We start from the raw sequence: 69,981 nt of genomic DNA on the forward strand, positions 1-69,981 counted from the left end.
AAATTTTCCACTTGTTCTGCATATTGACGGTAATGAGATTTGAAACGTTGGTTGGTGTATCCCAAAATTGCAGAGAGAAACGTGCAACAGTTTAACAACCAATACTACCACAACAAGAGCAATTTAACTAATTGTTGGTTTTGGTTTAGGGCTCATAATCCACATATCGTGTTCATCTATTTGAAATTAATATAGATATATGAAATATCCAAGTCATCCCAATGGCTATAATGGAATATATCATTCCTATTGTCATGCCACCAATTCTCCTGAATCTATTGAAAAACTTCAGGAATAGGGGCTAAATTACAGTGGACTTTATTCAGATAACAAAAAATCATAGAAAGGTCATGAAACCAGTTCAGACATTTGATTTCAATGCCAATTATAACTTACATAGAGACTTGATGTTATTCCTTGAACATACTGACCAGAGGTCAGTGAAATTCTAGTTAAAGGAAAATGTCAGTATAGTTTTGGAAAGACAACTAAACCCTATGTCACACAAGATTTAAAAGAAAATTCAAACAAAATAACTTAAACAAGCACCACCAGAAACCCCAATTACTTCAAATACTGAACCGATCTTAGGAAAAGACTGAAATCGTGTATGTTGTATATCACATGAGACAAAAACTTAAATCTAACTAAATGTCAACAATAAGGAAAACAAAGAGATACTCCATTTGGTGAATAGAGGCTAACAGAAAATACATGACCACCCATAATGATGTTCAGAAGCATACCCCACGGGAACTCCTTGTTGCGGATGTGCAAATACGGGTACGCCTGCAAAACATACACAATACAACACACGAATTATTCCCACAACCTACAGCAGCAAACTACAAATCGTTCACAAGGTTAGGGAAGAAAACTCACAGGAGGTGTGTCGTAGTGATGATGGCCCTTTGACAGGATGTAAACAGCTAGCCCGGTGCACGAAACAATGCCCAAGTATGTGATCTTCTCCCATTTCGCCGTCTCGTCTAACAAAAAGTTAAACAAACACATTAACACAATGCGGAAAAATGCAGTTCAGCTTTTCTCAACATCTTTTCACTAAACAAAAACACACCTAATGCATCTCAAAGTCTCAGATGTCTTTCTCAAATTCAAGCTAAACAGAATAAACGAGCTTTCAACTCGGCTTCAAATCAAACATATTCACTTTCTCTGTATCGAACAAATTGAAATCAAAACCCTAATACTGATCTAGCTCCAATGTTAACCGAAACTCTCGGATTCAGAAAATAGCACAAATCAAATATAAGAATTAAATAAGCAATATCATATTCGAATGAATATATGCGACTACAGAGAAAGATATATATATATATATATATAGAGAGAGAGAGAGAGAGAGATTGGAAATTACAAGCATCGTCGTGGCCGGCCGAGGAAGAGAAGGAGCGCTTGGGTGGAGCGGAGAAGCGAGAGCCGCCACGCAGGGCGGTTCGGATGGCACCAGATCGGAGCATCGCCATCGCCATTTTCTCTATCTCTCTCAGAGAAGCTTTGCTTTGTTGAAATGCGACTCTGGAAACCCCACTTTCTTTTATTTTTGTTTCAGGAGAGAGGAAGATCCAATGGGCCTATTTTTTGTTTTACAACATGGGCTTCTAAAAGTGGGCCTAACTTCCTTCACACTGTCGTGGGTCAAAATTGAGAGAGTATTCAGATTTCAGAAGATGGCGTATAAATACACGATATATTGCGGATGATCTATTTTGATATATGCACGGTGGTCTCAACATACGAACGGCTTTCGGTACCAAAAAAACATACAAACGGCTTTACTCTCATACATCGTGCATAGAAAATTTCTAGTCAAACTTTTGATCATAGATTATGACATGGTTATTAATAATAGTCCATAATCCACACTGTGGAGGTCACTCTCACTTGCATTATTGGATATTTGGATAACTGAAGTTTTTTATTTTTTATTTTTTATCAAAGGATAGGTGAAGTTGTGTTACAAATTTTGTTGTTTGTTCTTACAAGATTAGCCGTGCCCAATATCTTTACAAATTACAAGCGTCGTTGCTATTTGCCTTCTTGCAGTTAATTTAATTGGTGGGTGAAACAGTTAATTTGGGCGATAAGTTGTTTTAATCGATGTTTGTTGAGGTGTGTTGGGGAAGCTAGGGAAATTTTCCTTCAATTACAGTAGAGGAATGCAGATAACAGCGGAGCTCGTCGGGAAAATGCTGTGATTATCGACGTTTTGGAAAGTTTTGTATGTCGATTGTTTTATATAGTTCATCCTTAATTTTTGCAGTTCGTTATGGTTTTATGCCATAGATTCTCCTAGATCTAAACCTTGTAGATTTGCGTCGATTATATTGATTTCGTCCGATGTAGGTGTTATCTGTCGCATACGATATCGGCGCAGGATGTAGGATATTGAGCTGGGTTGTGAAGTTGTAATGTATCCACGATTCGTATTTGAAGATTGAAGAGATTGGTAATTGGTAATTCTGCCATTCAAATTTCTTCTGCTCTTTGTACTGTATTGTGTGCTAGTGTTGGAGTTCTGATGTAGACGTATATGTGGAAGTGAATGTGCGTGTTATTGTTTTGAAAAATTGTGAATCGATGGGTATAATGTCCCCCTCACTGGTGTGACATTCCAGATAAACACAACAGCGAGTGGACTAATCATTTGAAGAGGAAGAATTTGATGAAGGTATATGTATCAGACCTACTTAACATATTATTTAAAAGTGTGGATAAGGCGGAAGAGTTCTATGCTTATTACTCCTTCGTAGTCGGTTTCAGCTGGAAACGGGGGAGAAGTGAGCGGAAAACCTTAAATGGCGATGAGATACTGCGGAAGAGGTGTTGGTTGTGTTCAAAAGAGCGCATGTACATGGGAAACAAAAAGGTACTAAGAATGGTTCAACCTGTGATGACGGTACATGTGATGATGCTGTCAATGATACGTTCTAGGTATTTGGGAAGAAGAAGAGAAATGGCATTCAAAGGGGACAAAAATATAGTGGGACAGATTGTAAAGCCCATTTGAACATAAAGTATGATAAAGGCAGCGGAAAGTACATTGTATTGTCATTTGAACTTGCTCACAACTATGGATTCGCAGAGGTTCACGAGACGCATGTGCTGCGGTCGAATAAGTATGTTGATAGGCAGGACATAGAGGAGGTGAAAGCCCTATTGTTGGCTAATGTGTCTATTAGCGGTGCTTTTGATTTTATGGTGAGGGAAATGAGTGGCTCAGCATTTGTAGGATTCAATCAAAAGGATTTGTATAACGCACTTCAAAGAGAGAAAAGACGAACTGCAGTACTTGGCGATGCTGAAACTACAATCAATTGGCTGCGTATGAAAGGCGCAGAGGAAGAACACTTTTTCTCTAGATTCTGTAGGGATGAAGAAGGAAGGTTGGCTCGTCTATTCTGGAGTGATCATGTATCTCTAGTGGACTACCGTAATTTTGGCGATGTTTTAGTATTGGATAGCACATACAAAACCAATGTATATGGGATGCCTTTGTTGGTGTTTGTGGGTGCTAACAACCACAGAGCTAGTGTTGTCTTTGGATGTGCTTTGTCGGCTGATAAGAGGGAAGAAAGTTTTTGCTGGGTCATTCTGACATTCCTACAGTCAATGGAAGGAGTTGATATGCCGAAATCAGTTGTGACTGATGCGACGAACGATTAATCAATGCTGTAGAGATCCACATTCCAGAAGCTAGACACCGGCTATGTTCATGGCACATTGGCAGAAATGTGAAGAACGTGGATGCTCAAAAATTGTTGGGGAAGATGATATTTGCATCGTATACTGTTCATGAGTGGGAGAAAGCATTGAATACTTTGGTCACCAAATACAATTTGGAGGACAATTCATGGATCAGTTCTCTCTATGGAAGACATAAGAAGTGGGCAGAGGCTCATATGAGATAATTGTCTATTACAAATTAATTTATCTAAGTTGTAAATGATAATTAATCATTAAGGGAAGTCTGTCTATGAAATGCTGAGCCAAAAAAACGTATATTAATGTACAGTAGATCACCCATGATACCTTGTTGCATTTGTTTTTATGTTTTATTGCAGCATGTGGTCTTCCCGTACATTATCATTGACAACATACCAAATTTACATAGAAAACACTATTTAAACTACTAGTTGCCTTACATTGGATAGAAGATACCCAATAGTTTTCATGTGTAATGGTATATGCGAGGGTAACTACGTTTTTTGTGTACTCTTGTATGTCTGATAGAGTGAAATTAGTAATGTTAATAATGAGTTGTTTGAGATGAGGCAAAGCCCCCATGTTTTAATTAATGGTGATGGATTTATTATTTTCCTTTACCTTGTTAGTCGTTTGGAAGTTTAATAATTAATCGGTGTTTTATGAACTTTAGGTGAATCTTCTTTGGAGGGATGTGTAGTACACAACATTGTGAATCGATGAACCGAGTTGTGAAGCTAAGTGTCGGGAAATACACTAATCTGACTGATTATGTACCTAGACTGTACCACGGTCTTTCTCGACTTAGAGACCGGGTAATTCTTGACAATTACAAGTCGCAAGACCATGCAAGGGATTACCGCACTCAGTTCAAGTCAATGGGGGGAATAACTGTTTAATATCTTCACAAATGATGTATATCTTGTCATCTGTGGGCAGATGAAGTTTGAATCAAGTTTTATTTTTTCACACCGTGTTGATCTGGATGATAGTTGTAGTCATTTGTACATAACACAGTATGAAAAAGAGGGAAGGTGTTGGATTGTTTCATCTATCCGTGATAGCACAGATTCAGACACTACATACTCTTGTTCAAGTAAGTTATTTGAATATGATGGAATAGCCTGCAGTCACATTTTTGTGTGTTCTTAAAAAGCATAAAGTTACGGATTATCCTAAATCCCTCACTTGTAAGCGATGGACCAAATCAGTGGGCACCAATACAAGCGTTCACGCAGCATGTACTGGAAACGGAGATGGATCCGAATCATGTAGGTTTTTAACTCTGATGAGCATTGCGAAGAAAGCCTGCGCAAATTTGGTTAAATCCGAAGAAGGTTACGAGAAAGGACTAGGGCTGGGCAAAACACCCGAAGAAGAAAAAAACCCGGACCGGACCGCCGGGCCCGTCCGGGCGGGCCAGGTTTTTTGCCGGGCTCATATGTTGTCATGTGATAAACGGGCCGGGCTTTGTTATGTCAGGGCCGGTCCCGGGCCTTCAAATCTTTAAACAAAAAAAACCCGGAAACCCGGGACATTAGGTGTTATTATGTAATTGGCTTTCGTAAGTGATCCTAAACTTATAGAATAGATACAATGACACTGGAACATAACCAAATAACCTTAAACTTAACTAATTCTAATCCCATGATTCTCATTGTCGTCGCCTCGCACTGCCGATTCGCCGCCAACTAGCCAAAAAAAGAGTTAGGCCCGGAAAACCGGGCGGGCTCGGCCCGGATGTTACCGGTCCGGGTTTTACCCGGGCCCTGCAATTAATTGACCCGGGCCAGGTTTTACCCGGGCCTTGATTTTTTTAGAAAAAAACCCGGCCCGTCACATTACAACCGGGCCGGGCCCGGGTCCTGAAAAAAATTGCCCGGCCCGGGCCCGTGCCCAGCCCTAGAAAGGACTGTGTGATCTGAGTAAGCTTACAGAGGAGTCACTGAAGTTGAGAGCTGTCAAAAAGCGAAGGCTGAACACTGGATGTAGCGATAATGTTGTTCTCGACCATGTGAAAGCGAGAACTAAAGGCATGCATAGGCATACTGTAGAAGGTGGTAATAAAGGTGGAACTTTCAAATGTAATTGCTGTGGGCATTGCCAAACTCTTGGTCACAATTAAAAACATGTCTAGTGTTACATCCGAAACTGCAAAATGGCAATAGGAAATTAACAATGTCCGATTCCAAGTCAGCAAATAGTGGTCAACAAGGCAACAATGAAGTGGACGAATGTTTTATTCCGAGCGGCACAGGCGAAGAGCCTACATGTAATTTGGGTTATCCTTCTTCATCTGATTTCCTGCCTGATATGTCGGAAGGGGATTCGTTTGCAACCGAGAGGAACGTGTTCACAAATAAAGGTTATGATCCAATTGTTGATATGAGCTCCCCGGTATTCTTGACAAAAAAATTGCTAAAATGGTTGTGAACTTGTTTTGTCATCCCTCCCCCTGGATTCCTTTTGCGTATGATGAATATGATGTCTCCTGGCTCTATAATTGTTGTAATTTATACACAAACCTTTATGAACACTGAATTGCCCTTTCCGTGCAATCTAGTATATATATATATATATATATATATATATATATATATATATATATATTACATTAATGTACTTATGATCGATGTCATTTATTTTGCATATGGTCATCCCGACAGTTAAATGGTAGCTAACCTATGGTCAATGTCTTGTTTGTTTCACAATCTCTGTAAGAGTAGAGTTATATTACATAGGACTTACCGACATATATGAAGCATAATTCTATGTAAGCAGGTGATAAGCAAGGGATTCAGATAACCAAATATTTCCAACACCGCCGACAAAATACATTACACTTTTTTGTTGTTCAAGGGCGGTCCATATGAGCATAAACTGTTGTTCTTTAGAAAATGTCGATGTAAGGACACCTGATGGTAAAAAATATATACGAACAACAGTTTTTGCTCAAAAGACTTAATTGAGAGACCCCGATTCAAAGAGTAAGAAGCCACTAACGATAACAGTTGTACAAATGGATGTAATTTGTGTTCAAAAAAATACAACCCTTTCATCACGGTTGAAGTTTGCTCGAACATGTTTTTAACAGTTTCAAGCCGCATAGTCCGCAGTTCTCCAACGACATTCTACTATCTACGGACATTCCTACTAGTTGGACTTCTCCCAAAGTGAAAATCTTCCGCCCGCTTCATCACCTCCAAATGAATGCTACTTACGGGCGACTTCATGCATTGCAACAGTATTGTTGATCTATGTTCGTCGGAATTGTACTGCGTACAACAATTGAGAAATTTACAACGTAATCATATATTTGATGGTTTAACATGTAAGCTGATGTCGTATTTGAAAATATGATAGGTTAATTGGCTGATTTCTTGTACCTGGTTCCACCAAACTGTCCCATAGTACTACATGTGTTGTATGCATACACAGCGCAGTCGTCCACTCCTCTCTGATCAGGGACATTCGATGGTATGACTATGTTGAAGTCCTCAAACGGGTGGTAGCAGTATTCACCATCTTCCATTGTCATGTATATTGTGTTTCTTATGTGTTTCAGCTGCAGTTAGAGAAAATAAAACATAACTGTCAATCGTTTTTTAAGAAATTTTGTACTTCCTATAATCATCCGAAGTAATACAACTTGCTTGCTTACCGCATTTCTTGCTGTTGTTTTTGAATCATCATAACTTGTGTAGCCTGGGATACTGTCCCACATTTCAGCAGTTTGTTCCTTAACATTAACCACCAGTGGCCACCAATGCCCTCGACCCTTGTTCACATGGATTGGAATAAAAATCTGAACGGTTTTCGGGTATAAAACAAAAGGCTTGTACCTCAATCGGCCGTTGTGAGAAAATTTACATTTTTGAACGAAATTTATTGAAGACAATGGAAACTAGTACCTAATTACAGCTGTCCATACGTTGATCAAACCTATCTAGGTTGCAAACAGTCCTTGTTTGCTACATGATATCGAGCTCATCTTCAATACTCTTTGCAACCCGATACCCCATTGTCTGGACACAGTTAAAGCGTAAATGGTATAAACAACTTAGGATTCTAATCTTACAGTTGAGAGTCATACCGCAAAATGCGTGGGAAGGTACCACACATTTCTATTTTGTACACTCAGAAATTCGGCAAAGAAGTTTATGACCTGGAGTGAAAAAATTATAAGGAATTTAATGTTGGTGCCTGCGTTTAGCGGATGTATTCACGCGAAAGTGTATACAACAAGAGGACTGAAATGAATATGTACGTTGCAATTGAATGGTATTGTCATTTACACAATGCAGTTATGCACTGACGGTGAAACTTACTTCTATGTCCACTCTCAATCCCGGAGCGAGATACCGAATGCCTCTTCTATGTAGAATTTCCCTGCCTTCACCACACTCCACCACTCGACATCTGTATTACAGATACACACCGTTGGCATATTTGATGGAGAAACAAAATATGGACAGAAAAATTGTTAGCTTAATTGTAATGATTCCCCCCACCCGGCTTCCTCATTGGTTTGAACTTTCCCATACATGTACGCATAGTTGATCAACATGGCATCTGATGTTGGGAGGGGTCTTCTCAGCTTGAAAGGCCCATATTTGAAGCCTAAATCACTAGGCAGAGGGTTATGGATATTTATTGGTACTTTTTTGGCCGCCAGTGTTGCTGCAGCTCGGTTGGAAGCTGTGTTATGCATTAACCTGACATGGGACCTTGAAATTTTAGCCTTACTAAACCTCGTCGGCCTCTCTACGGAAGACCTAATGTTCGATTCCGCCGAGTAGCCATTCGGACTGCTCGAGGCTTCTGAAATAGGTTGGCAGTTTTTTTCAAGTGTTCGACCTCCCTTCTGAGATTTCATCTACAAAGAAAGCCATTATCATGGGGTGAGAAATAAGGCCTTCCTCATTTAAGCAACAAAACCTTTTTCAATCGTATATACATAACTTTCCATGATCAACGAAAGAAAAATTAGAGCACAAATGCTATTTCCGAGATTTTCTTACCGAAAGCCGTCTAGCGCAATTAGGCTTGTTCTTGTCTTCTGGTATTTTTTTCATTAGATGTTGTGACCCATAATTAAAGGATGTTCTCACATCACCAACCACCCCCGGTATCTGTACTCATTTCACGGTTTACTCCTTCCAATATAGTGGCTGATTTTCTCTTTCTACCTTGGGGACAACTACTTCCCGGACCAGCCTTCTTTAAGTTCCGCAACCACCCTCCTGACAACCTCATCCATTTCATTTTCACGCTTTTTTCCCAATTCTCGTACAACTCATGTTGCCTCACTACAATCATGCAAATAATCATTTAATATTCTTGCAATTTGTGTAAGCATATTGAGAACGGTTGACATTGTCATTTTTGTATCGTATATGTCCTCATGAACGCCCCTCTCTAATCCTATTGCAAAGTTATCTTAACCGTTCTCAGCCCAAGAGCCTTTGTTGCTTCCCCGTTCCGGACCTACAAGAACTAGCGGAGCTCTAAATCCCCCAAGTTTGATTATACCACTGACAATTTTTTCCACCTCACTATTTTCCCACGCCATTATAGAGGGAACACCTTTATCTACGATGTAATGTGGAAAAGATGTAATATGTTTCTCTTAAATAATAATGTGTACACACATGTCATACGATATTGTCATCCAACAACGAACACACATGTTTGTAAAATACTTAAATTCCAAAATCTACGTTCCAAATTTTTCAAACCGAATTATGTCTTACCAATGCACCGGCAATTGTATCTTCCACATCGTTGACAAAAAAACTAATTTCGCTCGTCCTCAAGTGCGGTTGAAAATCTCAATACGCATTTGGTGTGGCTGTAATAACTTCCCCGAAAGTATTGTACCTAACAACTGAAATATTCATATTCCCCAAATAATGAATTATTAGGTGTGCCCAGTGATGGCCCACACTAATGCTCTCTACAAACCTCTCATGTTTGTGGCACATGTATACAATGTTGTTATGTCGTCTTACAATGACTTCCGATTTTCTCCAATGAAAACCATCCAACCACATCGATCCTTTACTTTGATTGTCGTCGGCCATGAATTTTACGGCAAACCTTGCCGGAACTATCTGCACATGGATAACAACTGTTTGTAAATCATACAAACATGAATGAAGTATTGGACCCCTGTTATATTTTGAAGTAAGGAGTCTACATTAGTTCGGCTATAAGTCATCATCTTACCACTTGTGTCCTCCATGTTTCCGGCCTTTGAAGGTAGCATATGAAATATGGATCTTGTCCAACCATCTCTGCCATTAAAAAAAAAACAAATTGCAGCTCGGCCCATATCACACTCACACACCCATATTCACATAGTCTAATAATCAAAGGCTTGCTTCAATCTTATGGCCACCTATTTCAACTGCTTGCAATTTAAAAAATATTATTATCAACAACCATTCGCCGGCCTAATCACTCACCCTCATTTAATACACCATCTTTCAAGGGTTCTCTAAATAACAGTATAATACCTTGACACTGAATTCCGATCCGCATATAGCCTCTACATATGTATAAGGACGGTAGAGGGTATAACTGACAACCATGCAAATATATACGGTCCTTGGGGACGATTTTTGTCCTCCGGTCAATAATGTGTTCCCTCAATAATGCTATTGTTAGGCATGTCAGGCGGACACAGTGACCAACCCTCATCACAGTAAGCTTGTGACCATGATTCCCATCAATTTTCAATATTCCCTAGAAAACAAGGTGAATCTTATTTTCACGCTTCGTGTATCAGTGATTGGACAACTGATTCGAAAAGACAAATCAAAGCTCCTGACATGAATACATACTTTTGGCTTTTTCCCCGGATTCTCGGCCATTATCCCTAGAAAATTTCTGACTAGAATCATGTGATATGTGGGAAAATTAAGGACGAAGTTAATTCCTAAGTGTTTGTATCTATTATGTTGGGAAATGTCACGTTATTATGTCCCACTTATTTATGCAACTTAATCCAATATCAAATATTTCGAAAAATATTATATATTGTTTGGGTTCATGGGCAGAAACGTTAATAAAACTAACAAATTTTACTAAGGGTCAACAATTTCAAAATAAAATGAATCTCATCAATATCAATCAATTGACTATATGAAAGGAAATTAAGGGTTTAAATAAAACAGCATACGGTTTAATACAATTATAATATGAAATATACATCACCATGCGGACAAAATCGGAACTGGTAATAAGGTAAGAATGGTGGTCGCCGGGACGAGCAATGAAAATATTGCGGACAATTGTAGATGAATGGGATAAGGTTATGTGTGTGATCTTCACCGGAGGATATATATACTTATATATATATATATCCAAAAATTTGTTTATATAACCCATTGCCTGAATTTATCAAAAAAATTGAATCTTTCATTCCATTAAAAAAGAAGCAATCGCTACATGTTACCCCACCCCACTTAAAAAGAAGGTGCCCAAAAAAATTCCCGATATTTAAAAAAACCCGAAAAAACACACACCTTATTTCATAAGTACATCCCCGTCAGATACATGGGACATATAAACACAAGGGAGATATGTGGGACATAATCTTTTATTTATTTGAAGGGGAGAAATTTGTCATGGAAGCTGGTTATTGTTCGCTAACCAGTAACTTTTGCTTTCATGTGTCTATATCCGGTCATTCTAACATTCTAACTCCAGTAAATGGATTCTTGCATTATATAAATTCATGCTGTCATGATTGAAGTAGGGATGGCATCATAGATATAAATTATGCCATTTACGTTTTGTAACAACACAAACTAAGTATTTACTACGTAGACATAAAGGCCCATTTATAGTTACGCTTGATATTATTTAATTATTATAAGAAATTAGAATAAAAACTAGTTCAATTACTAAAAAACCCTTCATCATTTTAACATGAGCATAACGATGTATTACAACATTTGTACTTGAAACACATATGCCCTGCCTTAGGAAGAGCCTGCAAAGTTCTTGATTATGTTACCCAAATGAAAAGGCCGGAGTCATTTTGACAGCACAATGCATGGTGAAATTGGGAGGTTATTGTGAAGCAAACATAGTCACGAACTGCCGTAAGAACTCCGTCAATGGGGAATTTTTGTAACCCTAAATGTGAACGGCCTGACAACCTCCATTTCAAATCTATCACCCTTCCTTATGTTGTAAGTTTGCTTGAATTCTCCCCAACCATTCCCAAATCTCGCACTAGTGCCGTTCCGAAAAGTAGTCACGGAGAACGGTACTCCGTCAACTACGACAATGGTGATTTCTCCGTTCGCCCTTCTGATATGACGCATAAAGAACTCTTTTGGAATGGTCTGGAAAATAACCTCAAAATTAGACAACACATCTCCGTATATTATATGAACATAATTTAAATCAACCAAACTATCACTACTTCCGCAATTACTAATGATCTTCGTCACAACCTATATCTGCATGTGTCTTCCTCCCACAAAGCTATAACTTATTGTAATTTATGCAACGTTTATTGTGCAACACTTCATTAGGGGTTCATACGTATAAATATAGAGGAAACCCAACGGAAATTAAGGACCCCGTCAACTCGGTTAACAACTATTCCCAACCTAATTCACTACATTATTGACATAACATGCATATATCATTTAGTTCCATTCATTACTAGTAAAACATGGTTGATGCAGTTTGGGCATTCGAATACAAAGGGAACGGTTTTCTAGACACATAACGTACCAAGATGATGTTTAAATGTCTCAGAATTGCCATGATGCATGAATCCAACGGTCCGCCCTGCACATTGTGGAAGACAATGTCTGTAGCTGCATCCTCTAATTCAGGTGTTCTCTGACCTCTTCTTTCACTTCTTTCTCACCACCTTCCTCATCACTTGATATAACAATAGGGGAAATTGGGAGTCCAGTACTTGTGCCCGCACGAGAGGTAGTCTGAAACTCTTCGTTCTTCAACACCTCGACATGTAGATTAAGGTGACCTGTATGATACCACATGACCGTCTCACCTTCCTGCATGGCTGTTTCTCGCATAAATGATTTCCATCCCGGTCCAAATTTGAAATGTGAACCATCTCTAATTACGAAGATTGTGAAAGTTCTACCTTCAACTCGTCCCCCGGTGACGCTAACAAACCCACAAATATAGGAGTCATATGTCTTCATACTGCATTTAAAACAACGCGCCAAGTCTCTAGGTATTGTCTAGAAAATCAACCAAAACATAATTAACCGATATGTCCGTAATGTTTATGATGTGGTACAACAAACACATACAATTAACACTATTATTACTGGGTATTATGCGTCATTACACGTGTATGGTTTTAAAGATAATTTGTAATCGGTGATATATTGAGAAAATACCCATTCTCTTCTCATGTAACGGTTGTCAACGACCTCGTTGTAAACCGGAACATGCACGTAAGTCATGGTTGACTAAATGAGACAAAAGAGGAGGTATCCCTACAAAAAAATTGGTTTACAACATGTCATATCTACTTGCAGCTATACATAAATGGCAACATGAAACACATGTTATCACCATCCCCTCCCAAATGCGGACAGTTAGACATTCATATCCACCATTCATAGCCATGTGTTTTAGTGCAATCACATTGTTTTCATGCACCTTCATTGTGATGTAAAGATCATAAACCAAACGTAATGGGAGTGCAAGATTTGTACCTGCGTAGACGAAAAACCCTATATGAAGTTCTTCCCGGGCGGTGGTTTGAATTGCAGGTCGGATTTCTGATTTATGGTTGGAACCTTCGTATTTGTGTTTATGAATGAAGGAATGGGGTCACCGAAGAAAGGGATAGGTTTTTGTAGTGGTTGGGAAAGGGAAGCCGTATGAATGGATGAGATAGATATAAAAGCATAGATGCCTCCACATTTAAATTACGTACTTTGAGTACCCTTACTAAAAGCGGTCCTACCTATTTCCCTTTTTATGTCTTCTTTTGGCTACATCTAAACGTCATATTAAGGAAAAGATGATCTAATCATTGTTATTCCTTTCATTGACGTTGACTACATCTGTTCTCTTAAAATAACAACGTCATGCAAAATAACGGCCTCAACACGTTCTCTAATGAAGGAATGGGTGATTTTAGTTCACATTGTATTTTCTTATGTTGTTGCTAAGGAGAGTGTGTGTAGCGCCCTAATGTCGTAATTTTCATTCAAATTTATAGTATTGGTGGGTATGATAACATAATCAAACACTTGGTACAAATCTTATCTATTCATGTTACTAAGATTGATAGGTAATTTATAATATACTCTTTGTTTGGAAAAAAAAAAACTAATTCCCATGACCTTTCACAGTTTCACACGTGTGTAAGACTAAGTAGGCTACTGTTAAGTACTACTTATTATCTATATTTCATGTGTCATGTGATTTTCCAATTACTACTCTTGTATTCGTACATCATATGATTACTATGTATTAGTTATTCATTACATTTATAAAAAATTTGACAATGTAAATGACGTACATTTTGGAATCCGAATAAGCATATAAGGGGCGGAGCCATGGTACGCCATGTCCCTTGCACCACATAGGTTAAACTTCGATATATTACCATTAAAATGAGTACAAATACTTTGCCTACTCGCCATTATTCACTAACAACATAGATGATATTTTAAGAGGTACTACTATTCCCAATATCATCTCCTCCGTCCGACTTCTTCAGAGCATTGACCAACTCGCTGATTACGTCTATAGTTCAATTCATCCGTCGGAATCTTTGTAACACCACGTTGTGTCTGTCGGAGTAATCAGATTCATAGTCCTCATCCACTAACTCTGGCAGTTGTTGTTGAGCACATCGAATTTCCTTCGCATTATTGGATGAAAAAGAGCCCTCCATATGAAAACTTTAATTGAAGCACTGGATAATGAGGACTAGCTTCTGTATGGGTTTAAAAAAACCAGGAGGAGTGGGTTTGTAGCGTGGTCTGAGGATACGGGATTTATATACCTGTTCACACCCTCCCTCCTTCCAACCAGGTTTGTTTTTTCACACATGGTGAGGCATGTCAATATTTGGAATATGTCAAAATTTTGAATTAACAATAGCTTCATGGATTCCCGTGAATTGATTGAACAAGAACCAGCCGGTCAAGTACCAGACACAAAAGAAACACATGCATGCCTTGAAATATACAAGGCCGAATGACCCATGATGGACAATTCACTGAAAAAGGGGTTGATGGGAATGTATTACCACCGAATGACCCATACCTCTCTAATTTCCCATCGTCAATTACCACCTCCACTGGATAGGAAAAAACGAAATTGGCCCCACCCACCTATCCATTGTGTAAAGGTGTGCCTGTTTTGTACTAACTGAAGGGTGCCCGAATTAGTTCTTGTGTGAAGTCCGACCGACATCGGGTGAGAGACAATATGGGAGAACAACAAAGATTTCTTCTCATACTAATTAATCAACATCAGCAGGAGCATACACAATTCTAAGTGTATGAGTCTTCTCAACCCATTTGGGGTGGGAAGCAAATTTATTTTCCCCCTTGCTTATGGCCATTACATGCAAATCTTTTTTCCGTAAAGTTATGTACAACATTATAGTTTATGAATGAGTATGCAATTGGAGGAAGTGGGCCAAGGATTTTAAAAGCAAAGAAAAAAAAAGCACCATAGCCCACCATAAGCAAAATTAAACGGTATTAAAAAAACCCACCCAACCTTAAAAACACTATATAACAGAAATGTTTGGTTTGGTTTTCATTTTTGGTGTTAAGAAACCGAAACCGAAACCGAACAATAAAACCTATAGAAAGAACTACATTATAACCTCGTTAAATTAGTACCCGATCAATTTCAATCGTTGCCGAAATATCACTTTTTGCCGGTCCCGACTCGGATGTAACGTGGTAAATTAATATTTTACTAAATTTGTAAGATAATAGAAATTTGATAATTCATATAGACCTCATTGAATATATAAATTAATAATGACATAATTTATATACCTTTATGAAGATTTCATTGAAGAAATTTATTGATTTATTTATCATCAAATAAAAAAATACAATAAATCGAACAATATGATATTTTGAAACAATGGTTTCTGTAATAAATCCAACAATGTGCTGCATGAAAAAAAGTAAGAATCTTTTTTCTTAAAGAAAGTGGAATAAAATATTTATTATACATTGATAAATTAATAAATTATTAATTAATCGATAAATGAATAGATTATTATCGTTGCGATATATTAATATCCCGCTAAAATAATTAATTTTACTCAGTCCTGAGGCTATTAATTTATAGAGGTCTTACGTACATAGTTGTACAATTATATTTATATATAATATGAATTTATATGATTATAAATATATATACATTTCATGTATGTAGTATGTACGGTGTAAAAATAAAAAAGTTAAACCGAATACCCTAAACCTAATAACCTATTGCATGGTACATATATATACATTATAAACTAGCTTATGCAACAACCTAGTTATTTGAAAAAAAAAATTGAAATTTAACAATCTTTAGGATAACTTAGATCTCCAAGAAAATATATATTTAAAAGCTAAATATAGTTTTAACTAAATAGTCTAGCTATATCTAGCTATACAAGGAAGGAAAACTATTTAAAAGCTAAATATAGTTTTTGCTGAAGTACACCTCTCAAAAGTGATATTTAGCCATGGTAAATTCGAGGTATGTTTTTATTAGTCTCGCTAATGGCTATGTAATGCTATTAATTGGTATTGAATTGCTTATATCGTGTAGACCTATTACGTATATGTTAAAATAGAAATTTGGAATGCATTTTTATTTTTATGTTGGGTTGTTTTTTCATGTTTTGCTAATGTTGTCGATGATGACAGATATATCATAGATTTGAACAAGAACAAATCATCATTATATACGTTCATGACTTCTTATTTATGACACGGTTGTTGTGGGTGTTAACGTATTTGTTTTTAGTTCTTGTGGATGTCCCTCATGCAGCGGTCGTTGTCGGTGAGAAACTGTCCTGTGCATGACTACTTTTGTTCATGGTATCGAATCCAATATTGAAACAAAAAGAGGAGCATGAAGCGGTTTTGGGTTTTTGTTTACCAATTTGTATATAATTATGTGGGAGATAAATGCTACCATACAGTTTATAGTAATCCGACTCCATGCACTTATAAGTCAGACACATGAGCGTAAGTTAGAACATGATCATAAATCCAAGCAGAAAATTATGCATGATGAATAAGAGTTGTGCACCATGCTCTACTTAACTAAAATTTGTATATAATTCCTCGCATGTTATAGTCTCTATTGTTATGTTCACTATTACTGTGTTGGCTACCACGTACAAGCAATGGAATGTGGCTGTTAAAAGTACAACTTCACTATTGTGCATGACATTCCTAACTGTTTTGCGGAAAAATTTCGGAGGGGCCTCATGGCATCATAGGATAAATGGGCACAGGTCATAGAAGTGAGTCGCAAGGGCGACTATTGGTACTTCCATATAGTGCAGCACGGAAATGGCCACCATTTCGAAGTAGGTTGGGGGAGGTTCAGAAGATTCCACAAAATTAAAAAAGGGGATATGTTATATTGGTATTACGACGGGAAACTTGAATTTCATTTTGAAATTGTACGTGGGAGGAACCAATCGAGTAGTAAACCTGGGCGAAAATCACCTATAATCACATCATCTTACGAGGGGCAAACACACGTTGAGAGTGACGCACAAGAATTGGAGGAGGCCATTTCAAGTGATGGAGAAGAATCGGGTGACGAACCCGAAACTGAGGAAGAAGAATCCGGTGATTACACCCACAGTGAGGAAGCAGAGGTGCACGAAGACTTTGGTAAACAAGGACACAATTTCCTTGATTATTGCACAATGAAGGTACCGCGAACATGGACGACTAACCTGGTAAGTGACGAAGTCTCTATTGTTTCTAACTTATTTGAAAATTGTGGTTTGTTACGGTTTATGGATAAAATCTCGTCCGCCTTAAGGGTTTAAAATTATCAATTCTTGGACATGGATGTATGATCTGATTCACCACAAAAAATGTGGATTAATCATTGTGTCTTGTTATGAACTAAAGGTGGGGTGCGTTACATATGTTTGCTCCCTGTTATTTGACCTCACACATATGTTGTGTGTTGTACATCTTGCAGAACATACCCACCTTTTTCTTAGACAAACACATCAAGGAAAAATATATTGTACTGCGGCTGTTCGGGGACATTACTTCACGTAATGTTTCGACTCATAGAAACGGGCACAGCGCGAGATTTGAAACAGGTTGGGCGGAATTTAAGAGAGCAAATAATTTGAACAAGGGGTGTACATTTTTGGTTAAGGTGATTGACCCCCTTACGTTTAGGATTACTAAAATTAGTGACTGAAGGAAAGAGGAGCTAATTGCAGTCAATGGTTGGGGAGGGATCATGTGAACTATGATTGCGGAATGTTGGTTTTGGCTCACCAAACCCTATCGTGATGTTAAATGTGTTTACTTACAAAAATATTTGAATCAAACAAACCTTTCAATTACATGTATGCTTGATTTTGTTAAACAAGAAGTTGTTGTGGATGTATTCAGGGAATATTGAAACAGAACTTGACATGGATGCCTTCTTCATGCTTTCAGCCATTGTTTAAGCAAGCGTCGTAAGCTTTATTTATTGAAATTTATATGGATAGCGGTAATAGTCATACACTTTTGTTTCATAAGATTAGTTTCAATTTTATTTTATTCTCTGGAAACCATAATTACAGTAAACCCACAAGTAAAGTAATATCTTCGGGAGACCAAATTTTTTAATTTGGCCAGATATTTATATATCGATAAAGTTTCATTTATTAATTTTTCTATTAATTAATAATTTATTAATTATAAAGGTATAAAATATATTTGTTTTCAATTTTACAAAAAAACTCAAGTTTTTACTTGGTTTATGGACTATATTGTTTAATTTATTATGTATACCCATATTAAATTTACTATTTTTTTAAATGTATTACATGTTAAAATATAATATATTTTTTATGATGATTATATTATAAAATTATTTAATCAAATCCTCATAATTTAAATAGTGAATCAAGCGGCATTCCAATTATTTAAGCCTAGTATATATGGTTTTGTAACGGTTGTCCATTTTAGTTGTAATAAGATACTTAGGTGTAGATTAGTACTACGTAAAAACGAACTACACGCATCTAAGCAATTCACATAGACATTACGAATTCTATTTAATAATTTTTATGTTTATATCCAATTATCAATATTCGGTTCTTAGAAAGAATATTTTTTTCCATATTCATGTTCAAATGTTATTTGTGATTTAGGATTTACAATATATGCCATGTCATCATTGTATGGAACAAAAGTACAACGATATTTCAGAAGGATGTCAGACGGTTTACTGGCAATGAGACATGATAGAGAGAAGCAAAGGTTATGGGTTGGTTTAAAAGGGATTGGCGTTGTTGGGCTGTTATGGCCCAGAATGTTTGTGGCCCGTAATGTACCATTGAACAAGGTCTGGATCAAGCTAGGAACTAAAGTGTCCCAAACACCACAAGTAAACTGTTTGATGGGTGAAGTTCGTCCCAACCAGAGCTCTTGTAAAAATTTCCGGAAGGTAACCTGCTTTGGAAATTGAGCGATCGGTGGGACGTCTAAACAACTCGGCCCTCCGCTTTCAGTTGTGGTTTAGGAAGTTGTTTACGCTTTCCAAATGTAGGGTTTTGAATATGTGGCTGAAGATGCAAAAGGATGGCGGGAAAATGTATAATGACAAAGAGACAAGTTCTGAAATGGTGCTCGAAAGGACATGGTACCCCAGCGGTAGTGAATAAATATTATAGGACTATGGGGGAGGGTTTGGGATGAAAGGATTCGGTGATTTTGACCCACCTTTGAAACGGTTCTTTGTTAGCCTGGGTTCCCTTTTCAAATACAAGGCTGAAAATTCAGTCCCAGAGGAAGCAGACGAGTAATAGGCAATGTGCTTATTCAAATCAGGCCGTTTGGGAGGAACAATTCCGGCTAACAGTAATATATATTCTAGATTTATATATATAGGCCTCGTGGGAAGGCCGGCCTATGTATAATTTCGTGTACTTAGAAAATAATTACGGGCCCTTTCAATAAGAAATTTAAGGCCCGTCATATTGTTGCGGTGGTCCACACAGAAAATGAAACATTTTTCATTTTAGATGAAGATGCGGAAATTGTCATTCCGATAATTTCTCCTCAGAAGTGATGAATTTGGTTATCTATCCACCATTCCTCTCTACTTCTTCATCTTGTTCATCTTAGTCTGCCTTCTTCTATGGAGCCTTCTCCTAGCTAGTAAAAAGACATACCATAAATCGGTTAACCACATCTAGAGACGTGGAGATCCAAGGCTTCTGCCAGAATGAGGTTTTGCAAAACTTCATAACATAACGGGAAATGGACAGTTAAGCCACTTTGTATTTTTATGAATGATGCATAACAACACATAATATCTATAAATAGGGTATGGAGAGATCAAACCCTCTGAATAAATAACCCCTAACATAAGATTAACATAACTTGGTAGTAACTCCGAGTCTAGCATTACCAAATATTACAAGAAAATGGGTTTTCCCCGTTATTGTGTTCGACAACTATGTTGGTTATTAGATAGTCAGGTAACAACTGATCACCCGAGTTTACGCAACGCTTGATTCCTCCATGGGAATTGTTGAAACTATCCATAACGTCAATAATAAAAAAAACTAGTGACGAAATACTTGGTCTGTCATTACACCGAAACAGGAAAACAATCAGGTCAAACTAGAACAGTTGAAAAGTCCTTTGCCAATGATGATCAATTGCGTCGAGCAACGCGGGGTTTAAACTTGATTCCCCCAGCAGGGATAGATGATATTACTACTCCAGTGTCATTTATTTTCTCTTTTAGTTCGCGGTACACCGAGTTCCACACTGATTTTGTCCGATCGTTCAATGGGTGGTTAACAATTTCAAGGCCAAGCCTAACCCTTTGATCCCCTAAGTTAAACTGCATACAATATATAACAATAAATTTCCATTCTATCTCATTAAAAGAATCGTAATCAACACCAAAAGTAACATCATAAAGTACTCACCCCTTCATACAAGCACTCCCTGTAGTATTTGATATTCCTAATAGTAAATATCCCTGAATCATAGTTGTGCATCTGAGTGGGGTTGTCTTCAGGATAGATTACAGAAAAACTGGCAAATTTTTTAACCAAGATGGGATCGCACCGTATCTCCCCCTGAAATACCTTGGCAACGAGATTGATCTGCAATAATCAAACAAACAAACAAACCTTGGTGACATTAAACTCTAAAACAAACAGACAACTTATCTAAACAAACTAAATTTTTAACATTTTTCATGTTAACATATTTTGTGTTTGTTTACAAATATAACATACACACGAGTGGGCATATCCCAGCCTGCGATGTTGGGGCCGGGGGTCAGGTACACTGTCCCATATCTCACATTCACCGTCCTACACTTTAAGCACAACAAGAAACCAGTGATCTGCGGCGGTATCCTCAACAGGGATGAAAATCTGCAACATGGGTTAATACTTTTTTACATGTATGTACTTAGCCGCCCTACGCATTCTATCAGAAACAACCCTAAACCAACAACCATTTCTATAAAAACCAAACTAAATAGACATTGATGCATTCGTGTAGTTGGCCCTTCAATGTCCGCAAACCACATACGGTGATGGTGCTGGAAACATGACTCTCCTTATTCTGGCCACTGGAAAAATCCACGGCACGCTTCAGTGTGAACAACAAATAAAATGACTGGCCAATTATATGCCAAAACTTAATAATTTATCTATTCATCAATTTCTACACTTACAGCAAAAAAGGTTGGCAGGAACCAAAATGCACGGCTAGATCCAACAGAATAGCCTCCCATGATGTTGATTATCTAAAACAGGTTACAGAACAGAGTCCAACATTATGGTCACAGTTTTCAAACAAAAGCCATACTATAGATTTGAACAACATCTACAACTGTTAGTTATAACAAATCACACATACCTCGCTACTAATGGACTGTTTCGCAGAGAGGCACTTTAAATCCCAACGAGTTACACTACAGACCATATCGACCTGTTTCATTGATGCATGATGTATTAATGAAATTTGTGCTTTTACAATCCACTTTTAGAATGGAAAATTAATAACGGATTCATTCAACCATTAATCCCAGTAAACTATTTGACGGATCCCATGAAATAAAAATAATGAACACAGACCGAAACTTAGGGTACATCCGATTTTCCTATAAAAAAAATTATATCCTCAACTACCCCATCATAAATCTTTGTCATATTAAAAAAAAACTAGTCAATTACCCCGTTTGAAATAGTATTGTTTTCAAACGGCCTACAGAATAACGTCAATCAATATAATATTTCCTGAGCAAGTCCAGTAACTATAATCCTTCCAAACAACAGGATAAAACAAAAAATTCTAAAATGTTAATACAAAATCTTCCACCAACCTCTCCATAATCCCTTCTCTCCCGGCCTTTGTGACTGAATAAGTAGGACAGCAGGTTTGATTCTTTTGCTAACAGGTCAACTATGCCATGGTACTTCCTCCTTACCAGTTTTTTCAGTGGCTGGGTTCTGTCATCTGCATCCCTATTTGCTTCTTCACACCTTTGTCTCATTTCCCTCTGAATAACATCAAAACATATCATCATGGTAAAAACTAACGTCTCATATAACACTGCACAAAAGTATTGACAACAAATTCCACTAAAATCTAAACATGAATAATTGTCATTTACTTACATTAGGCGATTGCTCGACTCCTAAATCGTCCCCCATGTCGTCCGCTCTCAGACAACCACCTCTTTTAGAAACAACAGCTTCTTTTACCTTCCTCACTAACACGGTAATCTCTTCCTCAGACAACTCCTTACAGGCTGACCCCTTTAATGTACAGAGGGCCTCCCTTAGCTGCAAAATTCTGGCCCTAGTACACACACGGCGGACTGCAGCTTCACAATTAATTGTTGTATGCAGTTCATGGCAGACCTTAGGTCAGCCATATCATCAACAACGTTGGCTTTCAGACCGGTGCTAATATCACAGGAACCTCCAAAATCAGCTGATCTGGTGCCCATGAACCTCTTTGACACCCACACACCTTTCGGTGCATAAAAACCACCTAACTCTTCTACCCTCTCATACATCCTGCAACACATCTTCTCATCCCATGACCTTACTCACAATGGCATAGTGAGAAAATAAACATGTTCTTTCACGCAATACAGTGAGATAAAAGAGTTGGAAAAACAATACACATCCCTCTACATAAGTGGATTCGCAACTCTGGTACATCCTGACTCCATCAACCATGTTTTGGTAGCCAAACTCAGCCCAGTTATGCTTCCTTATGGCAGTTGGGTGGGTCAGCGGCACCAACAGTGACATATCAACATACGCTAGCCGCGATGGACATAAAACAGTTGATAACATAAACAATGCAAAACATACCATCCATAATTCTTTATCATTGTGTGTGCCCACCACCATGTGCCTAAGCCGTTGCAGACTAGTATCGCCATCGACGCCACATAATTGTTTTTTCCAGTGATTAATCTCTAATTCCTTAGTTGACTAGTTCGTATCAACTATAGTCCCCCAACACTTCACGCCCATCACACGATGGAAGTCCTTGTACGTGATAGACATGCTCCGACCATGTATGTTAACGGTTGAGTTCATCACATCAAAATTTTCTACTAGCATTTTGCACAGCGAAGGGTTCACCTCAATGCCACGCCACCCTAGGACACAACCAAAACTCATCTCTTCTATCGCAACTACGCGATCATTCAGAATGCGTGCGGCTACACGTTCTAACTGTTTTGTATCACATGTTGAGATTTTATTCATCTCCATTTCAACATCATTCGTCCTACGACTCCCATCAACCTTATAAAAAAATGTTACCATCCATCACAACTATACACTATCAAAACCAAAGAACTACAGATAAAATTGACATATGATATAATCGAATTCAATTCACTATCTCAAACGAAATATACTACTTATCAAATTCACGTCTCGCGATACTGGTACCTGATCATCATGTGCGGAGGTCATGCTGTGCGATTGGAGTACATAATCATCACCATCAACCCTGTTAAATCATAAGAACATGATTAATACCATTGTTGTTCAATTATCGACAACATATTTCTTCTGTACGAGTTTCCTCAGTTCAAAAACAACTACATTTCCGACACTTATGAACGCCTTACAGGTGTGTCGTCCGATCCATCTGCCTGTTTTACGCACATTCTCTTTCCGCCAGAAGAACTAGAGCTTCTTTGCCGTTCATGTTTGCTCCCCAACATCTCCTGCAGAAATACTAAACCGGTACAAAATCAGGATCTAACCACAAGGACCCTAATCACGGGATTTCTACCCGTTCATTTTCCAATTGCATTCATCGCTTCCTTTCGCTTGTTTATCAAATTGACAGTTTATCACCAAACCAAAACAACATAAACATTATAGAGTTTTATAAAAAAATCGAGATGCGACCTAACCTACACCACCACTGCTTGAAATCTACACAACTTATTAATACATGTGTTTACCTTGCTCGTCTCCGATATAAGAAAAACCTTCGTCTTCAATCCTTAGATACTGTCCTCGTTAGACCACCAGTTGTGAAATATGTCGATTGCAATATTAACATATCGACATCGATAATCCACTCCAAATAGAATCTCAACGCACCGCCAATCTGACACCGATGATTTGGGAGTTGATTCTTTCTTTCTAGGTGCCAGATCTCCGAATTTTCAAAGGACAGATAAAATGTCGATTTCGCAAAATATAACCTGCAAAATCATTTGAACATTCGCACGTGAGAGAAATTTGATCGGTTGTAAGAAAATATTCACGGCACCAGCTGGCGAATACGACAACTAACGTTTTCCATCCGACAATCTTCACACCCAGCGCGAACTAGACGTGCACTTTATTTTAATCACACATTTATTTTCTTGTTTTGGTGTCCTCAAATTTCAGAATGCGATGGATGAAATGATGAATTAGCCTAGTGGCACTGTGGCATTGTACTAAAATAAAATAAAATATATTACAGAAATAATAGAGACTGGTAATGTAATGCACTAGTATATGCAGGTTACACGCATAAAATTAATATTTGACCAATATATTTTCCTAGCTATAATCTTGTTGGTAAGAAATCTTGTATAAAGTAGTGGTCTTGAATTAAATAGTGTGCACCTAATCTTGACTCTATGCATGCTTCTTTTTTGATACGTGTAGTCTACCAATAAACTCTCCTTAATTTGTAAGCAATCTTGAATAAATATACTCCTACTATTGGGGCAAGTCGTCCTGACCATCAGCAGTTATGAACATTATCACGATGGTTTCATCTACCTTCTTCATACTTTCTCTCATTTTCTCCTCTTCCTATGCTCTTATGCAAGATTTCTGTGTAGCAGACTACAAAGCTCCTACAAGCCCTGCAGGATACTCTTGCAAAAACCCTTCCGATGTTAAGGTAGACGATTTTGTGTTCTCCGGCTTAGGAGTGCCTAGTAACAGCTCAAACATAAACAAAGTCGGAATCAAAGCTGCATTTGTTGCTCAATATCCTGGCCTCAACGGCCTCGGTCTTGCGCTCGCTCGGGGCGATTTCGAAGTTGGTGGAGTTGTTCCTTTGCACACGCATTTCGCTTCAGAGGCCATACTTGTTGCGGAAGGCAAAGTTATAGCCGGGTTCATCGCCTCGGATAACAAAGCTTATGTGAAAACTCTGAAGAAGGGTGATGTTATGGTCTTACCTCGTGGTTTGCTTCACTTCCAAGTAAATGCAGGTGATACTCGAGCTCTTGTGTTTGCTACCTTCAGTAGTGATGACCCAGGTGTGCAGTATCTGGAGAATGCACTGTTCCAAAACGACTTCCATACTGATTTGATAGCTAAGACTACTCTCCTTGACACTGCTGAGATTAAGAAACTTAAGGCTCTTCTTGGTGGTACTAATTGAAGCACTGTAAACCCCACAGTATGGAATAATATATATTGTAACCATATATCTTCTTTATTCTGTAATCTGGTTCATGTAGTTGCATGTTGTGTATAATGTATGAATAAACAAATTAATCAATCTAGCTAATACTTTGATCGAACTTCTTAATGTACGTTGGTTTAACAAAATAAGAAAACTATATATATAAGCAGCTGATCAGAGAAAACCTTACCTGCTCAGAGTATTAGAGCAGAGTGGAAAATGTAGTAAGACGACTCTTTTGGATACAACCGTACAAGTACTTGGTGAGTTAGGGTGGACTACAAACTGGCTGTGGAAGATCAGTGGTGGATTTAGGATGTGAACATAAGGTGGGCTTCAAGTTTGGCAGAAGACACAAAAAAAATTTGTCGGGGCAAGTGTATAACCATGCAAACTGTAAACGTCAGTAAGTATTCAAAAATAAAAGTAGGCGTTAATGAAAATAGAAAAATATTATGAAAATCAAAGACAAATTAAAATTCTCAACCACAATTTTCTCAAATTGATTAAATTGAAACTCTCAATAACTCATATTTACAATATCATATTCAATATATAAAGAGGAAGAAGATTAGAAGAGTTATACTTGAGGAGTTTAATAATTTAAAAAGAAGAACACCATCTTGTAGTGTAAATGCATACTAAAAACCTAACCTTTTACGCGCGCGGGCGCGCGCACACACACACACACACACATATATATATATATATATATATATATATATATATATATATATATATATATATATATATCAAAATCTATAGCACTAATATAGTAAATAAATTTAGCTAAAAAGCATGCATAAACTTGTCCTGGCAAGCCAAGGGCTGGATCCGCCCCTGTGGAAGATGTTTCTGGTGTCTAAGGTTTTGGGTGGCCAGAGTATTATTTAGGGTGTCCTACATGCCAACATCCTTAGAAAGACCCAAAATTTGGCTAGTTCATTAAGTTATATACGACTGTATATGCTAAATTGCTAGGGCTGGCATGAGACATGATGATGATAATTCCACGTCTCGTCCCACTATTTATATTCGGAACGAGATCATTCCACTTGCGTTTTTTAAATTTCATCTCACTGGGATTAGGACGGGATCGGACCCAATCCCACTGTCCCAGAATTTAAATAAAAATCTATATTTTTAATTTTTCATTAACAAATTAACATTCAATATATAATGAAATTTTAACAAAAAGAAATTCATATAATGTTTTAAAGTATCACCAATTACCATTATTATATAAATGATTTAACTTCAAAGTTATTAAGAACATGCATTAGTTTCATTTTAGCACAAATATATAATCATTTTTAAGTTTTTATTAAAAATGGGATGAAACTTGAACTATGTGTCCTGCGTCTCATCCCACCGTAATCAAACGGGATGAGATTGACGTTTCTAAATTTCAATCTCGTCTCATCTCGGTAAATCGAGATGGGATCGGGACGAGTTCAGGAGAATTTATGCCCACCCCTAAATGCTAAGCAAGAGCTCTTTTTGAGACTTTGTAAGCATGATTTCTTTCATTATATGAAAATTTAGACTGGCTACGGGGAAAAATGTTTTCTTTTTAGTATCGACTACTATGTGCTCATATTCTTTCGTGACATAGTTATCTTCTCTATTAAACTTATAATTAGGTCTCACCATTCCTTAAAGATAAATGGTCTAAAATCCATAAAAACACCATCTAAAGGCCAAAAGAAGTCTACATCTGAGGACAAACTGATGAGTAACGTACAACGTGAATCAGTATTTTGTATGAGGATTCAGAAGTTACTGTAAACACCAAAACTGATAGGGCGATGCATATAGTAGTGATATGGAAACTATGAGAAATCATTTGCTAGCACTTTGCAAGTCATTTGTCAAGTAATGACAATTGACAAAGACAAGCTTAATAGTGTCAGCCACAACAAGATGCAAATTAACCCGTACGTTTTATCAAGGGTTGCATCCAAAATTCTCCATTGTCAAGGACAGAGCACAAGAATGACAAGATGTCCTCTAATGAGATGTTTAGCTATTTTGCATGCGTAATCATTTGAATTCAACCGAACAAAAGGACCACAATTGATGTTTAGCTATTTTGAATTTATCCAAAAATTCTCCATTGTCAAGGCCTATCGAATCACGAATATATATATATATATATATATATTTTCTCAAATAAGGAGGTCTGCACCAATGGGTTTGGTGCGGATTTCCATTTTGAACCACTTTTCGGTCCAATTTCCTCATTTCCACCGTTTAGTATCTAGATAATATTGTGTAGATCATCGCTGCAAAATTTCAGCCAATTTGGTGATCGTTAAGGTCCTAAAAATCGAAACACAAATGGACGGACTGAATTCTGTCAAACATGAACCGTTCATGTTTTTAACAGGAAAATGCAATTTTGAGAGTCTTAACAATCACCAAATTGGCTGACATTTTGCAGAGATAATCTACGCAATATTATCTAGATACTAGACGGTGGAGATGAGGAAATTCGATCGAAAAGTGGTGCACAAATGGAAATCCCCACCAAAACAGTGGTGCGGACCTCCGCAGCCAAGACGGGCTGTATATATATATATATATATATATATATATATATATATATATATATATACTACTCTATAGCTTGTTCCGGGAGAATTACTATTCTACCTTTGTGTGTGTCTTAGCCTAATAGGTTTCCTGTTAGGAGATAGATTAGCATCTCCGTTATAGATTAAGACTCTGAATCCTACGAGATTGTGGTTTTGTAATGCCTATATATAGGCCCCCATGTCATTCAATAATACACAATTATTTCATCTTGCATCACGTTATCACGCACTTTCCCCTAAAACCCTGAACTTTTAGAGCCCTAGAATTTTTTTCTTCTCTTCTCCTCCGCCGGCCGCCGTCGTCTCCGGCCTCCGGCATCTCCTCGCCGGCGCACCTCTTGCACGCAGCCCTTGCAGCCTGCCCCGCAGCCCATGCACGCTGCCCCTACACGTAGCCCCGCATCCCCGCAGGGTCTCCTCCGCATTCGCTCGGCAAAAACATCTTTTTGTCCCGCAAGACCCCGCATCAAAGGATTCAAAAATTGCTCATCCCGCATATCTACGCAAGAAATGAGAACTTCACAAGAAATCTCTTGGCTCAAGAGAAGCTACTCCCGTTTTTTCTACCCTTTTGGGCATATAGCCTGCCGAGCACAATAGCCCTTTGGGCTTCATACTATATTTTCTTTTCCTTTTCCTTTTCATTTTTCCTATTTCATTATTTAAATGTTCATTGGCACGTTTTTATTACTAACGATATTTCATGTGCTCGTATAGGTAAAATCATTGCTCGTCATACTATGGTGATGATATTCATGCCGAGATGGACGATACTTTTTTCATCTACATACGATTTTGATCGTATCCTCCCAAGATTTTTATGTCATCGGACGAAGATCGAAAAGGAATTCATCAAGCAACTTCATGCATGACGATCGATTTGCAGAGCAATTTAATTATATGCGGTCTATTTGGCTGACCAACAAGTATGTTTTTCTTAAAGTTGCTGCTTTTGAACATATATATATATATATAAATTATCGGGCGCAATTAGCTTTTTTCATGTCTTCTTTTCCGGCCTTCTTATTACGCCGATGAGACCAAAGAGGGATATGATTCCCCTCTTGGTCGACGTTTTTCATGTGACGGTCCTGGGGGAGTCACGTTATTATTTAAAAGGGAAGATATTGATTTCGTGTGGTCGCCTAAGTGCACCGCTGTTTTGAGTGCGATCATGAGTATCGCCGATATGCATCGATGATTTTGTGACCATATACATCACAACCCTTCTAATTCCAGTTATATACTTGACTAGTTTCGATTATTCGAAACCTATACAACCCTCGTTTTCTCATTGATGCGTCGCCATAACGACTGTTATTTGAATGTTTGAGTTTTCTTAAACTCATGTCTAATCTCAGGGTCTATGTACTCATTTATTTGAGTTGAAATTCATTACTCTGAAGCAGCACTATTTGCTGATAAAAGATCCCAAAAATAACACATTCTATGGGACACACTTAAAGTGATTCAATAAACGTCTATGACGTTGTATCACCAGAGTTGACCTTGAACCATACTCCACTTCCGAGAAACACATGCCATTTTTGGCACCTGTATCTATTTATTGAGGGAATCTTGGAGATGGAAACGTAACATTCTTCCATTCTCAAGTAAACACATTTTTGACCCTCAGGCTAAGGCTCCGCCCGATCCGATATGCAAGATTTCGTTGCTACGGACTTTTGATTAGTCAATCTATTTTGACTATGTTTTCTGCTTACTTTTTTTCAAGTACGACGTTGGCATTGCCATGTTTCTTGCTCAAATTTAGCTTAAGTCGTCTATTGGAATTGGAAGCTTGTTTGTTTTATATTAAATATTGACATATTCAATAAATTTCTCGTATTCCTTGTTTACAAGATGATCTTGTGAGAATTTTATTTGCCTTGGCTTAGCATGCATGGTCAACGTTTGCAACTCACGTGGTTTTAAATTAGCCGCTTTTGGGTTACATGGGACCCCAATAGTACTACATTGTGAATTTGGATATTAAAATTTGGAAAACGGACCTCGGAACGTCAAAATTGACGTCGTTTTCCCCGGTTACTGTTCCGGCGTTTCCGAAACGTTTTCCGGCATTTTGTCGGCATATTCGCCGCCTTCCGGCCATTTTCCTGAGTTTCCGGCACCGCCATCCGGTTCCTGCCGGCGTCCCCTTTCGGACCTGAAGTTCCGGCCTCGATACCGCCCAGCTCCAGCCGCCGCCATCCGGTTTTCCGGCGATCGGTGCCGCCTTTTTCCGGCAAGTTTATCCGACGATTTTATCGTCGTTTCTCATCATATTTCCAGCAGTCTTTGCTGTCATGTTTTCCTAGTCCAAATTTCACCCGGTTTTGAGTTATTTTGACATGGTGTTCCGGTTCATATTCCGGTTTTCTCCAAGTCGTTTCATAGCTCAAATGATTTTATTATTATTGGTGACCACCCGCACCAATTGGATGGTTTTTACCACCCAAATTGTTTGGTATTCAACTGCTCCAATACCATGTTTTTCCAACTCTTAAGTTGAAGAATGTAGTTCTATTGCCATGTGATACACTCGATGGGATTGCAAATTTGTTTCAATCGCCCCTCTTACAATATCTTACGGCGTATTGTCTAGAGAAGTTCACCGCGTTGTTGACTCTCTTAATTTTATTTTGAGCATGTCCCGCCGTGAAATCGAGTGTCTTGTTAATTGCAGAACCACCCACACTGTCCTACGGCGCATGTAGTTGTTTTACGGATCTCGTGCGAGATTGTGTTCTATATCTTTGTGTCTTGCTAAGTTTTAAAGGCCATACATGCCAATGATGGATTTTCATCTTGATATTTGTGTTAAGAATGGAGAGGAATAAATCTGTCAGATTTCATTGACAATAGGTTTTTCAAGCTTAGACAGTAGCTTTGTTAGCCTGCAGACATAGCTTTGCTTGCCTGCAGCAGTAGCTTTATGTAACTCAAGATTCTTTGAATCATGAGTTCGGTTTTACTGTCTTCTCGGTTTTGACATGATCATTTTTTTTTGGTTATTTTGAACAAGATATGATGATTCGAGTTCTTTGAAATTCACATGATCATCTATTTTTCATGTTCACGAAGCGATTGGAGGACCACCTCACCCGTGCTCCACATGGTGAGGCTGTGCCTATCCGTGCCATGCACGGTGAGGCCAAGCCTGCCCCTCTCGGCGGCTCCATGGCATTTAGGCCATCGGTGGCGGCATTCCATCCTTCACAGGAGCTTGTGATGCCTCCCGTGTTTTCTAATACCTCCATAAGAATCTATGATGCCCATCGCTCATTTTGCAAAGCTTATTCTTTTGCTAGATTTCAAGAAAGTCCTTATTTGCTAAGGCTCCAACCGAGAACATTCCATTCTTACAAAGTATTTAAGGTGACATTAGTGGACCATATCCAACCGAATGCGGACATTTTTCGGTATTTTTATGGTATAGGTTAAGAGCATCGACGCGTTGGTCACACGTCGCTTTGTTTTCCACAAGGAATGCTGCATTTGCTAAGTTTTTAGCTATGATCATCATACTAAAGGCTCACCACCCTTCCTATCCTCTCAAGTCTATTCGATTGGATACAGTTGGAGAGTTCACCTCTACGACTTTGATGATTTCGTTTTGCATCTACTGGGATCGTCGTTGAACATATTATTCCTCATGTTCATTCATTACACGATCCAGCAGAGCTCGGACTTGGTTATGGGTACTAACCTGCCGATTTTTTCATGGGGATATGTAATGATGTTGCATGCAGCGACACTTATTCGTTTTAGACCCACAACTTGCTAAGCATTTAGTGCATACCAGATGGTTACTGGATACGATCCCAACATTCTTTTCACTAAACGCCTATTTGGTTAAAGTTGTTTATGTGCCTCTTTTGTAGTTATCATAATGGGTCTACTTGAAACGATTAAGTATTCTGGTTGGTTATGATTTATGAATCACCAACACTTGTCCGCTATTTTCAATCTATAACCGTTGATCTTTATCGTGCGATATTAGCAGATGGTCACTTTGATGAGACATACTTCCCGTCATTAGGGGGAGATATGGAATGCTCCCATTCCGGTTTTAACGCCATGAATTGACATGGTGTGGCACTATGTCTCATTAAGATCCCACACTACTCAAATTGAGCAAATGTGCAACGCATTATCGACCTCCAAAAAGTCAAAGATTCGATGCTCAATGACTTTACAGATATTGCGAAAGTGACGAGATCGCACATAAATGCTGTGATATGCCGGTAAAGTTGGAACTCTCAGAATATGGGAGAATTTCATATGACCTGGTCCTAGCACCGTTGATACCATCCCTGCCAGTGGGAAGGAAGCCGGCGATGGCACCATCGTACGCTGTGGTGTTGTCGGCGCCCGTGGTATTGCACCACAAAACAAGGGCGGCAAACTCAAAGATGGACTAGTAAGGGTCATAGCTTCGGTCTTGGCTCCTACCTAGATAAGGGGGAGACCATTATTCTCTAGAATCAAAACCAGAAAGAAGCGAGATGCATAGGCACAAGTATTTCGCTCATCATCAAGAGATATTCTCTAAACATGTGTATCAACTAAGTTTCTGTGGGACGCTACAGACTCTTTTTGTTGATGTTAGAAAAGAATAGAAATCTCACAAATTGATCGTATATAGCGCGCACGTGTGTTTAAATGGATTGATCTCCCATGATTGATGATGTATTCACTTATGCTATAAAGCATCAACGATGAGCAACTTGACCGAAGTGGAAAGAATCAATACAGGCTAAACTAGACTTGTTATGTTAGTCGTTGTTCGTAAGTGTAATGAGAAAGATGAAGTCATGCAATATTTTCTGAACTTATGGTGCAAAAGTTGTCTCGTTATCCTAGTATTGACTACGATGAGTTATATTCTCTCGTTATGGACATAATTGTTTTCCGCTACTTGATCAGTAGTAGTGTCCATGAAAACTGATTTGCAGCATATGATAGTGGTCATAGAATATCTGTAAAGGGATCTTGACACAGATATGAGAGTGCCCGAGAGACTTTAAATGCCTCCAGACTACGGAGAGCTTATGTAATCAGATTGCGACGTTCAAGAGAACGTAGTACAATCGGTTGCAAGAACTCATACCCATATGTGTTCATATGAAAGCTAATTCTTGATTCTCTATTCCGTCTAAGTAAAGATGATGAAGAGATTCAATGAGCTATAAATTCATATATGTAAGTGTTGTTGGGACACTATTTCTTTCTTATGATGTGATTAACTATGCGTCTATGCATCGTCATTGGACTTGCATTGCTCCATTGACATGGGTTTAGTTCTACACTTAGTGAACCAACACAAATCATATCCACACCAACGCCGCCAGCAGCTCAAGCAACATCAACGTACGCCTTGGTGTAGCAATCGACACTGGTAGCGTAGAGGATGCATACGGTTCCGTCTCGGACCAAAATCAGTCCTTCATTGGTCCATTCCCCCATTCTTTTTGCGAAAGACACATTGAATGTGACAAATCAAAATCTGTCCGGTTTCGTAGGTCAACTTCAACAAGACCTACAAGATAGCTTGCTCGATGAAATATGGTGAATTGGTACCGTTGGAAAGGTCTATGTGTCTATTTTCCAGGGATACTAACCATTTTTTCATAGCTATCATATTGAGTGAGTTATGGCTATTTTAGCAAAGTAGGACAGTTCTGTCCGGAAATTTTCAACTCAGTCAACTTTGACAGAGCACTGTGAACTGCTCCGATCTGATTAGGTTGTGAACTTTATGTCATTGGAAATCCACGTGTATCTACTTTCCATAACATTTTACGGTTTGCTGATACCTATTTTGACGAAAAAGTTATGGTCGTTTAAGTGAGTAAAGGTCATTCTACCCGAGAATCTGATTTTTATTACAAACTTTTGTTTTGAGTTATTATGCAATCTTGTTTCCTAAGATCTAAGTTTGGCTAAGTATAGCATGAATGATCTAAGGATGTGTGGCTAGATTAATGGTTAATCATTAGCCCAAGATTACGTTTGAGAAGCATGTAATGAACGTTGTATACGTTATTTTTTGTACTCCATGATTATGGCACTAATTAGGGGGAGTTGTTTCGTAGACTTAGGGAGAGTCTACCTCACATGATTCTATCAAATGTAGACGGTGCGTTGTGCTCTTTTTCCCTTCGATCAAGATTTTGTTTTTACCCAAGAGGTTTTTATTTTGCTTGACAAGGTTTTTACCGAGACAACGATATGTGCACCATGCAACCTAGGCATGCGACACAAGGGGAAGTGTTCCGGGAGAATTACTATTCTACATTTGTGTGTGTCTTAGCCTAATAGGTTTCCTGTTAGGAGATAGATTAGCATCTCCGTAATAGATTAGGACTCTGAATCATACGGGATTGTGGTTTTGTAATGCCTATATATAGGCCTCCATATCATTCAATAATACACAATTATTTCATCCTGCATCATAGCTTTGATTTTGCGTGTTTTGTTCTCGTACGTGGATGTTACCAAATACAGATGGTCAGTTTAATTTTGCCCAACTTTCTTGTTCTAGGCGAACCTGATATTGTCCTTGTTTAAAAGCAATACACAAAACTTTCAAAAGCGTGCGATCTTAGGAAAATCTTCCTGATTTAAGTTTACTCTCTGATTCTAATACCTTAGTCAGGGGCGGATCCAGATAATTTTTTTCAATTAGGGCAAAAAAAATAGTAATAGCTATTTAAAAAAATATAATACAACTTTTCAATTAACGATGAAACAGTAAATGTTCACGGTATAACTTCACACCTGACCATAAATTAAAGCAATCAATCTTACACAACAAATTTGCATCATAATCAAACATTCAAATAACCAACTATTTAAAAAAGAAAGAATGAAAATAATAATACTTTGAATTGAATGACATTTAGACATATGAATAAGTGAATTGGATTCAACACTTACTTGAGATAATTTAAAACAAAAATTGTTTTGTATGTTTTATGTTCCGGGGATATCCCTTTTCAACTTCTGTTTTAGCGTTTGAGAGATCAAGACGTAGAAAGACCGTTTTAAAAATCATCTCTTTATAGTCAGTGTTTTCATCAAGTGTGTGTAACTTTTGTGATTGGCGGTGGTAGTCCATATATCTAAGAAGCACGGAAGCTTGCCTGCAGTCGCGCTTCAGAAGCGGAAGCGAAGCGGAAGCGCGCCGGAAGCGCGCCGGAAGCGTCTGGAAGCGGTCGGAAGCGCGATTCCGAGAAAAAGGTGGTTTGGAAGCGATATGGAAGCGCGAGCTTCCAAATTGGAAGCGTCAAATAGGGTGGAAGGAAGCGTGGGTTCCCTCTAGCCTCCCCGTCTCTTACCAGTGTCAACAGACTCAACACTACTTTCATCCGGCTAAATTCCAGTGTCAGGGTAATAGACTAATAATCAGGGTTTGTTCTTCACCTACAAATCGATCAAGGCTCTAGAACCGTTGCTCGGGTAACTGGGTAAGTTTGGAAAACAGAATCAGCTTCTGTCAGCAATTTGGGTAACCAATCCTCCGGCGTACTCTCAAGAACCCATCGCCGCCGCCGATGCCCCCATCTCTCCTCCCCCTCCTCTTCCTCTTCCAATCGACCAAACCCCACCACCCAAGACTCCTTTCGTCCCAGCCCTCTTCGTCATTGGCGACTCATCCGTCGACTCCGGCACCAACAACATCCTAGGGACCTTCGCACGCGCCGACCACCTCCCCTACGGCCGTGACTTCGACAATCGACACGCACCAGCCCACTGGGAGGTTCTCCAACGGCATAATCCCTGTCGATTATCTCGGTATTCTCTTCTTTTCTTGATTACAATCAAATCTTTAGTCTTTGTTATCATCTGGGTTCTTCAAACCCCAAACTGCCCAGGACCTATAACTCAAGGACTTTCGTCGAACATGTTATGAGGGTTTGATGAAGATGGGTTTTGGATTATGAGGGTTTACTAACTTTTGTGTTGAATTTTGGATCAACGTTGCGGCTTGGGCTTCCTTTTGTACCCAGCTTTCTTGGGCAGACTGGTAGATTGGAAGATATGCTTCATGAGTTCATGGTTTGAACTTTGCTTCTGCTGCTGCTGGAATCATATTCACCAGTGGGTCAGAATTGGTATGCCTAATCTTTCTCTTTTTAGTTTTATTTTTTATTATTAATTGTGAACCACAAAGCTTTCAACTCGTATTGGTTATGCAAGTAATGTAAAATTTTAAGGCAAGAGTTGAGATTATAGCATTGCAATGTAGAAATGTGATTAAACTGTGAAATGGTGTTTCATGGTTTTAAAATTGTGAAGGAGCTTGAGTAGAATTGATGACCTTTTATTGCCATGGAATCTAGAGGTTCATAGCTTATACTTTTTCTTTCAGAGCCAACTTGTTTCATTGTCTCAGCAAATTTTACAGATACTTATTGCTAAAGATTATTGTATTGTGTTGGGAATTTGATTCAAAGGTACAATGGAGTTAATGGTTTTCGAAATGTGAAGGTGTTTAAGTAGAATTGATGTGGTTCACTACTCTTCACATCTAGAAGTTAATAGCTTAGAGTACTGTTTCGTTCAGGGTCAACATGTTTCTACTGCAAATCTAAGTGAAGCAGGAAATCAAGGTGAGGTGATTTCCTACTCTATGATGATTGATGGTTTCTAGTAGTTCCCAGTTTGAATCTAAGTGATTGCTTTAAAGGTCTTAATTACTTTTGGTTTTCTGCTGCACACAGAACTTGTACATCATTAATGTCAGGAAGGTGGTTGTGATGGGTCTGCCTCCTATAGGTTGTGCTCCTCACTACTTATGTGAGTACAAAGTGAAGGATGGACAATGTGTTAGGAGATAAACAACATGGTAATGGAGTTCAACTTTGTCATGAGGTATATGATTGGGGAGCTAAATGAAGAGCTTCCATATTCTGTGTAGTTTTGGATTATATATCTATAGATTACAGAAATGCAATATGGAAGATTAAAAGAGTTTGTGGCCATTTTTACTGTGTAGTCATATAAGTTTAATCATTTTGCATATTTAGTTGCTAGATAAATTCCAAATTACACTTTTAGTTGCTGGATGTGTGAATTCATTACATATATATATGGTGTTTTTGTAATATTATATATACATGTTAATATCTTTAATTATATATTATTTTATTTCGCGCTTCCGAAACGTCCCCGTTTCCAAGAAATTTTGAAAAAAAACGCTTCCGCGCTTCCAAACGCTTCGCTTCCACGTCCCTGCTTCCGATTCCATGCAGCCTAGCCATATATTGAGTGAAGGAAGAGAAAAATTCTTACGCCTACACATTTAAAAAAAAAAGAGTTGGATGTTATTTATTAATTGAGTGGAGGAAAGATAGGTTAAACATGGCTAGTAGGAAATAGGAATTATAGCAAAAGACGTCGGGGGAGGTTTTCCCATTTCTAAGCAATTGGTCAATGGTATCATTAATTATTAGGAAGCCAAGGACGTCCGTTTGGGGCGCAAGTCAAAGGAATTAAAAAAATACATATGCCTCTATAAGTAGTCTTCTTCCTCCAACTGTTGCCTGTCATTTTTACATTGATTTTCTCTATATTTCGAGCTTAGCATCAAAAACCCAGCCTAGGCAGTTGTTTAGACTTGTCCATGAATGAATCCGCCACTGACCTTAGTACTTAGAGGTTCGTGGTTTTTCCCAAAATTACTAATTAACGTGTTTTCTAATCGGAAGAAACAAATGACATTGAAAATTTTATTTTTCTATATTTAATTATTTCCAATATCGATATGAGTTAGTAAGAAGATTTGATAGATCGTGGTTCAAAATCTAAGCAACAGATTAAAAAGTTCTAAGCTGGAAGCCTGGAACTCTGAAACACATTTTACATGAATGATTAGTCAAAAAAAAATCTTCTAACCTGATGGTCTAATTACAAAGGTGAACCTCCCAATACGGTTGGTTTCTCATCAACAACCCCGTTCTCCCATATCCCGTTCTGGTCATGAAGACCAAGCGAGTACACCACATCTTCCCTCGCCCATCCCCCACGCAACAAAACCAGCGACAACAACCTCACGCGCCACCTCGCATCCTCCTCTTCCCTCCGTCCACTCATCTCCGCCCCACTTTCCATCTCTTCACCACAACCATCCATCATCCTCATTTCCCTCACCTCCTCCTCCTTCCACCCTCCCTCCCTCAACCTCCAGCACACCTCATCCAAGCACCCGCCGCCCAGCTTCCCGCTCCACCACCCGTGCGTGTTCCCACGCGCCGCCACATCACTCCAAAACTACACCGTCCTCGCCTCCTTTGGCGCCATTCCAAACTCGCTGAAAAAACCCGTGACGTCGAAACTCAATACCCTCACATTGGAAGAGTCTATAAAAAATATTGGACTTCCAGCCAAATTCGGCTCGCAGGGAATGTAACAGTTCCTATAAACCGGAACCAAAATTGGCGCTTTCTTCAACCGAGCTTTGACTTTATCCAACGCCCCGTTGACTCTACCGCGGCCGGACATGGGACCCCAGCTCGGGCACCAGAGGCTTCCCTCAGAGACCTGCTTAAGAAGGCCAAGTGCCGGGAGGTTGAGGAGGAGGTTGAGCTGTTGGGCCGACGATGCCCGCCAATTTGGAAATCCCGACCCAACAGGAAGACCCTCCTGGAGAATGGCTTGGAGGTCCGGAGGGAAAGTGAAGTTGAAGGCGGCCTCAATCGACGCGAGCTCTGCCTCACTGAGGCCTCTCTCAATTGGGATGTTTGTAGATTTCAGGTGGTTGATGAGGATCTTGGCGTAGGCGGCGAAGGAGAAGCACGCGAGGTTTGTCTTGGCATTCCTTTGAGAAATGTTTCTGGCCATCGGAGAAATTGAGAACTAATAGAATCTAAATTTTGTGATGAAGAATATTGAAGAGTGTGAAATGGGGTTTTGGATTTGTTAACTGTATGGCGGAAGATCTGGAGGCGAAATGAGATTTATAAACGAGGAAAAAGATGATGAGAGAATGTTTGACTGAGATAATATGGAGAGCTAGAGTTATACTGTATATATTAACGTCTGTTTTGGAGAGTAGCATGGGTTTTTTTTTTGCCTTGCTTAATCAGGAAAACTGGGTGTGACCGTGTGTGGGGGAACATGCATGAGGAGAAAAGTCATTTGCTAAGTTTTCTAGTCTTAGTTAACAAGTATATCTTTTGTGGAAAAATATCTTTTGTATGAAAACGATATCATGCATCACCTTCGTTGTGAAGCATAGTAAGGGAAGATTGTTGTATATGTAACGGGACGTCCGAACCTAGTCGGAGTGGGAAACCCGGAAATGTATTCAAGATTTCAAGGTTATGTGTGTGTGACAATTTTCCCATTTATGGAGAGGAAAAGAGGCAAATTCGTTGCAAGGTAGTATGGTGTCATTTGTTGTTAACTATTCTTATCCAAATTAATTTCAAAAGATAGAGATGTTGAACACCAACAAATTAACTTTCATTTTATGGCTGGTTGTAGTCTTCCAATTTGACCAATTTCTGTGGCCATTTCATCTTCCTAGCTTTATGTGATTCAACTATAAACAAAATCACATATCAATCAATTCTGTTTTTCATTATCCAAAATCAAATCCGTTTCAAGGTTATACTTCTATGGTCAAGATTTTCATGTCTACATGCATGATGTATATAACATTTCGGCAGGATTAGTTATGTTTTTCTTCATATCATTACCTAGTAATCATTATGATCGGATTTAACCAAAAAAAAAATCATTATGATCGGAAAATGCCCTTACTATGATCACCATGATAGATTCAGATCAAGCTAGCAAGATTATATATTAGCTAGTCTCACTACAACATATAATAATTTAACGACCCTATTCGGTCGCTATGTTCTTCTGCGTCCAGGATTTAGGGTCAAAAATTATGCACGATGGTGAGCTCGTCTCGTGCGTCATTTTCGTTAACCTTCTAGACTCTTGGACATTAATAGGAAGAATATAACGCTATACCGTTTGTCATAGGGCATGATTCTCAACTGTTCATTCTCTCTGCTCATCAGAGTACGACTTAGTTAGACCATGACCTACAATATAGACTTCCAGTTTGACAGGCAACACCGTATTTTCAGGGAAGGGCCGGGGCAGGGGGCCATGTATGAACCCTAGAAAACTTCAAGTGCAAACGTCCAAGTTTGATGACCCGGCCCTTTCCCATTGTTGGTTAATTATGAGAATGAAATATGATTATAATCATTATATGGAATATGCTCCATGACTGATATATCTGGCAGACTGACACTAGCTGCATTTGTGTCAAAGATCTCTAGATGAAGACTAAAATCTTCTTATGGTTTAAACTTCAGATGGTTTGTTCCATGCAAGTTTGAGTTCCAATGATCAAGAGCGTGAATCCTGTGAAACTTTTGAAATCTTGGCCGGTATCGCTGCTTATTTGAGCACATTTTGTCACTGACACTGATTTATCTTCTGAGGAGTCTTAGCTCTGTAATTTGTAGTATAGTAGAGAGATTGAAGAAGGAAGACAATATAGAGCTTCATAAGAAAACGGAAGCTTAAATTAGGAAGAATTTTTACATATACTTAGCCACATCTGAGAGAGAGACAGAGACAGAGACACAGAGTTAACACATTTTCCATGATTAAGCCATCCTGCTCTTCCTAGCTACAAAATTCGGGCCAACATTCCTGTGCAGAGAATAGCAAGCCCTATGTTGCAGGATACATCAAAATGTTATCTTTCAAACTCAAAATGCAGACCAGTGGAATAAACAGTCACTAGTTATTGGATGGAGCAAGACACTTAATGCTACTTCCTTCTCTGTCGTCCATATTGAAGCCATCCTCGCTTTTTGTTAGAGCAACTTTTTCAGCTCCTGAGCTAGCTTCATCTCTCATGGTCTCCTTATTGTCATTCTTCTCTAATCCCAACACTGCATCTTCCAGCTTTTCTGAAGTATCCTCTTCATTTACGAAACTCCATCCGGGGATGATCGGTCCCCCTTGTGCGATTACAATACCGCTATTGTACAAACTGTTGGGGCCTATATTTAGCTCAGTTGTCTCGATTTCAGAGGTACTGTTATAAGGCCATGGAAAGATAGGGTAGGTAGTCCCAGAGTTGTTAGCCTTGACATCAGTACCTTTCATTTCCAAAGAGGCAGAACTGCCGTTTGCACATGTTTGGACACCAGGATCTTCCGATTGCAAATCATGAGGGAATGCAGGCTTTGTCGAACTGGTTCCGTTAATCTCCATATTGACACCAGAATATGTGACAACATGTGGGGCATTGTTTTCTTGCTCAATAGCGGCTGTCAAGCGACATACCTTATCTTTGTCTTCCACCTTGTTGAGGATTACTTTCTCGAACAAATGTGGTTTACTATCAGAATGTTGGGCATTGCATACTGTAGGTGCTGCGGGTTTTCTGTTGCGAGCTCGGCGCTGAGGCTTATTAGGAGACTGCACTGCATCTGCTGAAACAACTGATCTCTTTTTTCTCCCCCTCTTTGATGGTTTTGCAGATAAAACAGCCCCACAAACTTGAGCAGTGCTCTCTTCTGCTACTATTTTCAGAGAAGACAGTTTTGTTTCGAGCCTTGTTAAGCGATTTTTGTAATCAGTTACTTCTGATTGCAAGTGGTTGACAGCACTCCAAAGCTGAACATTTTCGGCAGACTACAATCTCAGAACCACAAAACACTGTTTATATCAGATTGGCTAAATCATGAACAGAATACATACATTTAAGGAAACAAAATTGAGATTCATACTTGTGCATCCCAAAGCTGCTGATGCTTATTAGAGAGTGCTGCTGGTGGCCTGATAGTTCCTTTTCCAACAGCTTGTGCAGGTGTTGTAGAACACCTAGGCAGCGATGCAGGTGGTGAAGAGACGTAGCCTCCTGGAAAAGGATATGTGCACAAATGTTGTTGTGCTTGTGCTTGATTCCACCAAGATGAGGAATCATATGAACCTGATAACAATAAAGCTTCAACTTTTATATGTGATATCCACTCAAATTTTGGCCGCTTATTGACAGTTTTACTATCAAACTAAAACTTTGTAATCAAACTTGCACTATCCAAGAAGGAAATACTTGTAAAACAGCAGGTCACGCTGCACAAATGGTCGATGATCAATCAAATAGTATTGAACAATCGTTTTTGATAGTTTCTAGTCATACATTCACATTTACATATATATGGATCAAACAATTAAGTGCCTCAAATAAGTACGTGACTATGCCGAACATGGAAATGATTAAAGTTGCAAGTTTACCTGGAAAGCCTGGATATGGGTACCCGACATGATAATAGAAGTTGGGAACCTGAGGTTGGTTTTCTGTTGAAGTTCCACCACTAATATCAGTTGCTCCAACAGCAACAAATGGCTGGAAGTTTGATGGTGCACTGGACGCAGGCAGTGGATAACCAGGTTGTTGTGGTAGCCAAAAGGGAGCAGCTGACTGGGGATAAGTCCTTGGAGGCTGGCCGTGCTGGACCTGGTGTGGAAACTGCGGCCATTGGCTTATAAAGCCAGGCAGCGGTGATTGAGTTGCAACAAAAGGTCTAGACACCAAAGGAGATTGCTCCCCACCATGCTGAGGTGTATACGGCCATGGATAATTTACTGAGTATCGGTGACTTAGGGAAGGTGTAATGCCAATTGAATGACTATGAGTGTTTGTAATCTTTGTTAGAGGTTCAGCATTGTCTTCAATTTGGTCATCCTTGCTCTGTGTAGGTATAGATTGAACATGTGATAAGATGAAGAAAGTGGAAGTTTACAAATTACAAATTGTGAGTTGTTTACTAGAGCATGCATTTTGATTCTTCAGAAATCTCAATATCTCAGACAATGGAAGCAATTAGATTACTAAACTACACAATTTTAGAGCTGTAAGATTCATACCCTAAGAAAAAGGAGATGAAAGAAAACCCTCAAAGATTACATCTTTGGGTATTCCTCTTACTTTAGGCCAAATAAACTACAAGATCAGGAAACCTAAAAGACAAAGAAACAAGAATACCCAAAAGAAGAAAACAAAGGACAGTGAAACCCCACTGAGGTAAAGCCTAGCAATCTGCTTTTGCAATTACAAAAACTTAAACTGTGGTATTAACTATTAAAAACCCTCTATTTTTACAAGCCATTGTAGAAGTATGAGTAAAGAGGAAAGAGGATTCATACCAAGATACGGTGGTCTGTCTCTGGTTCTTGACTAGTGGTGCAAGAAACTCTATGATCCTGCTTCCTCTTCTTCTCCATTGCATTTAACCAAAGAGCCTTTCTCTTTATCTTTTATCTTTCTATTTTTCCAGTCAGAATGATAATCTGAGAAGCTTCCTGATTTTCAGATAGAGAGTAAAGTTGCCAAGTGCTGCAGACTACAGTAGCTGCAGAGTATAGTAAATGTGGTAAAAGACAAAGGGGTCAAAGCTATTAAGGAAGGAGCAAAAGAAAAGGGTACAAATGTCTTCAACAACCCCAGAGGATAGTGCGAAGGAATTTTTCACAGGCTTTTCTGGTTCTTGTTCTTGTTGCAGATTTGTCCTCTATTGGTTCTTGGACCAACTAATATTTTGTGGAAGTTAATACAATATTGTAGTCGGTGCACTTCGCAATTCTATTAGAAGAGTGAATTGAGACACCCTCCGATGAGAAAACTTCCAACTAAAGGCTGTGGGAATTAGTGTTTAGTGTATACCCTTCACTTCACTTATTTTAGCAATTTTCTACTAGAATACTTTAAGAAATAAAAACAAACATATTGGTCGTTTGTATCATCATGAAAATGTGATATTAGTGGTTACATTGGATGGCCACGAGAGATTTGACGTGCGACCCTCACATAATGTGTCGAAAAGATCGGTTTCACTCAATTTAATTGCTTAATTATAAACGTGGTCAGAGAATGAGCAAATAATCTGTTATCTGTTCTGACTCTCAAAAGAGTGGTTTTTAACCCTAAAAAGCCTTGCACACAGTTAATCAATTCAAAAAAAAAAGTATAGAAATGAAGTGTTAAGATGACGAATTTCAAATTACAAAGAGAATTGAAAATCCAACTTCATATGACAATATTGTTCTCCCTCACCACTTCAGCTAGCCTAAAGGGCAATACGACATCAAGAAAATATAATCTTTTTCGCTTTCAATTAGGATGTGGCAAGCAAGGAGGTACAAATTCGTTCCGAGGACCACCCATTCCAAAGTGAGCAACAATATGTTTCTTTACATAGATTAATAGTGTTTGAATTATGAGATATTTTCATCTTTACTATTAAAAAGCAAGCGAGTATTAAAATTTCACAAAATTATGAACTGTTAAATTTATCCCTCTATAATTTTATCCTCACACATAAATATAAGAATAATTACGTAAAAATACAAATATTGCACCAAATGATTGTCTTTGAAGAATACACTTCAAATAAACTTATGCAAATATGTCCGATCAAAACACGTACATCTCACGGATACGAGACTAATTCTCATAAGACAATTACATTAATCTAAAGTCCTCAATGTATACATTTCGGTTCTCATGTGATAAAACATTAAAACTTTCGTAAAAGAATATGTAAGAGATCAATAGTATAGAACTAGAAGCGAACAAATTTTAATGTTGTGTATGGAAGACCACCCCCTTTAAAACAAGCTAGCCTTGTCTGGTTACGTGCCTGCACCGCCTGTGTGGCAAAAATACTCTTTTTTTTTTTCTGGGAAACGAAAAATAAAGCCCCAATTCATAATAATATCACCAAGATGAACACTCAAGCTCTGAATATAACAACAAAGACACATTTCACACAAGTCTGGTACATAAACAAAGTAAACCACAACACAGTTGGTTACAAGTTCTCAGGCTAGAGTGATAGAAACACACCACAAGCACATAAGTTTAGGAACAACAATCTAATTAGACATTGATGACATAGGTACTCAGTACTCATCTCCCTCATCACCTTCATCGCCCTCCTCGCCCTCAGCACCAACCTCCTCATAGTCCTTCTCCAGGGCAGCAAGATCCTCACGGGCCTCGGAGAACTCACCTTCTTCCATTCCCTCACCGACATACCAGTGGACGAATGCCCTCTTGGCATACATGAGGTCGAACTTGTGGTCAATGCGCCCAAACACCTCAGCGACACTGGTGGAGTTTGATATCATGCACACTGCCCTCTGAACCTTGGCGAGATCACCACCTGGAACAACAGTTGGGGGCTGGTAGTTGATACCACATTTGAATCCAGTGGGGCACCAGTCGACGAATTGGATGGTGCGTTTGGTCTTGATGGTGGCAACAGCTGCGTTGACATCCTTGGGCACCACATCACCTCTGTACATGAGACAGCATGCCATGTATTTACCATGGCGGGGATCACACTTGGCCATCATGGAGGAAGGCTCAAATGCGCTGTTGGTGATCTCTGCAACTGAAAGTTGCTCATGATAGGCCTTCTCAGCTGAGATGACAGGAGCATAAGATGAAAGCATGAAGTGGATTCTGGGATATGGGACAAGATTAGTCTGGAATTCAGTCACATCCACATTCAGGGCACCATCAAACCTCAGAGATGCAGTCAGAGATGAGATAACCTAAAACAGACAGCAAAAAAAAATTACTATCCATGAGTCTTTAATGTCAAATTAGCCAAGGGGTACACTAAAAAGAGAAAGTAGAACAGTACCTGTGAAACGAGGCGGTTGAGGTTGGTGTAGGTAGGGCGTTCAATGTCAAGGGAGCGCCTGCATATGTCATAGATGGCTTCATTATCCAACAGCACAGCAACATCAGTATGTTCCAGAAGGGAGTGGGTTGAGAGAACACTGTTGTAGGGCTCAACCACAGAGGTAGATACTTGTGGAGAGGGGTAGACAGTAAATCCAAGCTTGGACTTTTTGCCATAGTCCACAGAGAGACGTTCCAGCAAGAGGGAGCCAAGACCTGAACCAGTGCCTCCACCCACAGCATTGAAAACCAGGAACCCTTGGAGACCAGTGCAGTTGTCAGCCAGCTTTCTGATTCGGTCCAGGCACAGGTCAACAATCTCTTTCCCAACTGTTAACAAAGACAAACAACCATAAATACTTAGCCACAAGCAAAAAAAAAAAAGTAGCAATAAAAAAAACAAGGAGATGAGCCAAATACTTACTGGTATAGTGGCCACGAGCAAAGTTGTTAGCAGCATCTTCCTTGCCGCTGATGAGCTGTTCGGGGTGGAAGAGCTGGCGGTATGTTCCAGTCCTCACTTCATCAATGACAGTGGGCTCCAAATCTACAAACACGGCACGGGGCACATGCTTTCCAGCACCAGTCTCGCTGAAGAAGGTGTTGAAAGCATCATCACCTCCTCCAACGGTCTTGTCACTTGGCATCTGACCATCAGGCTGTAAAAGACATTCAATACAATCTTTAGCATCACATTGCATCAAACCAACACAACCATTTCATACGAACCAAAAAGTATCACAACAGCATCACTAAAACCAAACGAGTGAAAACCTTATTCACATCATAAAGAAATGCAAGTACTCTTCACATTATATCGAGAAAATAAACCAATTCCTAACCAAAAAGATCATTTCCCGCTTAATTATTCGCACCGCGGAGAATATAATATTATGAAACTACACTGTCAATTTCTACCAGATTCTCAAGCAACATCTGCAAATGCAGAACAATCTATCGAATTCTAATATCATACAGATACAAAAGTTCTACATTACCTAGAAATTGCAGTAATATTAGTCCGGAATTAGCAGATCTAACAAAAACAAAAACAAACAACTGCTTCTGTATGAGTTTTCATCACAAAGACCAATACAAACCCTAGATCCGTCCACAAAATCACAAAATCGAACTTTACCAAGCAACTCACGTACAATTTTACATCAATGCACTACAAAATCGACATTACAGCACTATAAAACCCTAGATCCAGCCGAAAATGAAGCAGATCTATAAGCTACCGAGTCCGATTTCATCATAAGAGACCTAGATCTAGCTTAATTGAAGAGAAAACGAAGAGAAATTGTACCTGAATTCCATGCTCGAGGCAGTAAAGCTCCCAGCAGGCGTTGCCGACCTGAATACCGGCCTGACCGATGTGGATCGAAATGCACTCCCTCATTTTCGGTGGAAGACGAAGAAGCGACGGCGGAGATTCGACGGAGAAATGAGACCGGGATCGGAGAGAGAGAGAGAGAGAGAGAGAGAGAAGAACCAAAACGGGGCGTTTATTAAGACGCCTGTGGTGGATGAGAGAGAGCAATGGTGGCTTAGGGTGGTGTTGGGTTTGGGGTTTTTATAGTAGGGGATTGGAGGTTGGAGCGGGAAGGGTTTTTAACCGCGGTCAAAACTACAGCGGTGAATAGTGGGGCTTTTTGGCTGGCGTGAGTTGGGATCGGAGGTTGGAGGAGGTTGGACGGTCGCTTTTTTTACCTTTTTATCTTACTCTGGATTTAACCGCGGTCCTCGTTTCACGGGACCGTTTTAATTTCTTTTTTCGTGCTAATTTGAATTTTGAATGGCCGTTTTGTTATTAAGTTGGACCAAACGACAGTAAAGGAAAAACTTCAAAGCGACGTCGGATGGTATCAGCAGACTGCACGTGCTTCCACATGCATCGACAAATACAAATATACATGAAAAAAATTAGAGAAAAAAGAAAAAGGATGGTATATTTACTTGATCGTCTATGGCCTATGGGTTTTATAGAGAGCACGTTCCAATTCTTTTGTAAAATTATTTTTGTTTTTATATCGGGGCGATCTTCATAATTGAGATACAATTTGACTGTATCATTACGATGAAATATTTATTATTTCGAATGTATTTTATTTATATTGAAAATTTCAAATGTCAATTGAAGTTTCAATATCTGACATCAACATAGATATTTATTTATAAATGTTGAATATATTACATTCAACTAATCAAGTATCCAAGAAACTAAAAGGCATATGAGGGTTCCCCTCTCTAGCTTGGCGGCGGCCCTCAACCTAGGGTTTTGTATGCTGCGATCCACGGCTTCTAATGAGACTCCCTCCGTTTGTGAAATCGTTCAAACACCCTTACTAGAGTGGGCACCCCTCTTCTTCAACATGTCATCCACGGTGGTGTGCGAGGGAAGGTGGATCGAGTTTTTGCTGGATTGTCATTTTATCCCTGATGGAGTAGGTTTTCTAGTGATGGATTTGGAGAAATCCATCATATGGAGAAATCCATCATATGGAGAAATCCATCATATGGAGAAATCCATCATGTTTGGGATCCGGGGACATTGTGGATCGCTCAAATCTCATATCTTTTGCAGTGGTAAGGTTGTTCATCAGCCAATGTTGCAGAGAACCGATTTGGGGAGGAAGCTTCACTTTTGGTGGTAGTGGTTTGGCGTCGGGTAATACTGCGGTGAACACTGTAGGGTGTTAGTTAAGGCTGTCTAGAGTGCCCTTTAGGATGGTACGGTGGCTAACGCTAATGTTTAAGTGGATCTTAAGGCCAAGACTAGGGTGGTGTCTTGTACCAGCGGCTGGGAAGAGACTCGAGCAGGTAGCGGATGAGGCTTACAATTGTGATCGTCGACCTTGGTTGTTGACTCTCAATTGGGTGCCCAAATTAGTTTGGGGTCCTGTCACATGGGCTTGGACTGTTGCTCTTTTGAGGGTGATATGGGCCTGTTTTTTCATGCCCATTCAATTTTTGGGCTCATGTTTGGGACCTTGGAGGACGGTCTTTGACAATGGTTACCTTGCCTATTGGAGAGGATTCTTTTCAGGGTGGTTCCTCAAGATGCTTCGAAGGCGTTCTCGATCAGTCGAAATAAGTGAGCCTCTTCTCACAGTCCTCTCGTTCTCTCTTGGATTCCAAGTTTAGGGTATATAGCTATGAGATTGCTAGATTTTGTTTGGTTTTATTTCGCATGGTTCCATTAATTTGACGAAGCTTTATCACGGATGGATCATGTTTATGTTGTACTCCTACATTTCCTATCGATGACAAATCGTCGCTCATTTAAAAAAAATTAAATATCCGAGTAATTACATAAATGTGTTACAAAAGTTTGAAGAAATGTAAAGTTTTAAAACCTTAGTTCATGATCTTTGTCTTTTTCGTAATTCAATTCAGTGCAGCAATGGGTATGCTAGCAATGGTTTGTCACTAGCTACTAGTTTGTTGAAAGATTTAATGTGCCTTGTAACTTAGAAACTCTTTATTGAGTATATCTACAAGCTGCTCTTCAGTATGGACAAAATGAAAACTAATAATCTTTACATCTAGCTTCTCTTTTATGAAATGACAATCTACGTCCATGTGTTTAGTACGATCATGTTGTACTGGATTTTGTGATATATCAATTGTTGTTTTGTTGTCACAATACAATTACATAGCACTTTTCAACTTAACACCCACATCACGTATTAGATTTCTCAGCCACACCAATTCATACACTTCATGAGCCGTACCTCTATACTCAGCCTCAGCACTCGATCTGGCCACAATTTTATGCTTCTTATTCTTCCATATGACCAAATTACCTCCCATAAAAATAAAGTAACCTGACGTTGACCTCTTGTCTGTAATATTTCTAGCCAAATCTACATTTGTAAAGCCCCCAACCTCAAGAATGTTGTTGTGTTTAGAGAACAGTACTTCTCTCCCTGGAGTTGACTTCAAGTACCTCAAAATTCTCACAATAGTATCCACGTGACACTTACTTAGATTATGTACGGATTGGCTCACTACACTCACTGCATAAGAAATATATGGTCTAGTATAGGTAAAATAAATCAAGTGCCCAACTAACCTTTGATAGCGAGCTCGATCAGTTGGTGTCTGGTCTGGATACTCTGCTACACGATTGTTTTGCTCAATAGGAGTGTCGATAGGTGTGCAATTTAACATACATGTCTCTGTTAACAAATCAAGTATGTACTTCCTCTGGTACAAGTAGATCTCGTCTCTCCCTTTTACTACCTCAATCCCTAAGAAATACTTTAGATCACCCAAGTCCTTCATCTCAAACTCATAAGACAATAGTCCCTGCAGCCGATCCATTTCTACAGTATCATTGCTAGTAATTACCATATCATCAACATATATAATCAAATCTACTACATTCCCTTGCTGGTGCTTAAGAAACAGGGTATGATCTGAATTACTCTGTTTGTAATCAATATTCCACATAAATTGTGAGAACCTCCCAAATCAGGCACGAGGTAATTGTTTGAGACTATATAGAGACTTTCTCAATTTGCACACAAAATCACCAGAAGAAGTAGTTGCGTACCTTAGAGGGAGACTCATATACACCTCTTCAACTAACTCTTCATGAAGAAATGCATTCTTGACATCAAACTATCAGAGTGACCATCAAACTAGTAGCAAATGAAAGGAGAACTCGGATAGTGTTCATCTTTGCAACAAGAGCAAAGTCTTACCATAATCAATACCATATATCTGAGTAAACCCCTTTGCAACCATGTGTGTTTTATACCTGCTTATTGATCCATCCGCATTATGTTTCACAGTGAACACCCAACGACACTCTACAATCTTCTTGTCATGTGGTGGAGGCACAAGTTCCCAAGTATCATTTTTCTATAATGCATCCATCTCTTCATCCATTGCTTTCCTCCATTTTGGATCCTCAGTGCATCATGCACTTTGTTAGGCACTGATACATCAGATATTTGATTCATAAAAGATTCATATAACTTTAATAATGTCCTAATGGACATATAGTTGGCTACTGGATATTTTAGTTTGGCCTGTAAACTAGGTTTTTGGTAACACATATTGCCCACTATCATACTCATTATAGTACCAGTGGATGGACATACCTCAGATGAGTGATCTTCTGCACCAGTAGGTTGTTGGTCGAGGTTATGAGTGATGGCGGGAGGGGCAGTTGTTCTTTTCAACTATTTGTTCTCCTTCTGGAACCTAGGTGTCTGATGCTTCTTGATAGAAGCATTGTATGAGACGATATTATAGTGTAAATCCATACATTTATACTTGTTAATTTCCTTAATGATGTCATATTAACTTCTTTATTGTTTTAAGGTATTTTGTGAGCATCATAATACAATTGTGAGCTTAAGTGATCCAATCAAGGCTATTTTGAAGCAGTGAGTTTGAGGACTTTTAAGATGATTTTTCTCGGATCTCTCTCGGGATTTGCATATGATCTCCTACCAAATCCAGACCAAAGACGAGATAGAGTGGGATTAGGAGACCTAGAGAATGTCGGCAGAGAAGGATAGAGGAGAGAGGAGTTCGAATCATATTGTAAGAGGATTGATATATATGGTTAATTAAGAGAGAAGCAGGGAGAGACAGACAGAGTCATGGAGATATCAACCATCATCACAACATCCCCTTGGACTCACCTCTAATCCCCTCATGCTCACTATCCAATCTCCTCAAGTTACAATCTGAATCCTCTCAAGCTACCTCAAATCTCATTAAGGCTCTACAAGTTGCATCACACAATTCCAAAGGAATTCACAATCATCGCTATCAACCTCTCCATTTTCCACCGTTACTCTTCCTTTGTAATTTTAGTTTTGATTTTATTTGTGTGATTATCTCAACTATGTGTGGTTAATTCTCCTTAGTTAGTGGCGATGTTAGAAACCCCCAAATATGTGATAAACATGGTATGATTCCTGGTTTCGTTGTTATTAAGTTGTCGAATATGTTTATTTGGTTTTGGTTTTATGGAAAATTCTTGCTTGTTTCTATTCATGAATGCATGCATAGAACATTATGAATTTGCGAGTGGGGCTAGAAATAGGTTGACTAATCTTCTAAACGGTTAGAAGGCTTGTTTCAAGGCAATAAAACCTACATAACAACATGTGAAACTAAATAAAGAGGATAACCTCCATTGACTTGTTTTGCATACTTGTTTCGATCAAACTTCCATTGACTTTATTTTTTAGGATAATTCATTGAAAGGATAACATCTATACCTGGATTGATTATTCTAAATGCTAAATAACGGCGTGTTATCTTGCTCTAGTAATTGTGGAAAGTAATAAGAACTTACGGAGTGCATTCACGGTTTGTTCTTGATTGAAATCGATTCTCGACTTAATAACTCGAACCTAGGATTGTACATATGTTTTGAATGTATTTGGTGGTGGACAACTGAGTCTCTAACATCTTCTCCATATCATTTCAATCTCAATTTGATTTGTTCATTTTATTTCTTATTTATATTCCCTTGTTCGTGAAACACCAAACCCCCCATCATCTTTTACCTTTTTCATTTAGTTTAGTTACTTTGTTTTCATTTCTTTTGTGTGCAAATTAAATACCCCCATTCTTTGGTATCGAACGATCATTGTTTATTATATACTACGATTGACAATCTTTTGCAGAGTTAATTGTGAGGCTATTTTCGACGTATCACTTCTATCTTTGGTGGAGCTGCTGCCACTGTTGGTACATAATTATATAAAGTTTCCACCTCAGAATGAGTTTCTACTAATGTTGGTACCTGATTATCTGAAGTTTCCACCTCAGAATAAGTTTATGCTACTAGATTCAAAGTATCTCCAACAATGACTATTTCTGATTCATCCCCTTCACCATGATACAACTCTTCAAAAAATGAATTCACCCCCTGAATGGCTGAATCAGAAGAGGTAAAATAACTCATGTCTTCAAAGAAAGTAATATCCATAGTGACAGTACTTTCTGGTGGGTGGATGATAACACCTATATTCTTTCTAATTGCTTACATATCCAACAAACACACACTTGATCGCTAGAGGATCTAACTTTGATTTTCTTTGGCTTTTAGGAACATGAACAAAAGTCACACAACCAAAAACACGGGCATGTATATTGTGAAAAAAAAAAAGGATACATGAGATGCAAGAACCTGAAGATGAACTTTTCCCGGAAGGACACTAAATGGAAAACGATTGATAAGATGAGCTGAAGCTGCTACAACATCACCCCATAGATACTTAGGCATATGAGCACTAAAAATATTGGAATGAGCTATATCAAGGAGATGACGGTTTTTCCTTTTGGACACCCAATTTTGCTCTGGTGTTCGTTGATATATGGTTTGGTGAATAATCACATGATCTTTCAAAAACTGTTGAAAAACATGACTGGCATACTCTCCCCCCCCCCCTCGCGCATTATGAGAATGAAGAATCTTAATTGTACTATTATATTGTGTTTAGACATGAGTGTCAAAAGCTTGAAAAACCCCATCTATAGTTTGAAGAAGAACAACCCATGACGACCTAGTACAATCATCAATAAAAAGACATATAATACCGCATACTCGTGGTTGTAGGCTATTTGGAAGATTCCCAAACATCAGAATGAATTAATTCAAAATGAGTATGACTCTTAGAAAAGCTCGGAGAATAGGTAGAATGATGACTCTTAGCAAGAACACATGTTTCACAACGCAAAGATGACTCATCCACACCAATAAACAAAGAAAGCATGTTTTTTTCCATAACATGGAAATATGAATGTCTCAATCGACGATGTCACAACCAAATTTCACTTAGCTGATTAGAACTTGTTGTCAGAGCAGTGGGTAGTTGTGCTCTTGGTTTTTATCTTGCATATGTCTGATCCAAGTGAAACAATCTGCCCCTCAAATTCCCTCGACCGAGTATCTCTCTGGTGAGAAGATCCTGAAAAATCACATACATGGGAAAAAAGATTACAGAGCATCGAGACTCAGTGTTCAACTGAGGAACAGATAACAAGTGATGTGATAAATCAGGTACATATAGAACATTATGAAGTTCTAAAGTATGAGTGATATGAACCGACACTCTCCCTAACACTAGAAAAGTTTCACCACTATCATTAGTAACATAAGACACTAGTGGAGGAGATAACTCAATAATATAGTAAGATTTATCATAAGTCATATGATCAGAGGCACCAGAATCAATAATCAAAGTATGAGAACCAACAAAGTTAGAAACCTTTAAATCCATACCGATTTCACCACCAGCCCGATGTTTTGTAGTGACATAAATGTTACCATTTGTGCAGTATTGGCCCAAAGCCTGTCTAGAGTTGTGTGAGAACTCAACTCTCCAACCATTCTTGTCATCTAACTCTCGAATAGCACTCTCAGCATCTCTTATGTAGACAAAATTAATAAAAGCATAACTCGGGGGTCTTCTTGCAACCCAAATTTTGCTAATAATTCCGAAGTTAGAGAACTTAATTTCAAGCTCTTCGTTTGAAACCTGAGAATTTAGATTGCCAACATACACACGAGACATCCTCCCTTTTTTTAGATTGGGTGTACTGATCAAATTTCTCAAAAACTGCCTCGGGTGCACCTGCACTGTCGATGTTCAGTCACTCACAAGGAAATCGGTTATGTAGCTACGAACCTGTATTGCTGGTGCAAATGCACCGGGTCGGATCACAGACTTTGGAACAGTGCGTAGAATTTGGTCGGACAGGACTGAAGTGGGTCGATGTTAAACAGCGACGGCAGACTGACGACGTCGACGAGACAGAAACCAGAATGAGTTGGACTCCGGTCGAACACGACCATATTTGGAACGAAGCTTGGAAGCTTGAAGAAAACGACGTCGGGATAGAAGAATGATAGCCGACGATTTGGCTGCACACGGAGACGTCGATTTGCAAACGGAGATGGAGACAAGGTTGGTAGAGGACAACACTGGATGGGACAGATGCTAGAACCACTTATGTCGACTCCGATGATGACGCAACAATAATGTTGGGTGCCCAAAGCAAAAAATTAGGTGCCCAAGATGCCGGACTAACGGAAAAACAATTCGGAACAATGTCGAACAATCGAGCAAGAACAAACCCTTACAATGGGGTTTTAATTCCACAAATAAATTGCAGCAGAAAAATAAAGAGACAAAGTCATTTCAGATATTTGCTCTGATACCAAGTCAAATATGATACAATTGGGAGAATGAATTTTCTGATATCTATTCATCTCACATTGGAGGCTACATATAGAGTTTATATTGTACTACAATCGTACATACTATATACTACTATATACATAATAGATAAGTACTAACTAGATGATGTACATCCTTAAATTACATTCTATAACTCACGCTGACATTTCCCTAATTTGTGCAATTACTTGTTGCGCAAGAATTTGAAATAGGCAAGTCTGTGCCATGGATAAAAGGAAATGTGAAGTTATGATTCTTTGAGTTTCAGGTACATCAAAGGAAATTAATGCTAAAATCTTCTCTGTTTAGAGTACCCTAAGCCAGTGACTGTGGAGACTACTGCACTGGCTGTGCAACTCCTCACTGGAGTCTTGTGAACATCAGCAAAGGTCACCAAAGCTAGAGCCAAGAAGTGCATCTTAGGCAAAATGCTGAAAACTCTTTCCTGCCAGAGACATCTTCTGCTATTGCACATACTAATAAAGAAAATTATCTAGAGAGAACAATGGGGATTCAATGCAGGTAACCAGTAGTATATATTCTCAGGTTTTTAGTCATAACTCCTTTCTCTTATGGTCTGCATTTACTTGAGAGTAAAAGTAACCGATTTTGAAGGTGCAATAGCTTATCTTCCACTGTTTCATATTTATTTTACTGACTTGAGTGACTTCTTTGATACACACACGCACAACAATGGTCCAAACAAGCAAGTCATAGGTTCAACGGGAGAGAAACTATTATACAGCTGGGGGATCAGCAACTGAGACAGCCAAGATCCGCATCACTGCATTAGCCATGGCAGTTGAGGAAGAACCTCAATCTCCAGTTAGTGACGGTAGATTGTGTGGAATAGTGAGCCGAGATGAATAGAGATAGAAGAAACAGCGATTTGATCCGAACTCAACCGAGAGAAAAGTAGAGGAAATGAATGTGGAACCAATTAGACTTCCGTTTACTATCCTTGGCTCATGAACAAACACTTATTGGCCAGCCTTCAAATAAGTATTACAAAGAGAAAGGAACTGACATTTACTTATATTGAAAAACTTCCGCACTCAAGTCTTCCTTTATAACCAGGTAAGTCCAGTAACCTAAGCCAGGTGATGTATATGCACCCCAAAACTAGTCCTAATAAAACTAGCAAAAATGACTGCCAGTAAAGTTCCTGATCGATGCAACAAATTTAATTTGGTGCATCATTTTTTACTAGCTGGTTTCTGATCTTTTAGCAATTCGACCACTCTTCTCATGGATGGCCTGTTAATTGGGAAGGCAGAGGTGCAAAGCAGAGCCACACTCAAAACCTTCTCAATCTCATCGAAATCCCCTGTAGTTGGGTTCATTCTTGGGTCAACAATCTGGCTAAGATCAATCCAACAACGATTGTCATTTTCACCGTCCCCATCAGAAGAGGATGGAGAACACAGTGCAGCCTCAGTAACCCACTTTACTATGTCCTTGTTCTCCCCAAAGGATAAGTCGTTCGGCCTCTTTCCGGTGATCAGTTCCAGTAACACCACACCGAAGCTGTAAACATCGCTCTTCTCAGTAACTTTTAGTGTGTATGCATATTCTGCACAACAGATTACAGTAAGTATGAGTGCTTGGTATATATGAAAAACAACCACATAAACACTTCTTCCCCATGATGAAAAAAAACTAATAACTCGGAGGGAATGTTAGGCTACATTTGAGGGGTTATCATCCACACACACATACCTTAAACAATATACATCAGCAACTAACAGTCATTTCGTAGCGTGTTAAGGCAACAATCAATACGTACAAATACCAACTATTCCTGATAGCAAAGTAGAAACCACATCGTAGCCTTATCCTAATGGGAGAAAGCTACATTACAAGTTAGAGAAATAATCTAATCATGTACACCAACTAGTACTACATCATCAACAAAATTGTTGACCTGACTATGAGGTCGGTCACCCACCATAACAGTAAGATAGTGAAAGATGTTGGAAGACAGCATTTGTTGTCTCTATAGATTTAGCCCTATGTACCAAATGTAAATTGGGCACATATTGATATCAATAATGCATACAAATCCAACAATAATACCAGACACTAATGCAGACATTAGATTGAGCCAAATCCTTCATAAGTTTTTAAATTTGTGTTGTTAATCATAAATGTCCACATAAGACACAAAATAGATTCAGAGGTTAGAATTTAGAAAACAAGTGTACCTGGCGCAATATAACCATAAGATCCTGCAATTCGTGACATGGAACCATGTTCGGCTGCCATGTCACGCTCCAATGTCTTAGCGAGCCCAAAATCCGCCACTCGTGGCGTCCACTTCTCATCGAGCAATATGTTGTTGCTCTTCACATCTCGATGCACAATGGCCGGAACACAGTCGTGATGAAGATAGGCCAGCCCATGGGCCGAGCCCAACACAATGTCGAACCTCACGGCCCAGTTTACCAAAGGCCCAAGCTTCTCTCCATGTAAAACATCACCCAAGCTCCCATTCTCCATGTACTCGTAGGCCAATATCCTACAATCCTCCCCACTACAACAAAACACCAATTTTACAATATTGCCATGACGAACCCGACACAGTGTCTCCACCTCGGACCTAAAAACCAACTCACTCTCCGGCTTCCTGCGGTTTTCTCCCCATAGCTCCTTCACCGCCAAAACTTGACCCGACTTCAACTCCACCCTGTAAACATGACCCGACCCGCCAGTTGCAATAAGATTCTGTTTAGTTAACGAAGGTAACACATCGTCTTCATTGAACCCGACCCGTTGAAAAGACGTCACACTGTATAGCCTTTTTGATTTACCGCCAAATGCTTTTGCCCTGATTTTCAGAAACCAGAGAACTGACCCAACAAGAAGTACAATGCATATGGAAAGAATAACAGCCAATAAAACAGTCGGCGATTTCCGCCTCTGGCATGGATGAATAGGCTTCAAATTCGAACTGCATAAACCCGGGTTGCCAAGTAGACCCGGTGCAAAAAGCTCATAGTCCAGCCCTGTAGGTATCTTCCCGTAAAGTTTGTTGTCTGAAAGATTGAACTGGCCGAGCTTCAGCCTGGTCAACTCCACCGGAATCTCTCCGGTAAGTGAGTTATCAGATAGGTCCAAGTAATTCAGCACCGGCAAATCACCGAGCTCAGGTGGAATTGAACCAGTGAATCGATTTTTGGATAGGTTTATCTCAGTCAACTGCGTCCATGAACTCATATGTCTTGGAATCTCACCAGTGAACATATTCTGTTGCATCCTAAGCACTTGCAGATTCTTCAGCTCTGTTATACAAGATGGTACTCCACCTGATATCTGATTGTCGCTCACGTCCAGCTCTATCAGCTCGGACAGCTTGCAAATCTGCGGCGGGATCTCGCCGGAGAAAACGTTGCCGGAGATTGTAAGCTCTTGAAGACTACTAGCTGAGGAAATAGAATGCGAAACTGATCCACTGAGTCTGTTGTTATGCATTCGAAGATGGCTGAGCAGAGTAAGACCCCAGAGCTTGGCAGGTACTTCACCTGAGAGTTCATTGTACTCGAGTCGTACGTATTCGAGAGATTGACACTGGCTTAATGTAGCCGGTATATTTCCAGAGAAATGGTTCCAAAAAATGACCAAATTGCTGAGATTTTTACCATAACAGAGAGAACTAGGCAGCTCGCCGGTGAACTTGTTAGTTGAAACATCCAAATCTTGAAGAAGTGAATTTCGGCCGAGATTTGCCGGGAGAGTACCAGAGAAGCTGTTATTAAAGAGATGCAGCTGAACCAAATCAGGACTGTTGGCTACGATCTCCGGAACAGAGCCTTCTAGAAAGTTGTCGGCGAGTCGCAAAGAAACAAAGCGAAGTCCGGCGATTCTTTCAGAGAATTCGCCTGTGAATCCGTTCTGTGACAAATCCAAGTTTTGCAGAGACGTCAAGTTTGCAAGACTATCCGGCAATTCGCCGTACAATTGGTTTGAGTAGAGCTCGATTTGAACTGCACTTCTCAATCTTCCAATACTCTCTGGAATTTTCCCGGACAGCGAATTCATGGACAAGTCAAGGTTTCTGAGCGAGACTAAGTTCCCGATCGAGTCTGGAATAGGGCCTGTGAGATTGGTCTGAGTAAGAAACAGCCACTGAAGATTAGTCAAGTTTCCGATTTCTGGAGGCAACACACTGAGCTTCATTGCAGGATTATAAGCAACATCCAACCGAATCAACTCACTGAGGTTGGTCAAGAACTTGGGAAAAGGACCGGTGAGCAAGTTCCCGGAAAGCTTCAGAACTCTCAGTTTCTGAAACAGGCCAAAACTCGCCGGGATATCTCCAGTGAAGTTGTTTACTTGGAGATTCAGGACTCGTAAATCAGTAAACCCCCGTGGAAATTCCGGCAAGTGTCCTACGATTAGGTTATTCTCGATCTCCAAAGCTTGAAGGTGAGAACAGAGAGACAGAGGCGTAGTGGAGAGAGTACCGTTGATGTTGTTGTTGTTCAAAGTGAGATTCTGTAGCGTCCGAATACGGCACAACTCCACCGGAAACCGGCCGCCAATATTAAAGTCAGACATGTCTATAGAAACAAGGGAGAAGTTTTGCTGCTCACAAGTGATCCCTGTCCAATTGCACGGACTGTGGTTGCCGCCGGGAACCCAGTCGTTGAGGTTTCCATCCGGGTCGTCGAGTTGTGCTTTAACATGGAGCAAGATCCGGGTGTCTCCGGCGGAGAAGGCCATGACATAAGAGAAGTAAAACGACAGAGTACACAGAATCAACAGCGGCTTTGGAGCTGAAAGTGTCATCATTGTTATTAGTAACAGAGACACAAAAGGTTGTGGTGGTTAGAGAGAGGGAAGGAATGACATTTTTGAAGAGTTTAAGATGACACAAATATACTAAACTAGTTTAAGGGCAAAAGAAGAACAAGGGTTTTGTGTTTGATGGCGGATTATGAAATAGGAAGTAATCAACGTTCAAAAAGGCTCACATGAAAGGTGCTCAAATGGCTTTTCTCTGGTTTTGGTATGCAGTTGCAGAACAGAAACAAATACAGAGATGCTATTGCTTTGTAATAATTATATGAAGCAAAATTATGGAAAATGACACTTGTGAATGGATTTAAAAAAATAATATTCGTTGTCAACCATTTAATGTGAGATGTATAACATATATTAATGTATAGTAAATTAACCCCAAAATTATTGCTCTTCTTAGCAAACTTGATTCCATTTGGATTTTTACGAGAGTGGACCTATTGGGACTCGCAAGTGTTCAGAGAAAAAGAAGACCAGTAGTGATAGGGTTTAGAAAGATATCGTTAAGAAATAATTAATAACGTTGATGGGTGATTTTGTATTGTTAATATAGACTTATGTACTTAATTGAATGGTGGATAGAGTGTTGTCAAATGCCCTATTGTGCGTGGGATGTGGATGGTGGATTCTGCATCCTATGACTCCAGCAGAACTCACCGTAGGCCAAATGCATTTTTTTTTCCACAAGAAGGTGAATTCCATCTTTTTTGAATTTGGAGGGAGTGAAGGGACAATGCCACTGGAACAAAGACAGGTTCTAAATTTTAGTGGTGTGGGAATAAGAATCATGTATCAAGGGGAAGCCTTTACTCCATTTCCTAGCTGGATCGGCAAGCAATGTGATTTTTTCAGGAGGTTTCGGGGACTTGGTCGTGTTCATTGCTTCGATTCGATGCAACCTGGAAGAGAATGGGATTGGGAAGGTTGGATGCACCTAGGAATGGGAATGATTAAGATCGGTGGCACAGTTAGGGCCAGGAGAAAGAATGGCGAATTTTTTCTTTTTGAGAAGAAAAGAATGACGAAAGTTTGATTGGGGTGAATTTGAGAACAACAGCCACTTCTTTCCTCATTTCATACTCCTTTTTCTTTTCTAAACAGCTAAAGGGGTGCGATCTTGACCTTAAAACAAATTTTTTCGTTCTTTTAATCATCACTCTATATTCAGTTGCACTATAGAATATTCCTCTTTCTCTATGGTACTGAATGTTAACTAGCGTTATTGTATAATCAATTTCATGACATTTAAAAAAAAATTAAGGGCAATCATATTTAAATCAGGTCCGGACTGGAGGTAAGGCGCAGCAGTGGCCGCCTTAAGCACCAAAACCTTGTCTAAATATATATATATATATATATATATAGTTTATATTCAGAGTGAAACTTCACTCTGAAATTACAGAGCGAAGTTCCAATTTTGACACATTTTTCGGTCATTTTTTTTCACCATAAGAGATTTAATATTTAGGTATGTTATTCAAGATCATCTCTACAAAATTTCATCTAATTCGGACATCGTTAAGGTATTGAAATTAGATTAAATCAATGAATGAATTAAAATTGTTCAACGTGAACCGTTCGTGTAAATCTCAATTTTGAAAACTCAAACCATTGTCAAATTAGATGAAATTTTGTAGAGATGATCTTTAATAACATGCCTAAATATTGAATTACTTATGGTGAAAAAAATTGACCGAAAAGTGTGTCAAAATTGGAACTTCACTCTGTAATTTCAGAGTAAAGCTTCACTTTGGATAGGGACTGTAATATATATAAATATATATATATATATATATATATATATTACAAACTCAATATTAGCAAACCATGGTGTAGGTGTATTAAGCTGCTTTGTAGCTCAATAAAATCATACACTTGAAGAAAACTTCACACATGCTTATCACTTCAATAGATTAGCAAAATTAGAGCTCATTACATGTACGATTGTACTCATTTGTATGTTAACACATGTATTGAGTTAAATAAAAAGACAGCTAATTAGTTATATATGCAATATATACTTCAAAACTTCTAAATTCATAAATTTTTAAATGATTTGAACTCTCTTCAGCTTCCACTGCAATTGAATATTGATATACAAAAACAATTATCAAGGCTTTTGAATTTAGATGAATGAATGAGTGATTTAATATCAGATTATTTATAGGTTTTTTTTTGTACTAAATTACTAGAGAGCACCATTTTCAAATCTCATCTTAGGTCTTGAAATGTCAAGTCCGGCCCTAGTTTGAATTACTAGCATAGTGCGTCATTCTTCCACATTAGTTATTTCACTATTGAAGATAATATATCTTCTCTATTTTTGTCTATTAAAAGTTTCTGGATTATCTGTTGTACAGATCTGCATAGTATAATCAAAACCATCACTATTCAATTCCAAATTTCTGTAATTTTGTGGTACTTCTCTTTTTTTATTCGACTTATTTTTGCACATACAAAAGCAATATGCATATCTGCAGGGTAAAATTTTCCCAAGTGTTTTTGTTTTACTTTTGAAATCAATCAACCTTTCACTTTTTTCATGATCAGAAAGGAGCCAGGGTTAATTCGCTTTGTTGAGATTAAATTGGAAAATTTATACTTGTAGAAGATGGCAAGATGTGTATATGTATTGTTCTTGGTTGAAACCGCCAGTATGAATTAATGGACCTCCCCTGAACAACTTGGAACCCGACATATCTGTTCTTACAATCTTACTCTCAAAGCCATAATAATAAATTGCTTGATTGCACAAAGTGTTAGGGAAGTAGTCAAATAAACAAATTAGGGTTCCAACAACTTGTTTTTCACTTTTCAGGGAGAATATATAGACTTTCTTATATGGCGCGCTGCATGGGGAGTTGCAGAGAGCATCCAGCAGGCAAAAACATAAGAGCTCTGCGTCTCCGTGAAGAATCGGTTGTTTGAGTTCCCTCAAGGCTCAAGCTTTAGCTTCCCATGTATATATGTTGACCTCACATATATGTATCAGATTGCATGTTCAAAGCCATTCGAGATCGTGCCAGCTTAAAATAGTCTGTGCCCTAGAATGTGCCTAAAGTTGAGCGAATGTGCATGTTTCTTTGTTAGGGTATATATCCCCGAATGTGAAACCTAGCTATTCTGTAGCACAACTCAAATTCTATGGTCAAAACAAGTAATTCTAGTGTTACTTCACTTACTTGTGACTAGTTATGATCGATGAATAATGGTAAGTTCACATATGGCAGTAGATGAACTTGATTGAGAAGGAGAAGTTTATACATACTTTTCTCGACTTCAACATTTACATATTTATATATAAACTATAACTCTAAACTCTAATACCCCGGTTATTGAAATTAATGAGTAGATTACTTCATGCCAAGAAAGTTGATGCGGCTGGAACCAAGCTTGGATATTGTAATTTAAGCATTACTCCGAACCGATATATTTCTTTATTGAATATTAAATGAAAGTTAATTACAATAAGCTAGAAAATTTAGAGCTTCAACATAGGTGGACGGTGGACCAACCTTTATTTACTGGTGGTCTATATAATCTTTGCTTCATACCCTGTAATGCTCTTCGTGATGACACATAGCTAAGGCTGTTGAGCTAACCGACTTGGGTCTATCCTATTCCATCAAGTTTATATATGATTATGCATAAATAATGGTATGGTGTCTTCTTCTGAGTCTTCGGCATATTATTGCTGCGACTAATAAGATCGAAAGCTGTAGTTGGACTCAAAAGTGAAGAAGTATTCGATCAAAATGATCATTTTTGACTTACGATAGCATAATTCATACTTGGATGTTTTGCTTTCGGCACATCGTGTTCTATGTCCTAATTTAAATCATATAGTTGACTGGAAATTTAAGCAGACGTAGAGCATTTCTTTATGATTTTGTGCTTTGTAGTCGTCCTCGTGTGCATTTTCTCTTGACTCCTTTCTACTGAGAATTTTCTGCTTAGCTACTTAGCACTTAGCAGAAGAATGTGGGTGTGATAATAAGCTAAGTCAATATCTGCCACAATGACAAATGTATGTACCTTCATGGATGCTGTCTGGCAGTATATGATGAAAGTTGGTGAACAAAACTGTCAACAAAATGCTAGATTTCTAATCATTTCCAGCGACTAAGCGAGCCAAAGATTTCAATGTGGTGTTTATCAAAGAATATGATGGAGCAAACAACATGAACATGCCTTCCTTTAAAAAAATAAAGAGAAAATTAGGAATAAACCCAATATTAGAGGCACCCTTTTAAACTAAACCCACACCCATTTGTTTTTTAAATCTACACCCAAATTGAATATTCCAACCTTCCTTATAGGTTTTATTTCTATAATTAACATTTTTATTTTTCTTGGTTTCACTTTTTTACCCTTTATCAACCTAAAGAAAATCATCTCCATAAAAGTAGCTACAACTAATAATCAATTTTCATTTCCTTAAATTTATCCTCGTTTTATGTTATTGATATGAATACACACACACATATATGCTCATTACATAACTATTTCATTCCTAATACAAAATTATAATTCTTAATTCTCTTATATATATATATATATATGTAGTTTTTTTTTAAGAATCTCTTGAGGAATTTTCATACTTTCTCAATGAGGCCAATTGTTACTTCTCGCCTATATCTCCTAATGATAGTTAAAGAAAGATACATAGAGAAAATAAAAACTTTGAATTCAAAGATATGGTAAAGTGTTTCTCATCGCAAGGTATTCATTTTTTTCTTAAATTATTTTTGCCTTCCTTGTAGGTATATGTTCTTCATTTAATATATCTCTACACCAAGACATCAATCTAAAACGTAATCTCTTGATAAGGTATTTAAAACATATACAATTCAAGTATTTTACTTATACTCATATGTTATGTAATTTACCAAACTCTTAGAGATTAGGTATTTTATCAAACATCTTCTATTACGTAGGTTTTTTAGAAAAGTATGGTGGAGCCATACAATCCTCTATGTTAGGTATGTTATTAGTATATATTTTACAAACTAATAACTTACCTATGATGTAGAATAATTTTGAATTCAAGAGAGAAAGATTTAAGAAATTGCACTAAAGTAGCAATCAACTTATTTAAATTTAGAAAATACACCAAAATTGCATGATTGTAGCGATATCAGTAATAAGACTTATAGAAATATAGAAAATTAGGAACCTATAATTAATATGTTAATAAAACAAGCTATAATTAGGGAATTCTTAAAGATTAATTTTTGTTAAAAAGAGGTAAATTAACGTGAGTAATTATATGTGCTTATTCTTTATTCCAATGACAATTTCTGTAATTTCAATAGAAAAAATGTATTATTATTAATCTTACATGACGACCTAATTAATATGTTTTACTGAATTTTATAAGTGGGTCTAACTTAAAATGTGTCTATAAAATTGGGTGTAAAGCGAAATACCCCAAAAATAAAACAACATGAACACGCATCATTGTATTTGTATGGAATTCAACATTTTTTTTTTGGTTAATGATTAATTCATAAAAGAGGCGAATGCCCAAAGAAGCTGTGAAAACTTATGCCCATAATACAAAGGGAGCCCAACTGATCAAATCTCAATCAACATGAGGGAGGAAGAAGATACAGTCTGGGCACAAAAGAACGGAGGAGACAAATCCTCCATGATTTTTGTTCTTGACTTCTCTATGATTTCTGTTCAACTGAGATTTATTCTAAAACCTAATGTAGTCGGTTGATACATTAAGTAAGCCTTACTTTGAAATGATAGAGAGATTTTAATTAACTCCTAAATGTGTTTTCTGTTTCGGTTTTCACTAATATGTTTTTGGGTTGTGTAATTGTTTTCTCAAATTGTTTTTATGATGCAGGTGGGTTCTGGAACGGGAACTGTGGTTTGGTTGTTTCATTTGGTCGTTAAGGGGTAAGAGCTATATATTTTTTCATTGGATCATCACTGTTTAATTATTGATTTTCCTTGTAGAGCTAAGATCAGTACTGTTAAAAGTGGGAGTGAAAGTTGGTAGGTTGGGTTTTCATTTGTTTTCATTATTAGTAATTAAATAGACTTATAATATGTCCATCATTGTTTGTTTGTTTGTTGTTTTTTGATTAACTACAAAAGCACAAAGACAAAGAAGAGGTTTTGTTCATGAACTGGGAAATTCAGTCGATGGTCTGAATTGCTTCATTTCAGGGTTCTCCCTCATGCACATTCGCTGTACTTCAAAGCAACAATTTGCCCTGACTACAAATTTTCTGTTGTTTAGATGGAAGTAGTATATAGTTGTTGGTGGAGGATAAATTATACAAACGTGAATGTGAGTTTATGTATGTTGTACTGATTTGTTACACAATCATTTACATGCAAAAGACACTATTTTCTGATGTTTACATGATGGATATACCACTGGCTAATGCCTTAAATACCCGCGGCAATTTATCTAGTCATAAACGAGGTGGGCATGGAACTCAACATAGTCCTGAGACCAGTATGTGGTCTTTCGGCCCAATTTGCAATTCCTTTCTTGGGCCTGCAGTAGTTTGAACTTTGAAGTCCTTTTTTTGGTCAATAACTTTGGTCCTTAATTCTGACATAAAATCATCACTTAGTGTTGATCAACTCATTCTTAGACGGCGATTATAATTAAAGATCAGTTCTTTAGCTAGAAATAGAACAAGAAGTTCAATTGTAATTCGCTGTACCACATGTGTTTTGGTATGACATATGTATGTCGCAAGCATCAAATACATCAAATTATCATTTCCAATCACAAAATTATCCGCTAGTGCGTTATTTTGTCATGAAACAAATACTACCAAACAATCACAATTAATATTATCTTTTTCTAGCAAAGATAAAATTTTCATATATATTTAATTAATAGTAAGATATATGAATATGAAGACAACATAGATATCTCCACTACTATAAAGTGAGTAAAAAAAAATTCACCAAATTGTAAACTGTTAAATATATTATATCCCTCTATAATTTTATTCCAAGACAGACAGAAAAATAATTATATAAAAATACGAATATTTCACTAATGTGTTTTACTAAAACTATCATTCGTAGGAAACATAATTACATAAAATGATTGTCTTTCAATAATACATTTTAAATAAAAAATTTCAAACACGTGCACCGTAGGGGTACAAAACTAGTATATATATTATATAATAAGACTAAATTAGTGTACATATTTATATACAAAAATAAATTAAATTAACATGTATGAAACACTTATTGGACACGTTTTTTGGGTAAAAAGTGACACTATTGAACAAATGACAATTTCTCATACTATGAATTGAAGTTGCTACAATAGTTTGTTTTCTTATTTTTAAAAAATTTGCATCTTCAACAATTTTTATATTATAGTGAAGCAAAAAGCGTAATTTCCCATCGATTTACTACTTCTATGCATGTCGATCATCCATACGAGAAATTTTTCAGTCCTCCCGGATGACCATGTTGCAATATGACATAGTCCTCCCATCTAATAATATTATGACACCTACTTTTCAATAAATTTAATGAAAAATTCGCCTCACATGGGAGAAATTTCTCGTGTTCCATTGTTGATATGTAAAGATCCTTGTTGATCGCAATCATGACCAACAATGGAACTTGGCAAATATGCTATTCCTTCAAGTGCATTTACGAATATCCCAGAATATACTTGAATATAGAGTGCAAAATATGGGTGTGATTATTTTGATTACTTACATATAGATCTAGAGTTCCACGGATCAATTGATTAAAGGAACCAAACAACCTGGGTGCAATTTCATTTTTTTTCTTTTTGCAAAGGAAAACAAGCCTATCACAGTATTTTCACCTCCCAATTTCAGCGTCGTAAATCTAAGATTAATGCTCAAAGCTTATGCACCAAAATGAACATGCTTCAAAGCTCAAAACTCAGTCAAGAAGATGAACATGAACGAAGACACTACAAAGAAAATTAACAAAATGCACAAATCATTTGTGGCATTTCCCCAAAAAGCCCCACAAATGTGTTTTTTTTCAGTATAATTATAATTATAATTAAAAAGTCACATTTGTAAGGGGTTTTGTGGGTTTTGGGAAAATATCACAAATGATTTATGCCTTTTGTTGATATTTTTTGTAGTGAGAACCCAAAAGGTCTTTTCCATTAAACATACATATATAACTGAATTTTCATTAAATTTATTAAAAACTAGGTGTCAAAATATTATTGGATTGGAGCATCACGTAATATTGTCACGTAGTGTTCTTGGAAGATTGAAATTTTTCTTCATACATACGTCAACACATTTAGAATTTCATGTAGTGTAGTGTAGTCATTAGTTGCAGGGGCGGAGCTAGAAATCAGAAATGGAGCTGAAACATAGATAAGGAAGCCAATATACATAACTAACTCAAGCCTTAGTGCAATATGGCTAATTTTTGAAGAAGAAAACCATAGACAATTAAAACTTGAGGGGTGCCATGGCACCCATTAGCCCCTGAATAGCTCCGCCCCTGATTGGTTGTAATATGGAGCATACTGGCATCCACATTCGCATATTCCAATTCATTTTACACCTTTTTTCCTGAAATCACCGATGCGAACAAACGTTTGACCACAATGTAAAGACTTGAGCTGCACAGTGTTAACTGTACAACACCGCCGGCAGTCGTTGTGGAGCTGCCGGAGACATCCAGTGATGGCATATGTTGTAAACGAAATTCAAATTATTGGATCTGCTAGTATCTGAGGGAGTAATTTTCCGTATTTGAGACGCTAAATTCTTCGCATGTAGAGCAGCTAGGTAAAATATTACCTGCTGCCGGCTGCCGCAACTCTTGACCATATATGGAAGTCGATTCGTACTACGTACATAACTCCAAAGATGCCAGACATAAAAACATTTGTGCACTGCCCTAGAACACACGCTACAAATCTGCTTGCTATCAAAAAACAAATTACTAGCTATCAAATATATATATATATATATATATGTGTGTGTGTGTGTGTGTGTTCTACTTAATTAAGCAAGAACCATATATACTCCTTAAGGCGTATCAATGTCACTTATGTGTACGTTCGCTTGCAACGCCTTGCTTCTAGAACATTGTTGTTTACTTGCTTTAATTTAATTCCTGGCTTGCAATACCTCAATTTGTACGGCCTAAATCATGTCTTTACTCTTTAGTTACAACTTACAACTATATCCTGTTGGGTTTGCCTCTACTTATCTTCTTCAATATAATTCCTGATTATAAAAGTTCAACGTACTGAATAGGGCTGAATCTTAAGCCATCGCCCGTCATTTTCCTTTCTCATCGATCCACAAGTTCTGTAAGTACAACATCAAAACAATAATTGATCAATTCTGTTGTCATGCTAGTTCCCAACTGCACAATAATAACACTTGTAATGACTAGTTTCTTTGCTATTTACCTTATAAGCGAGGGGTGATTAGCACACAGTAGTGATAGTACATACATACTGTATATCCATTGTGTGATAGTACATACATACCTTATATCAGATCGATTGTGGTACACAGCTAGGTACGCATGCAAATAAGTTGATATTTGGCCGTACGTGTATATTCTTCCTTTAAGAAGAGAAATTCATATCTTCAATCACCGTTGCATATGAGAATTATATGCGATGGATCATTGCAGGATTTGCAGCATGCATATGTATTGGTTATTAATTGTACTAATTGAAAACTAATCTGGGGCGATTGAACAGACAAGAACATTGTACGGTGTAG

The 69,981-nt window shown here is 38.3% G+C and overlaps 6 protein-coding genes and 1 pseudogene across 6 annotated transcripts in view; 2 read left to right on the top strand and 5 right to left on the bottom strand.

The window, feature by feature from the left end:
- Positions 1-1,529, bottom strand: part of LOC126791651 (cytochrome c oxidase subunit 6a, mitochondrial) — a 1,930-nt gene extending 401 nt beyond the window's left edge. The window contains exons 1-3 of the mRNA XM_050518129.1: positions 1,379-1,529; positions 883-989; positions 747-789 (exon numbers count right to left, since the gene is read on the bottom strand). Coding sequence (XP_050374086.1) covers positions 747-789; positions 883-989; positions 1,379-1,493 — 265 coding nt within the window. The 5' untranslated portion in view covers positions 1,494-1,529. The remainder of the gene's footprint in view (positions 1-746; positions 790-882; positions 990-1,378) is intronic.
- Positions 1,530-2,686: 1,157 nt separating this feature from the next.
- LOC126801541 (protein FAR1-RELATED SEQUENCE 5-like) lies at positions 2,687-3,687 on the top strand. The gene is made up of 2 exons (XM_050528928.1): positions 2,687-2,890; positions 2,956-3,687. Exons 1-2 carry the CDS (start codon positions 2,687-2,689, stop codon positions 3,685-3,687), a joined length of 936 nt encoding a protein of 311 aa, XP_050384885.1.
- A 21,478-nt stretch (positions 3,688-25,165) lies between these two features.
- Positions 25,166-25,882, top strand: LOC126795297 (auxin-binding protein ABP19a-like). The gene has a single exon (XM_050522141.1). It carries the CDS (start codon positions 25,221-25,223, stop codon positions 25,860-25,862), a length of 642 nt encoding a protein of 213 aa, XP_050378098.1. The 5' UTR covers positions 25,166-25,220; the 3' UTR covers positions 25,863-25,882.
- A 12,516-nt stretch (positions 25,883-38,398) lies between these two features.
- LOC126801552 (uncharacterized) lies at positions 38,399-39,400 on the bottom strand (annotated as a pseudogene).
- A 5,848-nt stretch (positions 39,401-45,248) lies between these two features.
- LOC126805084 (tubulin alpha-4 chain) lies at positions 45,249-47,766 on the bottom strand. Its single transcript, XM_050532186.1, has 4 exons — positions 47,533-47,766; positions 46,648-46,882; positions 46,183-46,553; positions 45,249-46,090 (listed from the first exon to the last, which is right to left on the bottom strand). The coding sequence occupies exons 1-4, from the start codon at positions 47,623-47,625 to the stop codon at positions 45,434-45,436; spliced, it is 1,356 nt and encodes a 451-aa protein (XP_050388143.1). The 5' UTR covers positions 47,626-47,766; the 3' UTR covers positions 45,249-45,433.
- A 6,278-nt stretch (positions 47,767-54,044) lies between these two features.
- LOC126801561 (serine/arginine-rich splicing factor RSZ22A-like) lies at positions 54,045-54,775 on the bottom strand. Its single transcript, XM_050528951.1, has 2 exons — positions 54,484-54,775; positions 54,045-54,169 (listed from the first exon to the last, which is right to left on the bottom strand). The coding sequence occupies exons 1-2, from the start codon at positions 54,773-54,775 to the stop codon at positions 54,045-54,047; spliced, it is 417 nt and encodes a 138-aa protein (XP_050384908.1).
- Positions 54,776-56,357: 1,582 nt separating this feature from the next.
- Positions 56,358-60,507, bottom strand: LOC126782052 (LRR receptor-like serine/threonine-protein kinase HSL2). Its single transcript, XM_050507242.1, has 2 exons — positions 57,646-60,507; positions 56,358-57,014 (listed from the first exon to the last, which is right to left on the bottom strand). The coding sequence occupies exons 1-2, from the start codon at positions 60,230-60,232 to the stop codon at positions 56,638-56,640; spliced, it is 2,964 nt and encodes a 987-aa protein (XP_050363199.1). The 5' UTR covers positions 60,233-60,507; the 3' UTR covers positions 56,358-56,637.
- Between the last annotated feature and the right edge of the window lie 9,474 nt (positions 60,508-69,981).

This window comes from Argentina anserina, chromosome 1, assembly GCF_933775445.1.
Source record: "Argentina anserina chromosome 1, drPotAnse1.1, whole genome shotgun sequence".
Taxonomy (NCBI): Eukaryota; Viridiplantae; Streptophyta; class Magnoliopsida; order Rosales; family Rosaceae; genus Argentina; species Argentina anserina.

Bases quoted from the DNA above. Each gene is read 5' to 3' on its own strand.
- LOC126801541 (XM_050528928.1), top strand. From the start codon at position 2,687: ATGAAGGTATATGTATCAGACCTACTTAACATATTATTTAAAAGTGTG. The intron at 2,891-2,955 runs GTACTAAGAATG...GATACGTTCTAG, and splicing joins TGTACATGGGAAACAAAAAG to GTATTTGGGAAGAAGAAGAG.
- LOC126795297 (XM_050522141.1), top strand. From the start codon at position 25,221: ATGAACATTATCACGATGGTTTCATCTACCTTCTTCATACTTTCTCTC.
- LOC126805084 (XM_050532186.1), bottom strand. From the start codon at position 47,625: ATGAGGGAGTGCATTTCGATCCACATCGGTCAGGCCGGTATTCAGGTC. The intron at 46,883-47,532 runs GTACAATTTCTC...TGTCTTTTACAG, and splicing joins GCCTCGAGCATGGAATTCAG to CCTGATGGTCAGATGCCAAG. The intron at 46,091-46,182 runs GTACTGTTCTAC...TGTCTGTTTTAG, and splicing joins TCAACCGCCTCGTTTCACAG to GTTATCTCATCTCTGACTGC.
- LOC126801561 (XM_050528951.1), bottom strand. From the start codon at position 54,775: ATGTCTCGTGTGTATGTTGGCAATCTAAATTCTCAGGTTTCAAACGAA. The intron at 54,170-54,483 runs GTATGGATTTAA...GTGATTTTTCAG, and splicing joins TCGGGCTGGTGGTGAAATCG to GATCTTCTCACCAGAGAGAT.
- LOC126782052 (XM_050507242.1), bottom strand. From the start codon at position 60,232: ATGATGACACTTTCAGCTCCAAAGCCGCTGTTGATTCTGTGTACTCTG. The intron at 57,015-57,645 runs GTACACTTGTTT...TCTGTTGTGCAG, and splicing joins TTATGGTTATATTGCGCCAG to AATATGCATACACACTAAAA.